This window comes from Podarcis muralis, chromosome 2 (genome assembly GCF_964188315.1).
Source record: "Podarcis muralis chromosome 2, rPodMur119.hap1.1, whole genome shotgun sequence".
Lineage (NCBI taxonomy): Eukaryota > Metazoa > Chordata > Lepidosauria > Squamata > Lacertidae > Podarcis > Podarcis muralis.
The window spans coordinates 86,333,782-86,394,729 of record NC_135656.1 but is presented as its reverse complement, the minus strand read 5'-3'; the positions used below and the strand labels follow the sequence as shown (position 1 = coordinate 86,394,729).

The window sequence follows — 60,948 nt, the reverse complement described above, 5'->3', positions numbered from 1 at the left end:
TACATACACTCCACTAACCCAGAAATAGTACCTCGGGTTAGGAACTTTGCTTCAGGATGAGAACAGAAATCGCGTGGCGGCAGCACAGCAGCAGCAGGAGGCCCCATTAGCTAAAGTGGTGCTTCAGGTTAAGAACAGTTTCAGGTTAAGAACGGACCTCCGGAATGAATTAAGTACTTAAGCCGAGGTACCACTGTATTGAAATATTTACAGACTGCATTTTCACTTCAAGAACACCTGTGGTGTAGTGCTTAGAGTGTCAGACTAGGATCTGGGTGAACAGGGTAAAAAAAACCCACACGTGGCCTTGAAGCTTATTTTGGGGCCATTCACTGCCTCTCAGACTAACCTACCTCACAAGGTTGTTGTGGGGATTAAAGGAGGAGGAGGAGAGTCATGAACGCCACCTCGAACTCCTTGGAGGAAAAGGTGGGACGCAAATGAAATAAATAAATAAATTCATATAAATACTGCAAGGCAGTATGCAGCATACAAAATTACAGTAACATCAACACCAGTAAAAATTAGCTGGTGAAAAGAATGCGCCTAGCAAAGACCTGCCTGAATAGCACAGTTTTCAGGTGACGACAAAGGGGAGGCAGCTAATGCAAATGCTGCGAAATATAAGCAATGCCATAAAAACACAATAAAATAAAATTCTGAAACATAAAAGACAATGCTGGAGACCTCTAGGCTGATTCCTGGTGAAGCAGTGGCGTAGCGTGGGGGGTGCAGGGGGGCCGGCCGCACCGGGCGCAACATCTGGGGTTAGGGCAAATCCACAGGTTAGGGGGGGACAAATCCACGGGTTAGGGGGCGCAAATTACTTGCCTTGCCCCAGGTGCTGACAACCCACGCTACGCCACTGTGGTGAAGTCACTCGCCTACAAATTGGCCTGCCCCCTAGTGGATGGAGAGGAGAGCATCCCTTTCAGTCATTCTCTCCCCCCTCCCCCCAGTTATTATATGAAGGTGGGGATGAAGCCGCTGGTCTTATCCCCACCACTTTGCACTGGGGGCTGAACTTGTGCAGCAGAGAGCCTTCTCAGTTCACATAGTAAGCAGGCTCCCTGTGTGATTGAGAGCTGTGATCTTCCAGGGCTCATTGCATGAGCTTTGAATACTTGAAGGGGATAGCATGGCAACAAGGAGGAAGGAGGTTGTGCCCTACGTAGCCCCATGATGTAGGCTGGGGGTCAGCAAACTTTTTCAGCAGGGGGCCGGTCCACTGTCCCTCAGACCTTGTTGGGGGGCCAGACTATATATTTGGGGAGGGGGAATGAATTAATTCCTATGCCCCACAAATAACCCAGAGATGCATTTTAAATAAAAGGACTCATTCTACTCATGTAAAAACATGCTGATTCCCGGACCGTCCGCAGAACGGTTTTAGAAGGCAAATGGGCCAGATCCGAGCACACATTCACTGCTGCAATGTGCCAGCAAAAACAGCAACCTCGGGTGCTTCCCTGGGAAGTGGTTTCTTTAAAACTGCCAAGCCAATAACAGCATTAATTATTATTATTATTATTATTATTATTATTATTATTATTATTATTGATTTTTAAAAAAGATTATATTCCTTTATATGATATGAAATATCAGAGTAGTTTTCAATAATGTGTGGTCAGAGAAAAGGTGGCCACCCCTAAGCCCAGACCTCAGACTATTGTCCCATAGGATCTTTCCCCATTTTGCAATGTGCATCCCTGCCCCTAGATCAGTGGGAACCACAGACCCTTTGCTTGCAATGGCCCAAGGATGGGGGAAGGACTAATCAAACCTAAACCAACACAATCAGCATTTGCCTTGATGCCTCAGGCTTGACCAGCAGAGGGACCCTGGTCACACAGTTGCAGCCCGGGTGAATTCCAGTCATTTCAATGGGGGGGGGGGGGAGTCAGAGAAGCACTGGCAGCTCATATTAAAAATGTCTTGGCTGAAAGAAGAGCCAATGTTCCCTAAGTTTGGGAAGCCAACAGATTTGCCTTCAAATAGAGGTCCCCCTTCAGGTTTTTTTTAATGCTTCAGTTTTTCCCTCCAATTTTGCTCCTCAAATGCTACATGAACTTGCTCCAAATCCGGTGCTGGTTTCTACTTCACCATCCCCTTCAGCCTTCAGGCAGACTTTTGTGTGCCTTTCTTTTCATGTTTGTTTGATTTAAACCTTTCAATTGAAAAGCTGTTCTAAGGAGGGAGGAGGTGGCTTCATGACTGACACAAGAGTCAACCAATCAGTGCTGTTTTCATCCTCCTTGGCTCCAAATGGATAGAAAGCGTTTCGCCCTGGCTTTGATCTAGGCGAAGATTTTACACCTGCTCCAAATGCAGAGAGCGTTCTTTGATAGCAAGTTGACTGCATATCTGCTGTGAGAGACAAGGAAAGGGAATGTGCCACTTACCTTATTTTACTGTCCTAGGTGTCTTAGTGACTTTGTTGTCCCCCTTCAGTATTGTAAGCAAAAGTGAAATCCAACGCCTTCAAAACTGGCACAGACAGATGCTGTCATTGAGCTATCGACCACATCCTCAGGATCCCTTTCCTAGGGTGAAGAACCTGCAGCTGTCTAAGTGTGCTTAGAATTTCAACTCCTATCAGCCCAAACAGTATAGCTGATGGTCAGGGATGACTGGAGTTGTAGTCTAGCAACACCTGGAGGGGCCCATATTGCCCATTGTTGCTATGTGGTCTGCGTACAACCTCTTCCCCACCCCCCTTCCCACCACAATCCAAGATGCACATGCAGAGGGGAATCCAGTGTTGCGAGCTGGTATTGTTAGACTGGCCGATTGCCAAATTGCATAAGCGGTGTCAAAGTGAAAACATAACAGCCAGGGTACCTGAATGCCCTCGAGAAACCTTATAAACAATGGACCCTTGGGCAGCTGCCGATTTTTCTACCTTGCGCTGCAGCACGGCAGCAGAGGATAAACACGTTCTTTGTGTCAATAGTTCAGTAGCATTAAGAGGACTTGGAGTTCTTATCTGTTCAAGGACTGCAAATGAATGCGGTCAAAACAGCCCATCTGCCTACGTACAAATGGGATGTAAGCCCTTTCATTATTAGCTGAAGAAGCTCCTGGCTTTGAAATATGTGTGTCACTGTGCTGAATAAGAATGGGCTAAAAGATCTCACCGGAGGAAGGCTATTCCTTCTGGAGATATGAATTTGAGCCAATAGGAAAGGTGTTTTGTGCTGCTTCTTCTTCTTCTTCTTCTTCTTCTTCTTCTTCTTCTTCTTCTTCTTCTTCTTCTTCTTCTTCTTCTTCTTCTTCTTCCTCTCCCCCCCCTCTCTTTCTCTCTCTCTCTCTCAAGGCCAGGAGGTGTTTCTTGAATTACAGGCTTAACTGGAAGAAGACATTGAATGCTTTCACTTCGCCAGCTGTCCACCCACCTGTCTCTCACACATCTTGGCCTGACCGCCAAGGGACCCTGGAAGAGGGTCATTTTTGCCTCCTGTGAGTTCCTGCCACCAGGGGCTGAAAGAAATATCTTAATTTTATGTGGCTGTTTTTTTGCTCCTTGCATTTAGCACAGATAGTGGTTTCTTTTAAAAAAAATATTGCAAGTATGAACCACCGTGATATCTACAGATGAAGGGTGGTATTCAAATTTAATAAGAATAACAAACAAACAAACAAACAAACAAGCAAGCAAGCAGCACAATTAAATAGTTAGCGGGATCAAAGTAGTTGTAAAAGGGATCATTTAACCCTTTCTATCCCTGTTGTAGTACCAAGGGAAAATCCCTTCTTTGGAACTACAACGGCCCATTTGTATCTTCACCCAGAGTGTCCTAACAAAAGCCAATTGGAAGCCTAAAGCAATACATGAGCGCAATATTCCTCACATGGAATCCAGTGGCATAAATAATGTCCCTGATACTGGAAGTAACATAGAACCATTGTGACTAGAAGCCATTCATTTCCTCATTCTCCATTAATTCGTCCAATCCCATTTTAAAGCCACTGAAGCTTCAGAAAAAGGATTTTTCTTAGGGCTTCGGGAGAAGAGGCAGGGGTTAAACTGCCTGCTCTGAGTCTATAAAAGATCCGTTCTCTCCAGGTGCAAATGCTATTTGCAGTTTTGCATGCTAATTTGAAAAGACGCATTTGGTCAGATCTAGTTTGGCCTGTGGTTACAGTCTTACACACTTGGAGCCACTACCATAGTGGCTGTTTTAAATCATGCTGTTTATTTATTTAATAAATGTATTTATTAGGGGTGTGTAGCAGCTATGAGATTTGCCTTGTATCTGCAGCATTGGGAAACAGCCCAGTCTGCTTTGGATCTGCTCCGTGTTGCTCAGTTTGTGCATTTTTCTTGTCTGAATCCGATTGCCCCTTTCTGTACTTGTTCCGTGCATGTTCATTCAAAATGGCAACTTCAATTACTGTACTTTCATGAATCACAAATGTCGTTTGGAAATGAGTTTGAATGGAGATTTCCCCTGTGAATGAGTTCTGGTGCTGATAATGTGTTGCGAACCAGCTGCATCCATATCTCCTAACTTGGGCAGCTCATGTAAGACGATTTCCCAAGGAGCATGTGAGTTGCCAGTTTGAAAGAGAAACTGTTATCTTCATTGGCTATCCTTGAAATACCACCCAGACTTGAAATACTGTATAAGCTGTTTCAAAGTATTAATTTATAGCTTGCAACAGTATATCTCCCTTCGATGATGGAGAGAACAGCAGCTGGGAAGTTCACACAGCATGTGTTGAGCTGCCCTCCTCAACTGACACCACCAATATCTATCAGTTGCTTAAATTGCCACCCCTGTGCTTTTGATATTGAACAAGTTCATCAGCCGGATCCTTGGTCCGTTCCTCAGAATTGCCACTGACTTTGAAGGCACATTTGCTTGAATAAGGGTGGTGTCATCAGGAGGGGTGGGGCAAGGGGAAGGGAAACCACTGAATGCTTGTCTTGTCAGCCTACACCACCCCAAGTTAGGCTTCAGATGCATAAACCATCCTGGACTCTGCATTCATCCTCTGAGGTGTGCCTCCTCCACCTGAGATCCGGAGGGTGGCAACATGAGAAAGGGCCTTCTCTCTAGTGACTCCCCATTTGTGGTATGCTTTCCCCAGGGAGGTTTGCTTGGCACCTTACTTATATAATTTTGGGCGCCTGGTGAACATGTCCCTCTTCAACCAGGCCTTTGGCTGATTAATACAGTAGTACCTTGGTTGATGAACGCCTTGTGACTCGAACATTTTGGCTCCCGAACGCCCCAACCCCGGAAGTGAGTGTTCTGGTTTGCAACCGTTCTTTGGAACCTGAATGTCTGGGGCGCCTTCTGCGGCTTCTGATTGGCTGCAGGAGCTTCCTGTGGCCAATCGGAAGCCGCACCTTGGTTTCCGAACGTTTTGGAAGTCGAATGGACTTTTGGAACAGATTCCGTTTGACTTCCAAGGTACGACTGTATTCTACAGCCCTTTAAATGTGTCTGTGGGAAGCAGGGGTTATTGGTTTGCTTCTTTGGTTTTACATTACTTGTTTTTATCCAGGGCTTTTTTTTCAGCCGGAACGTACTGGAACTCAGTTCCGGCACCTTTCAGTTGGGCGCCATTGCCATTATAAGAGAACAAGGGAGGCATTCGTGGTGAGTTCCTTTTTCTACAAAAAAAGCACTGTTTTTATCCTGGATTTTGTTCTGTGAACCACCCTGAGATCTTATGAGGAAGGGCAGTATATAAATCTAATAAATAAAATAAATGCAGGTGAAACTACATTGAGCCTCGGTAGGTCCAAGGCAGGACAATATTTTATTTTATTCATCTATTCATAATTAGATAGCCTGCTTTGCAGAGGGAAACCTGAGGCCCTTCAGATACCTCTGGCCCACAGTTGTCATAATCCCTTACTGCTGGCCATGCTGCCTGGGGCTGACAAATGTTGAGACTCCAACAAGATCTGGAAGTCCCACAGCCCTTCTCTGAAGGTGGTATACAGCAGAAAAGCACCAATAACTATAAAACAGCAGCTTTTAAAGTAAATTAAAACCTGAATAATATAGCAAAATAATGCATCGGATATGACATTTGGGTGGTGGAAATACCACCAGCCAAACCAAAAGCTCCCTGCAATAACCCCATTTTCTGATGGCACCTAAAAGCTACCCTGGAGGCATCTGAGTGGATCTCTTGGGACAGAGAGCTCCATATCCTGGGTAGCACTTCCAGAGAATGCTCTCCATTGCATCTCTCCCAATGTCTGGGAAGGTGAAGAAATGAATGGAAGACCCTTCCCTGTTGTCCTGAAGGTGTGGCCAGTTTCATCTGTCAGGAGAAGGTCCTTCAAATCACAGTACTGTGGCAGTTTTTAAGGCTTTCTTTTTAAGTTTGTGTCTGACAGGGTGGCAGACTGCACTGCAAGTTAGGATTGCAAGTAACAGGGGGAGAAGGAAACGGGAAATTCCGTAGTCCAGACTGTAATCCGAAGGAGAAGAGATTGGCTAAAAAAGAAGAAGAAAAAGAGTTAGGAAACACATGACTTAAGGTTCCTGTCCTTTTTTCTTTTTTCTTTTTGACACAGGTGATTCACAAGAAGTGAATCATCAAGTGCAATTTCCTTTGCTGGGTTTGCAGTGTTTTCTCTCTATTGGCAGGTCCAGTGCAGGCAGACTTGAGAAAGACTTGAGAAAGCATGGGACAAGCTGTACATTTTCAATGAGGGACAAACTGATGTAAGATGATGCTGAGCTAGTGCTGTTCCTTACACGGTGCAGTTCCTGATGCCTCAGGCATATCCATCTGCTGACTGCATGCATTGCTGTACACCAGTGCATATCAAGGGCAGGAAACTCACTGATTTGAATCAATCCATTGGACCAGCTAGCTCAGCCTTGTTTGCAAGTTTCCGAGACCATTCCAGAAATGTCAGGAATTGAACTTAGGTATTTTTGCATGCATATGCAGTAAATATATATATGTTGTTATGAGTTTGTGGGTGCCAGTCTCTCCTAAATTCCTGGGTGTGTTAGAATTCCTATGTGTTAGAATTTACTCAGTGCTCCGAGTGTTAACCTGGGTGCCAGACAATGAACTTCTGGATTCAGCAAGGGTTAAAATATAAGCCAGGCCAGTTTCCTAATGAGGTAATCACCTGGGAGATGAGCCATTAAAAAGACAAAGGAAAGGGGAAGAGCCATTAGAAAGCCAAGGAGAAGGGGCTCTGTGCCAGAAGGCAAATGGATGAGGCCCCTCCTCAAGCTCTGAGATAGTGTGAAGACAAAGGTAGAGTTTTGAAGTAGAATTTTGTATGGTCTTGGCTTTTCTGTTCAGAATTGACACCTGACCGAAAAAACGAGCTACAGAGAACAATGTTTCAAAGAAGAACAAGTTATTTGTCTCCCACTATGGATCCAGTTATTCTGCATAGGACAGACATTTGAAGTGTTACTTTTGTAATGATTTATTACAATTTAGGAAGGTTCCGCCCCCCAAAATTATTATTATTATATGCAAACTTAATGGAAAATCCAGGGCAACAGAGTTACTTGCCAAGTTAGATGTTCCCTTTCCTCTTACCTCAACATGCCTAGTGAATAGCACGATCTGCCTCAGTAACATGAAAGTCTACCCCATTCACCAGATATGATGCACATTCCTGGTCATATGGGCCAGTGGAAGTAAGAATATGGAAGGATGGGCCAGTGTGTCTGGCTGTTAACAGAAGCTTGGTGGTTTGAACCCACCCAGGGTTTTCTGTGGCAGGATTCCAGCATTGCAGGAGGTTGAACTAGATGACCCCTGGTGTCCCTTTCCAGTTCTATGGTTCTATGATTCTATGAGTCTAAGGAAGCACCACTGAAATCAACATGAACTTCTGCTTTCTTTCAGATTAATGTGTAAGAAAAACATTTTGGGAACTTACAATGCGCTCACTCTAAGACCATCTCAAAATTATAGAAGCTAAATAAGGGCCAAACTCTGTGCTATTTTAAAACTCCTAGTTTGCAATTGCACCCCCCCCCTAAAATACTAGCCTTATGGAGTGATCAGGGCCCTGGTGTACAGGGAGGTGGGTGTTATCCCCTCCCAACACGCCATCACTGCGCTCTCAATGGGAATCACATAACCCAGAGGCTGCCATTTGCAGGGTGGGCGGCGCTTCAAGGAGGCAATTTTAATTTGGATTGCAGCATGGAGGAAGGAGTCAACCCAATCCTCTGTGCTGTGGTCCAGATCCACCTCTCAAAAATGCACCCCCATTCAGTGGCAGACTGCGCGTTTAGAATGTATGATTTGCCCCTAAGGGTGTTGTCCTGCACCAACTTACTAGTGAGTAAGCGCTATGGAACGGAATGAGATCTACAGCTGAGAAAGCAAGCTCAGGCCTCCACTGCAGAAGGAATTTGCTTCTGATGAAAGATGCGCAGGGTAGACACACCTAACTTTTGCTGATTTAGGGGACTAAATCTTTAAAACAACAGTGAATGACACCGTGAGATTAAGTGTGGACCGTGTGAGCATTGCACCATTTCTTAACCTCTCCCTCACCACACACCCATTTCCCAGATCACTGTGTATTATGACAGTCTTAAAGTCATCTCTGTGTTCTACATTTTGGCATGTGTGCTTCCCTTGATCACACTGAAATGCTTGCATTCAGGCTGTGGCCCATTTTGTTTGAAATCACCCAGCATGATTTAATCTTGCACTCCCCTTGCATCATGTCCAAACAGCAGCATTTGAGAGCACTTCGCCCAGACAAGGGATCAGGCTACCTTAAAATGGGCACAGCAGGGCAATTACTCCACCAGTGGACACAAGGTCAATTCTCTTGAGTAAGCAGCAAAAAAACAAAACCCAAGTCTATTATTTTTGAAGTGTGTGTGTGTGTGTGTGTGTGTGTGTGTATACAGTGGTACCTCAGGTTAAGAACTTGATTCGTTCCGGAGGTCTGTTCTTAACCTGAAACTGTTCTTAACCTGAAGCACCACTTTAGCTAATGGGACCTCCTGCTGCCGCCGTGCCGCCAGAGTACGATTTCTGTTCTCATCCTGATGCAAAGTTCTTAACCTGAGGTACCACTGTGTGTGTATATATATATTATATGCAATCGAGGTACCACTCTCTCTCTCTCTCTCTCTCTCTCTCTCTCTCTCTCTCTCTGTATATATATATAAAATATGCAAGCTTTAGGATTTCAAACGAGCATGCTTTTTCCAACATTATGTCTCATCCAGGGGTGATATGGGGTTTTCTAAACCAAAGAAAATGACGGTGAAGAAGCCAAGGTGAATCAAAAGCCAAAAAGAGAAAGCACTGGATTTTAACAAAGGAAAAGCTACCTATACAGGTCTTCATAACAGTGAAGTATGGTCACCCATCCTGGAAGCAGCCTCCTGCTGAGTTAGACCACTGGTCCTTCTACCTCAGTAGTGTTATGAGTTTGGGGGGGGGGTTAGGCTGTAAGTGGAGACCCTTATAATACAGTGGTACCTCGGGTTAAGTACTTAATTTGTTCCGAAGGTCTGTTCTTAACCTGAAACTGTTCTTAACCTGAAGCACCACTTTAGCTAATGGGGCCTCCTGCTGCCGCCACGCCACTGGAGCACGATTTCTGTTCTCATCCTGAAGCAAAGTTCTTAACCTGAAGCACATACAAAATATACGTGCAAATAAACCACATATCATAAAGACACCACAATCTCTGCTGCCCTTCATTCCAAGGAGACCAAACCCTGGTAAATGCCTGGAACCCCTGGAATCTTGCACCCCTGGGAGATTGGGGTGGCGTGCAGGTGCGGGGATCACTCCCAGCTTTGCTTGGAGCCATCAGGGATCGAACCTGGGAAGAGGCAGATGCTACAGCCCTTCCCTAAAACAAGACCAATTCAAATGCCAAACTATTGCCAGAAGGACATTTGTCCCCCGGGCGGGGTGCTTCTTCCAAGCCTTCTAAATATACGCCTGAGGGATTTCTACCTCGCCTTCACATGATCTTCTTTGTCATGGCTCAGAGAGAGTAAGCAGAGGGGAGCAGAAGCCAAACATTCCTGCCTGGGCTTTGATACAAAAATGGACCGTGCGGTGGGGGGGGGGGGGAGGGAGAGGAGAGGAGAGGAGCGGAGGGGGGGGGGGACCAGGGAGAGGGAAGGCGAACGGAGCGAGCATACCAGATACTTCCATTGACGACAAAACCTCAGGCCCGCCCCTTGCCTTTCCCTCAGCCAATGAGGGCGCCACTTCGGGTCGAGCCTCCTTCAAGCCTTCCCCTGCCTTTTACTGTGATAACCTCCCTGGCAGTCATGTGATGGGGATATAGTACTACGCGAGGAGAGCGAAAGGACACATCGCCGGCCGGGTTGCTGGCCGCCCATCGGGACCCTGTTTGCCTGCGGGCGATTCTCAAGGACGCCGCTTGCCACCCAGCCCATCATCTCCTTGGAGGGGTTTAATCCATCCTTGTTTTATTTTTTGCTTCTCTCTCTCCTCCCCCACCCATCTCCCCCCTTTTTTTTTAAAAAAAAAGAATTAAATGTCAAGAGGAGCTTCTGCCTACTGGGATCTTTTTGCAGTTTAAATTGTGGGGGGTGTGCTGTCCCCCTCCTCACGCTCACCCTCGGGGGTTGACTGAATAAGTTCAGGTAAGAAGCAAATGACACGATTGTGACCCATAATAAGGGGTTGGGGGGGTGCACGATGCGGGACGGGAGTGGGGGGGGGGGAAGGAGGAGGACAGGGCGGGGGGTGGGTAAACCTCAGTGGAAGAAAACGAAGAAGCAGCCAGTTTCTAGTCCAGGGACCCGGCAGCATGCTTTATTCTGCGCGTGCAGGAAACGCTAAGCGAGAAGGCGATCGGTCGGCGGCGGCTCTAGCCTGGCGGATCAATACAGAGGGCCGCCGGATCGAAGGATCGATTAGCTGGCTTGGCCGCCGGGGCGACTTGCGCGCAGAATTCGAGGAATGTGGACGGAAGGGAAGCGAGGCGAGTCCTCTTTGCGGCAGCAGATGGAGGCAGGACGGGGTGCGTGTGGGTGCCCGGGCGCGTGTGCGCGCCTTCAGATGTTTACAGTGATCGGGGGCGGGAGGGAGAGAGGGCAGAGACTCCTATTCCGGATCCTGGCCGTGAAGGGCGAGAGATCCTCGCCTGTGCGGATCCCGATCTCCGCTCCTGGCGCTGGAAAGAGGCGGCGCTCTCCACCATATGCGAAGGCTGCCTGGCTGAGGAGTTTCAGCAGCAAGGCAACATGCGGCCAGCGCTTTCCCTTTAATAAGAAATAAACGTGCAGGTACTTCCCCGCTTCCTCTCTTAGCCCACGGCGTGCATTTCGCTTGCCACGCTGGAAAAGATCCGGTTACTGATCCTTCCTCCTGTACTGTTAGGGATGCCCTCCTTTTCGCCCCCCCCCCCCCAAACCCCGCTTTGCCTTTAACTTGCACGCTTGACTCCTTCCAGCAGGTGTTTTAAGTGACTCTGGTTTGTTTCAAAGCTTCACCGCTGGCTTTCTCTCTGGACCCCCCTCCCGCTCCCCCAGGGGGTGAAACGCAAATGCATGGGACAAATGGATGGGCGCTGCAGATGGCGGTGGCTTCGGAGTTTATACAAAAAAAATTCCTTCTAGTAGCACCTTAAAGACCAACTAAGTTAGTTCTTGGTATGAGCTTTCGTGTATTCGGAGTTTATGTTAACGTGGAGCGCCTAGACAGGACAAGACAGCTGTGGTTGCGGTGTTAAGTCGAGAACAGGGCAGAGATGACGAAACCAGCAGGAGGCTGTCTTTATACGTGGAGCTAATTTGTGTCGTGGTAGGGCAGTAGCTTCCGAGCTGCAAAGAACATTTCGTTGGATGAAGGATTCTGTGCGATTCCAAAGCTTGCACAGCCTGACATCAATATTGGTATAACCGAATCAAGAAAAGAGGCCACATTTTCTCACTGGGAAGCAAATCATGCAACCTGACAGCTAGAAGGGGCTCCATGTCCCAAATCCTGCCTTAGGAGTAGGCAAAGTTGGAGCAGCTGTATCCCAACACATACCTATTGAGTACCCCTCCCCTTCAGTGCGTCTTATAAAAAGGTACTGCACACCCTTCCTGCGAAGTCCAGGACTGTTTCCCATATGGAACTTCTCCATGGGGAGTGCAGGGCATGGGCATGTGAGACCACTGTGTGCCATCATGTGAGAAAATCATGGGTTCATTTGGGCCTCATGTCCATGGCGTGGCTTTCAAGCAGATGGCGAAAAAGACACGTTGACTTTTAGCACATGATGGCGAATCGAAAAACATCCCTTGTTTTGCCTCTGAGGCACATGTGGGTAACCCAGGGGCCACATGATGTGGCCCTGGAAGGCCTTCAGCACTACCTGATGTGCATGCCCCAGCTGCTCCCACTGCCAACCCCCTCCCAAAAAAATGCCACAAATTGCTTGAGAGCGTGAGTGTGATGTGCAGGGAGGCACATGGGGAGCATTGTAAAATCATAGAATTGTTGAGTAGGAAGGGACCGTGAGGGTCATCTAGTCCAACCCCTACAGTGCAGGAATCTTTTGCCCGATGTGGGGCTCAAACCCACCACCCTGAGATTCCGAGTCTCTTACCAGTGGAGCTGTCCAGTTTGAAACATGCATCCTCCTCATGTATAGCCCATGCTCCTCCCAGCCTGCCAAACAGCTGTTTGGGTGACTGGAGGAGAGCATGACTCTAATGGGGACGAAGGGTGCAGTTCTGTTGCCGAACGGCTGTCAGAGTTAGGAAATGTTTCCCCTTCACTTGCAACGTTCTGCCTCTTCTGCCAACCTCTTTCGAACAGCGAAGGGGTGCGACTCAGTGGCATTTCCAGGTGGGAATGGGAACACCCCCTCTCTGAAAACCCTGGAGAGCTGCTGCCAGTCTGTGTGGCCAATGCTGAGCTAGATGGACTTGGAATACAAGGCAGCTTCCTATGTTCTCAACTTGAGGGTGTGAGATATTTGACATACTGGAGAGAGAGAGAGAGAGAGATGCAGAAGTTCTGCAGCACACAGCACGGTTCTGTTTACTGGTTTCCCTGAGCAACTTTTGAGTGGCTTGTGAGGATGTAATGTTGGGGAAGCAACCTCCTGCAGCAGCAACAGGAGGAGGCAGCTGTGCGCTTTGCTCTGCTATGGCTGTTATGGTAATGTTGAAAGAAAGGAGAGAGAGAGAGAGATGGTTGCAGGGTTACTGTCGGTCATTGCAAACTTCAGAGGCCAAAGGGAGGGAGAACTCCACCAGTCACAGTGTGTTCAGTCAGCCTCTTTAATACCCAGCCTTGTGAAGCTGAGGTTGGGTTAAAACACACTCGGCTATTTAGAGGAAGCAAAAACAACTCCCCCCCCCCCCGACTCCTCGCACTAAAACCACAGCCTGGTTCTTGAAGGGATATGAAATGTATCCCTTCTCCCTTTCTGTGCCGCCCCCCTCCCATGCTTAGTGCAATGAATCCCGGAGCTTTTATCCATTCACCTCTTGACAGATTAGCACAGACAGGCTTGGGACTCCATGTGTGTGTGACCAGCATGAATGTCAAAGCGGAATGTACACAATCTAGAGCCCGGATTAAAGTCTTTGGCCATTATTGCTGTAAACAAAGTCTTTCCTCCTCTGGAAAACAAAGGAGAATGGGTGCGTTTTAAAGCCAGTTGGCTTTTGGAGAGAAAGGGGATTTCTTGCCCCCCCCCCTCCCACCGATCCTCCTCTGCTCCTGCAGAAAATTTGACAAGGCTGTGAAAAGGAGGTGTGTGTGTGTGTGTGTGTGTGTGTGTAAACATGGCTAACCGGAGCATGTTTTGATCTCATATACTGGAGCACCTTCCTCTCCTTAATTATCAGGGCTCTTGGCGTACTGCAAGGCTACCAGCCCATAGATAAATTATGTATTCTTATTGTATAATTGTGAATAGAGGGAATCAGGAGAAGGGAAGAGGTCCGAGAGAGAGAGAGAGAGAGAGAGAGAGCACGCACTCAGCTGGTAGAGCATGAAACTCTTAATCTCAGGGTCATGGGTTTGAGTCCTGCGTTGGGCAAAAGATTCCTGCATTGCAGGGGATTGGACTAGATGACCCTTGTGGTCCCTTCCAACGCTACAATTCTATGATTCTTTGGTGGACAGTAAGGTGAGATAAAGGTGCTGGGAGGGTTTTCCATGGAGAGGAAGGAAATACTTTGAGCCTTTTTGTGTTTGCACGGAACTATTTCTTATATCCAGTTATCTCACAGTAGATCCATTGGAATTAATGGACCTATGTTAGCCATATCCATCAATTCCAATGGGTCTACTCTAAGTAGGAGCAACACTGCATACAACTCAATTTGCAGATGTGCTCCTGGTTTTGTTTGTTTTGGGTTGTTGTTGTTTTTTTTAAAAAATCTTTCCAGCCATGAGATCTAGAAACTTGCCCTGTGTTGTAAAATGATATTTGGTGCTGGGCAGAATCGAGAAGCTGCCCTTGGCACTCTGTGCGGCTGCAACCGCGTGCAGTGAGAGCAGACCCTGAAGTTGTTGCTGTGCGCTGCCCAATGCGCCTTTTCTCTTAAGCATTTAACTGGCACCACCAAGCAGTCATGTGCTATGCAGGCTGGAGGCTCCTTAATCAGGAAACCTTTCTTGCCGCATTTAACAGCAAGCGTATTTTTAAACCAGCCTGACGGCAGATGACAGTAAAGGATGACGACAATGCTGATGGTGATTAGATGCTACATGCATCTCCTTCATCCCTTTATGCTGACCCAGTGCACACAGCAGAGCGTATGATGGGGCTGTAAACATACCTCTTTTGATGCCAGATTGTCAGCTAGGTTTAAAAACAACCCAATCTGTAGTCTGGGAAGTTCGATTTGGAACAACAACAACAACAACAAAAAGACTTTGGCTCAAAGCTCTGCTCAGCTGTGAAGTTCTCTGGGTGGTTTGAGGCATGTCCAGTCTCTTTTTTTAAAGAAACAAAAGGTGCCGGTACTCACCATGAAGTTGCTATAGTAACTGCCATGCTTTTAACATGGGGGGGGGGGCGGTACTGCTCGTCCTTGAGCACCCCCAGAACATGTCAGTATTTTTCAGACAAACCTACCTTTCAGGGGCACTGTGAGGATGGAATGGGACAACCTCATGTTTGCTGCCTTGAGCTGATGGGAATAAGACCAGGATACAAATTGAGGAATTAAAACTGGCTCATCATTCGCAGTTGCTGCAACTCTTCTATCCTGTTGCATTTATTCACTGCTGGTAGTCCAGTACTCCTCCATTCTGCACTTTGATCTGTAGAGCTTTTCTCAACAGAGCATTACAATAGCTGCTAATGAAATATGTTATCAAAGGCAAGATTATTTCTAGAGCGTCTGTGTTTGGAAAGATTCCTAAGAGGCCCACTCTGTCCTTGTGTCATAGATGAACACATGTGCCTATGCACACACGCTTGCCCCTGTGTGCCTGCTCCCCGAGGAATCTGTAGGATCTCAGCCATCCAGGTTCAGCAGCAGAAGAGAGCTTTGGCTCTTACTGCCATGCAAGCGCAGCAGTTCAGGTGTCTGTCTCTGTAGAAGGAAACTGGTAGCTACTGAAGAATAGCACTCCAGGGTACATTGGTGTTTGGTGTGCACAGGACTATAACTGTTTCCTGCTGCTGGTGATGCCATCTTTGGAAATTGAGCCTACTTTTGTTTGCCTGGTCATTTCTCCTCATTTGCATATTTCCACCCAAATGTTTGCATCTTGGTCATGCTGCAGATATATATATATATATATATATATATATATATATATATATATATACACCTCCCTCCAAATAACCCTATTTTTCCAGGGATGTCCCTCATTTAGAGAAGCCGTCCCAGTTCTGATCTGATCCCAGAATGTCCCACTTTTCCTTAGGATGTCCTGAGGGACCTACATTGGCTCCCAGTATGTTTCCAAGCACAATTCAAAGTGTTGGTGCTGACCTTTAAAGCCCTAAATGGCCTCAGCCCAGTATACCTGAAGGAGCGTCTCCACCCCCATCGTCCAGTCCGGACATCAAGGTCCAGCTGCAAGGGCCTTCTGGCGGTTCCCTCATTGCGAGAAGTGAGGTTACAGGGAACCAGGCAGAGGGCCTTCTCAGTAGTAGCACCTGCCCTGTGGAACGTCCTCCCATCAGATGTCAAGGAAATAAGTAACTATCTTACTTTTAAAAGACATCTGAAGGCAGTCCTGTTTAGGGAAGTTTTTAATGTTTAATGCTTTACTGTGTTTTTAATATTTGGTTGGGAGCTGCTCAGAGTGGCTGGGGAATAAATAATAAATATGGTAATTATTATATTATTTTCATTGAAGAAACATTGGAGGGTATGGAGTTTTCTGACCCCTGAGCTGTCTGAAGGCAATCCTGTATAGGGAAGTTTTTTTAATGCTTAATGTTTTATTATATTTTTATATATGTTGGAAGCTGCCCAGAGTGGCTGGGGCAACCCAGTAAGATGTGTGGGGTATAAATAGTAAAATTATCATTATGGAATGGGGCGTCCCTATTTTCACCGGAGAAATGTTGGAGGGTATGTATATACAGAGCATGTATGAGAAGGCAGAGAAAGAATTGAGACTGGGATGTGGTCTAAGGGCATAGATCACAGGTATCCTACAGGCCATGTAGAATGATAATAGGCCCTTTTGTGCATGCAGAGCTACACACATAGGTCTCCTCCATGTGAGGGAAAATCCTCACGTGAAAGAGCCCTGTGGATGTTCACCTGTGCACAGATATTAGGGCCCAGTTAGACAGTGGAGGGAAGCAGAGCTAGCAATGCAGCACCCTTAGATCACAAGGGATGGAGGGAGTTAGGTCTACCCCCCTACAGTCGAGCAGAGGCTGGGACTTGAGTTCCCTTGGTGGAAACAGATCCAGCACTGGTCCACACTGGCTTCTTGACTTGTCACTTTCCCTATACAGAAGCAATGACATTTGCATGCAAAGTAATTCTGCTGTTTATTGGGATCCCTGGGCTGTGGCATCCCAATGCCCTGATGCAAGGACTTTCTTGAAGGTGCATTGATGATGTCCCAATGGGGCTTGTGCATTCCATCAGCAGGTATCCCTCTTGGTGCAATCGGTTGCAGTAGGGAGAACATAGGTTTAGGGGATTACATTGCATCAAAGAGAGGAGATGTTGGCAACCCTAGAAAGTAGCTGTCAGCATATCCACAGCTGTTTAAAAGGCACCAAATCGGATTATACTGTTAGCAGCAACATCTCCCTGCTCCCCAGTCGTCCTCTAATGTTCCCTGGAGTGACAAGCAGCTCAAGTTTTGCATAGCTTTCTGCATTCTCCTCTGAATGCTTACTCTGAAATACAGCAGTGCACAGGGATGCAGTACATTTGCTGCCCTTTTAATATTTAGCTGGTGACCTAAACAGGCAACTGTTGTTCCCAAAACAAGGCAGCTCTGAAAGATCAGTAGCAAGAAAGCAATATTGTGAGGATATTGCGGAGGTTTGGAGTACTGTGGGAGAGTCGATGTGCCTCACCCCAGAGCTGACTGAATTTCAGTTGCAGAGGGGGAAAACCCCCTATAAAAATACATAATAAGAACAAGGACAAACCAAACCAAACCAAACCAAACCAAACCAAACCAAACCAAACCAAACCATAGTAATAACTCCCACAAAACTTATTCATGGATAAACTGTTGAAAGTGGGCAGGCCTCAGTAAATGAAAATACAGCTATGTATTTTCCCCATGACTCTAAAATTACTATTACATACTTCTTTAAGAATCTACAAAAGAGAAAGGGGGGGGGGAGGATTTGATCATTAGCAGGCAAGTGATGAATCCAGCATGTTCCTCCAATACCCAGAATTCCCTTTGGCTCCAGTGACAGCTCTGATAGGGCAAGGAAAGTGGTATAAGTTCTCACATCTGCCTCCTGACCTCTGTGCCTTTAGGGTTTCACCCTTCTGCCTCCTGTTGGCATTTCTTCTTTCACTGGAGGAGAGAGCACTGATTTGCGCCATATGGATATGGGAATGTAAGATGAATAGCAGCTGGCCCTGCGCTAGAAAGCATTCTCGTCATCTGCCGACTCTCATGTCATTTCTCCCCCACCCCAGAACCTGATTCAAGGACCCTGCATTCTGATGAAATCACGGAGATTATTATTGCCCTTATCACTGCTTGAAATGCTAGCTCCTGAGCTGACAAGGACAATTCGAAACAGTGTTGGCTGATGATTCTCCAGATGTGGTTGGCTTCCAAGTACCCTCAGTTCCTGCCAGCATGGCCAATGGTCAGGGATGCTGTGGGAGCTGTAGTCTAGCAACATATGGAGGGCCACAAATCAGCCTGTTTTTCTACCTATTTCCCTGTCCATTCCATTCAGCTTCGTTCCACTTCCTGTATGTTTGGCATGCACACTTTCCTTCTAAAATGCTCCTTTTTCCTGGCCCTCTGCATAGCAACCTGGATAGAGTGCTGTTTTCTGCACTTTGGTCATAGTCCAGCACAGAGTTAGGTAAGATTTCAGTCCATTTGCATGAATGGGCATAAGCATGGAAGTCTAAAAGAGAGACGTGCAAACCAAATATCCTGGGACACATCGTAGGCCCTTGCCAGGAAATATTAGGGAGGCCACGTGTCCTATGGAGGACAGCCCTCTGTTGAAGGCGTCCAAGTCAAGTTTAAAGATAAAGAACCCATCAGAAGGAAGAGCAGGAAGAGCCTTGAAGTTGCCTGACAACAGGGAACGCCTGGGCAGCAGGCTGAGCAGGCAAACAGGCCACCTTCCCCACTGTAGTAAAAGGTACTGTATTTCTACTTAAATTATAGTACAATGGTTTATTACTTTGTATCTATGCATATACATTTAATTCATGCAGATTTTATGCAAATCAAATGCGTGCCCTCCTTTGGTGAGGCATAGACTGCCATTTGAGAGTTAAGGTGCCCCAGCATGCATTCCCTGCATTTTTGGAGACATATGTTTCCCATTTCCCCCCTCCCTCCTGCATGCCATCTGCAGCACACCCCAGTGGAACTTGTGAACTGTGCACTTCTGCTCAGAAGCAAGTGCCCTTAGCTTCAGTGGGGGGCTCTCTCACTGGTAAGGTTGCAGCTTTGGACTGTCACCAAACTGGGGCAGGATTCATTAATGCATCTCTGCTTTGAAATGCTTCATCCCACCACATGGCACTCGAATGCCTTCAGAGGAGCTAATGAAGATCATATTAAAATGCCTAGCGCTGCATTTTGATGTGTTTCCCTCCCAACAAGCTTTGATTCAAAACGAGAAAAAGAACAAGCTGGCAGCTTGCTGGGCATCTCTGGGGAGGAGATTCTGTAAGGAGGATGCTATTGCTCAGAAGACCTTCCTGACGCCAGAAAGCATGGCACTCAGAGCAGGGTGTCTTCCAAAGATCTGAACATTCTGAACTGGTGTGTACACTCACTTGTGTATGCTGGCAAAGGTTCCTTAGGACATCATAGATTAAGACAATCCCTTGTGTGAATTGTGCCCAGAAATCCCTGGTTGGTTAATCGCCTGCTTGCTGACTGATTTGATCAATTCATTGACGGCGTATTACCAAAACTGTCAGGAAATAAGGAGGATGATATTACCTGGAAGACCTTCCTTATGCCCATTATCAGGGTGATTCCCCGTCCCCCACAATATTAAAGCGAGTGTGAGATTATAATTTTATAAGGAAATGCCATCTTTTGTATTCCACCCCTCCCCCAATTCCTATTACACCAATATACCACAGCCTGAATAAACACATGTACGCTCACCTTTCCCTACCGGTTAATCAGCCAAAGCTTTAGTTGATTAATCTATCAAACTGATTAAACCTGCAGTCCTGTACCTGGGTACAAATCCCATTTGAATCAATGGAACTCACTTATCAGTAGACATGAACAGGGTTAAACTATAAACCTGGAGCAGTACAAAGGAGAAAACTCTGGATGTTCAGATCTGATCTGCAGCATCCTTAGGTAATTAACCTGTGTAGGTGAAGAATCCCCTTTACTATTCATAGTGATTATTATGCAAAAAGAGGTGAAAATGCATTGTGGAATGGATAAATTACCATACACTGAGAGGCTCAAAGCTATCTCTTGTGAACTGAACCAACACAATGGATTAAAAAATAAATAAATCACCCTGCATGCATTATTTAATGACTTATATGTGTGAATGATAAGGGACGCGGGTGGCGCTGTGGGTAAAACCTCAGCGCCTAGGACTTGCCGATCGCATGGTCGGCGGTTCGAATCCCCGCGGCGGGGTGAGCTCCCGTCTTTCGGTCCCAGCTCCTGTCCACCTAGCAGTTCAAAAGCACCCTTAAGTGCAAGTAGATAAATAGGTACCGCTTTATAGCGGGAAGGTAAACAGTGTTTCCGTGTGCTGCTCTGGTGCTGGTTCGCCAGAGCAGCTTTGTCACGCTGGCCACGTGACCCGGAAGTGTCTGCGGACAGCGCTGGCTCCCGGCCTCTAGAGTGAGATGAGCGCACAACCCTAGAGTCTGGCAAGACTGGCCCGTGTGAATGATCACTGTTAATAAAATATAATTATTACCTCCTGTCCTTTTTGGAGGCATTACCTTTTCTTCTGATCTCACAGTATACCATTCTGGTGCAACCACATATGTATCTAGAACTCGCCATAGCATTTAATGATAGTCGCCCATGATAGCTTATGTCATAATAACTTTGTTCGCCTTCCTCTTTTTTTGCACCGTGAAGCCTAACCTTTGATTGAACTTCCTCCCGTTCAGCACATGTGAACATTTCACAAGTGTAGTCATTTGACAAGAAGAGATGGCTGGCGTTTGTGTGCAAACTAGGAAAGTGTGCAGCTTGGGAAGCCAACCCATGCTTTTTTTGCTTCAGGACTCGCCATCCACGTCCCCAGCCTTGCATCAGTCAGGAAGCTGCTTTTCAAAGAAATGTACTTTCGCTTGTTCAGGCTTCCTGTGGAATGTCAGTGGGCTGGTGCTGATGGAAGATGTGTGCAAAATCCATCTTTTGCCATCTCAGCTGTGTGGTGCGTGCTTTGGATTTTATTTCTTTGAGCGGAACGAGACAAAGATGGGGCGAGTTAAAAGATGCAGTGAAAGCACAGATTATACAGGGAATAGTAAGCATCTTTTGCCCTGGACAATATCAACAACAGTTTGTGGCAAAGCAGCTGTGGTAGCAATAGCAGACGAGCATGCTAGAAATGACTTTGCAAAAGGTGTGTTTGAGATCTCCTTTGTTTTCCATTGCCCCTTCTCACGCTCTCACTCTTTCTTCCAAACCCAGATTTTATAAGTTTATTGCATTTATATTGCACCTTTTCCTCCAAGAGGTTCTCCTTCTTCTCATTTCATGCCCACAACAACCCTGTGAGGTAGGATAGGTTTGAGAGGCCGTGACGGACCCAAGACTACCCAGTGAGCTTCATGGCCAGGTGGGATTTGAACCCTGATCTCTCAGGTCATAGTCCGACACTCTAACCACTACACCAGCACTGGCCCTTAAAGAATCTGCCACCACAATTCATATACCCTTCCCCAAGGCAAGGTAGGTTTGCCTTGACTGGAAGAGCAAATAATTGTCTGCCCGAGACTGTATCTCTTCCCTTTCACAACCGAGAGCACAAGCTTTGGATGTTTTGCTGTGAGAATTTTGCTTGGGGCAGCTAGAGCGGGAAAGGCCTGTGCATGATTTCTACCCCCCCCCCCCTCACCCAGATGCGCTTCCGTAGGAAATTCACTCCCAGGCCTTCCTGAGGCTAAGTGAGTTGATGGTGCTTGTCAGGAACATGGCACAATGAGGCTGGTCACAATGCTTTGCAATCCAAAGCCAGAATTGAGATGCTAATTCTGACCGGAGTCTTCCAAATTTAGAAGCTGTCACATGCTTCAGTTCATCCCAAGGCAGTGCTTCCAATGAAAGGCAGGAGAATATGCTGGAGAGAAGTTTTTACACTGGACTTGTGGGCATGCAGACCAGAGCTGAAATTTGCTAGTAATCTTTCTTTGAGGGGTGGGGAACGGCCCCCTCTTTGCCAAGGTATCGCGATTAAATAATGGTTTCAAGCCTGTATCAAGAGCAGCGCAACAGATAATGGCAGTAGAAAATTTGAATCATTAACCCAGAGAGGAAAATCCTCACTGTCAAAGTCTAGCCAATATTTTTAGCTCCTGCTGCCCCAAGCTTTGCATTACGCTGATTAGCCTATATTTGTATATGTGAGAAAGTTAAAAATAAAGCCAGTGGAAAGCGGCAACCTAGTAATAAACACTCTGCTTGATATGGAGGTTTGGGAATGGTAAAAGTTTCAACAGTTCTCCTCCCTCGGCCTCGTTCCCGGATCTCTCTACCCTTTAGCATTGGCTGCAAGATCCACGGCTAAGGAAAAGGACATTGAAGGACATATTTCTCCTCACCAGCAATCCTTTGGAAATAAGTAGGCTGTTGTAAATCTCCAGAACACACAGTTGTGAAATGGCGTTTCAGAGAGAATTCTTTTGCAAGCATGTGGTGCAATCTTGGAAAAAGAGCACTCAAGAAATCCTCTTGGGTGATAACAGGCAATATCAAAACATGTAGCAACATGAGCACGCAGCAAGGATTGTGGGCCAGGCTGGAGAAAGCTTTGTAGTTTTAGTGCATTGAGATGAATGATTAAACCTGACTTCTGACTCTTGCTGTTTGTGTTTCCCATATCCAGGCTTTCGCTCTGTTGGTACATGCTGGTGGGAGACCTATAAAGAGATTATCCCGGGATGGTGGATCACTTGCTTCCTGCGGATGAGTCCTTCTCATCTGCAAGGCCTCTTCTCGGATACTTTGGGGACATGACAGCAATCGGCAGGTCGTACCACATGCTGCCGTCCCCCTTGTCGGAAGATGACAGCGACTCTTCGAGTTTTTGCTCCTGTTCCAGTCCCGATTCCCAGGTCCTGAGCTCAAGCTGCGGGAGCTCGTCAAGTGCCGAGAGTCAGGACAGCATCTTGGACTACTTGTTGTCTCAGGCATCCTTGGGGAATGGCCATGCCTCTTGGTGGGACAAAAGGAGACTTCAGCCTCTTGTGAAGGAGGAGCATTATAGGATGCCCGAATTCACAGTGGAGATGGAGGATTCGGGACCATTTCAGCCCACCCTGGAGGAAATCGAGGAGTTTCTGGAAGAGAACATGGAGACAGAGCTCAAGGAAGGACCCAAAAGCGAGACCAAAGACATGAGAGCTTGTGGCCAGATAACTGTGGCTTCCATGCAGCCCAAAGATCACATGGTACCCAGTATTAGTTTAAAAGATAGCAAAAGCGAACAGTCAAGCGGTGCGATGGATGCATCAAATGGAGCCATGTCCCTCGATGGGGGGATCCCAGTCATGCTCCAAATCCAACCAGTGCAAGTTAAGCAAGCATCAAACGCGAGCCCTAGTTCACAGGGACCTGCGCAAGAGAACATTAAAATTGCACAGCTCCTGGTCAACATCCAAGGGCAAACGTTTGCACTTGTGCCACAGCTTGTTCCGTCATCCAGCTTGAACTCTTCCTCCAAATTTGTCCGCATAGCCCCAGTTCCGATCGCTGCAAAACCAATTGGGCCTGGAGGTACGATCCAGGGGCAAACGGGGGTCATCATGGGTCAAAAGTTTCAAAAGAACCCTGCGGCAGAACTCATTAAAATGCACAAATGTACTTTCCCCGGATGTACCAAGATGTACACCAAAAGCAGCCACTTGAAAGCCCACCTGAGGAGGCACACGGGGGAGAAACCCTTTGCGTGTACGTGGCCCGGTTGCGGATGGAGGTCAGTATTGGGGTGTGGTGGCAGGCTGGGTCGCATAATACTGCCATTCGTTCCATGTTATTTGCCAGCTGGTGATTTTGAACCAAATTAATTGAAGGATGTGGCTTCTTCTCTAGTACCTGGCGATCATGAGAATTTAAGCACGTTCTCTCGAAATGAGATGACGCTAGGAACATCTACGAATCAAATGGCATAACCTCTTGGGCTTTAGTGGCAGAAAAGGTTTTGTTTTTCAACACAAACAGTTGTCAACTCAGCTCATAAAAGAGAGATAGAACTTGTCAGAACAGGCATTGCGAGCTGTATACTATGGGCTTGGTTGCGATGCATTTCCCGCAATCAGCACCAAAGGAAAGGATAGGTGCCAAGGAGAGTTCAGTGGTGAAGCACAGGATTTGAATACAAAAAAGTCCCAGACTCAGCCCTCTCCAGTTAAATGGCTGGGTGGCAGGTGAGATGACAGTACTAGGCTAGATGGGCAAAGTATTTTGACAGCTTCATATGTTCCTATAATTGCAGTTAGTGAAAAAAGAGGGAGGGGAGAATTATCAATTGTATATCCATCTTCACTATCTTTAAGTGAATGCATACAATCAGACCCATGGAAATCTCTACTTTCTGAATGGCTTGACACTCCTTCTGACTGAATCAACACAAATTCCACCAGACTTTGCAAATCTGGTCTGCTAAATGTCTGTTGACCTGCATCTCATCTGTGTGCTCAGCATCTTTGTTGTGGCTGCCACCCCTGCACTTGTGAGGCGACGTCAAATGCCATCTTGCAGTGGGTGGTGCTTGCTACATGTTGCAGTTGGGCATGGATACTTGAGGATGAAATAGGCATGCTTCTTTTCAGGATGGGGAAGGCTTAGTCAAAATGCCTCCAAACACTCTGTTTTCCGCAGGCTGTAAGTAAGAGAGACTAGACAGAGGAATCGCTGTGTAATCGCTGTGGTTTTCCTATGGCGTAGGATCCAATGTTGGTCATGCCTGGAGGCATGAGATTCTCGGTTGGACATTTGGCTTGACTCAGTATTTATGTTCTTCAATTTCCATATTTGTGACACTTCCCTAGGTTGATTGCCCTATGCCTGCAAGGAGCGACTCATAACATTTCTCACCCGTGGTTTTTAGGGAAATAGTTGATTATTAACTACGCAGTTGGCCTCCCGTCCTGATGGCTTCCTGTCATGGCATTTAGAATATTTGCTCTCCCTAACAGTGAACCCTAATGCAAATATTTTTGTGGAAAATTTTGTTTCTGTGAGCGGGGGATGTGAGGAAATTATGACAAATGTTCAGATTTTTTTAAAATGCTGCTGAAGGAAAATGATTTTGGTATTCTGTAGCCAATGGACTTGAAATCCCAGCAAGCCTGTCTGAGGACTCTCAGTGACTCTCCAGTCCTCTTTGCTTTCCCATCCTTTCTTCTGAGGATGTATTTTATGAAAGCCACAAATGTACGTCATTTTCCTAACTTCAAGGGAAGTGAGCATGGATAGCATGAGCAGAAGATGTCAAGAGGGCAGTGGGTGAAACTGTCACAAGTTGTAGAGAAGAGCCTGAAATCACCAATTTTTAAAATTTGTTTTTTAGTATGCTTTAGGACAGGATTTCTCAAACTTGGGTCTCCAGCTGTTTTCAGACTACAACTCCCATCATCCCTAGTTAGCAGGCTAAGTAGTCAGGTATGATGGGAATTGTAGTCCAAAAACCGCTGGAGACCCAAGTTTGGGAAACTCTGCTTTAGGGCTCCAAATGTTGTTGTACTGCAGCTCCCGTAAGCCTTGAGCTGGGGCTGATGGGAGTTGTAGCTCAGCAACACCCAGAGAGCCCAAAGTTCCACACCCCTGCTTTACAGCAAGAGTGGGGAACCCTTTTCAGCTTGAGGGCCACATTCCCTTCTTGGCCACTGTTCAGAGGCCACATGCAAGTGTGAGTCTGGAAGCAAATTGGGTGGAGCAACAAATGCAAATGTTACCTTTGTGCAGTAGGTGAGTTTCTACACCCGCTTACACAGTACAATCTGTCCTCCATTCAGACAAGCAAGGGGCATTGACAGAATTCTAGGATACTTTCCAGCCATGCAAAAGCACTCATGAGAAGATGAGCCAGCGATGGCTTGTGGCTAGGGCAGGACGTGTGGCCTGAGGGCTAGATAGAGAGGCCCGGAGTGCCCAACCCTTAAAAAGAGTAAGAACTAATATCTAAGATACCTTCTTTATGAGGTTCGGCTTTGTGGAATGTCACAAAGTTCAGAAAATGGCAGCTGTACAGTTATCACAGGAGAGAGGGCAGTGGATATGGCCCAGGCGATATGTTGCATTACTGGGATGGGGAATGTGCTTGCATTGATGACTGCCTGCGTCCTCGTGAATAACAGCTGACTAATATGAGTGATGTACACCAGCCATGGATGATTGTCCACCAAAGGTTTGATAGACCTCTCATGTTTTTGCTGCCTCTGCAAAAATCAGGGGAAGGGACAGTGCACAGCTGTGATCTGCTTTGGTGCATTGTGAGTTGTGTAGGCCTGATACTGTGGCATCCAGGCTCTAAGTGCTGTGGAGAACAATAACATACATCGCCAGAGGTCTTCCTCTTTCTTTACGCAAGAAACTACACATCCTGCAGATCCTTACGCCCTTTAATCTTTTTGGGTGGGAGCTATTATTTTGAGGCAGTGCCTATGTTAACTACATTAGCCGATATGTACATTTGACAGCTCTAGCTCATGGTCAGTATGAGGAGGAGACTTATGGAAGACAGCAGCTCAACAGATCAGTGGCAGATTGCAGGCAGGCAAGATTATTCAAGGAGATGGCAAAGTACGGCCACTGCGGGGGGGGGGGGGGATTGCGTGCGAAGGGCAGGGCTTGGGTGGAACATAGCTATCAGAGAGTCTTGAGGGCCAGAGAGGGCCCAGGGTTTCCCACCCCACATTTGCAATGGGTATTTGTTATTGAAAGGAAGGAAGAGGCGGCCGCCCATTTTCCAAGGAGTTTGTTTCTTCCAGTATACCTCTCTAGGATTAGTCCAGAATTTCAATGCACACTTACATGGTGTTTTTGGCCATCCAAGTGAGATTGGCAAGTAGTTGGGGCTAACTGAGCCCAAAATTGCACAGCTTTCCTTTTATCAGCAGAGAATGTTTACTTTCCAGAAGTTCAGAGAGAGCTGGGACCTCACATGACTTGTGTGTGCCGAGTACACCTGGAGCTTCTGTTCTTTTCCATTTTTCTTTATCGCCCTGTATTGAACACACAGGCCCAAGAGATACACTTCTGGTATTTTTCCTTTCGTTGTTTTCTTTTCCTCTTTGTGTAGGATTCCTTTTTCCAAACAGATGCATTTCAGGTGTTTGTTTGCGTCAAGAGCAATTAAAGAAAATTGCCCTGGTCTGTGTAAATGGAAACACAAAACTTAGAATCAAAGAACTGTAGAGTTGGAAGGGACCTGAAGGGCCTAAGGCATCCATGACAGATGGCCATCTAGCCTCTGCTTAAAAACCTCCAAGAAAGGAGAGACCACAACCTCCTGAGGGAGTCTGTTCCGCTGTCAAACAGCTCCTACTGTCAGAAGGTTTTTTCTGAAGTTTGGTCGGAATCTCCTTTCTTATAACTTCGCTATGGACAGCACTAAAGCTGCTCCTTCTTTTAGATGAGACAGTGAGGTTAAAAACAAAATGTCATTGCTGCTGAATAGCTTCCCTCAAAAGAGAACCTGGGTATTCAAAATGCACCAGGAAATCTGATGTGCCTATATTCTAATACATCTACTACAGATTGGCTTATCCATTTCTCCATTCTTCTGTTGCAGGAGTAGTCAGTGTTGTGCCTTGCAAATGTTCTTGGACACTATTTCCCATCAGCCCCAGTCAGTCTGACCAGTGCTCAGGGAAGTTGGGAGCTGGAGTCTTACAATGCCTGGGAGCCACCATGTTGGCTACCCCCTGCTGCTGTGTGGTACGACCCTCCTTCTGTCTGTAGTATGATGGCTGCAGCAACAGCAATGACTTTGCTACACAGGCTGTTATCTAACCACAGTTGCTCATCTTACAGTAGTGCATTACTACCGTAGTAGAACATCAAAACACATTTAAAGTAGGCAAGGCAGAATCAAATGGATCTTTCTCTGCTCCTGCTCCATGGGGAAGGACCAAGCCTCAGTAGATGCTGAAGGAGCCAAGTTTAGTGCCTGGCATCTCCAGTAAAGACCCATCAGGTGATGGGAAAGGTCTGTGTCTTGGAAACCCAGAGAGAGAGAGAGAGAGAGAGAGAGAGAGAGAGAGAGTCACTGCTAGCCAGACAATGCCAAACTGGTAGGATAAATATATGGTCTGACCTGATGCAAGGCAACTGAAAGGTCTTGCCTGAAACCCTGGATATCTTCTGCCAGTCAAGAGTAGGTAATACTGAGCTAACCAAAACATTGGTCTGACTCAAAATAAGGCAGCTTCCTTATATTTAGAGCCAGACCAGTTTCGCTTCACCAGGGTGGTAGCCTCCCTTGCCTTCAGACCATACCCTGGGACCATTTATCGTCTTTGTTACTGTTGTACCATTATGAGAGCCTACAAAATAAATAACCTGTTGTGTAAAGCAATCAAACAAGCCCTGCAGGCAAATGACAAATATCTCCCATTGGAACGGACGCTTTCCCACGATTGCACTGCATCTCCTCTATGAATGCAGTTCAAGGTGTCTGTTTGCTTATTTATTTTATTTCACAAAATTTATATACCACATGATTGTAAGAAAACCTCTTATGCAGTTTACAAAAAATATAAAATAAAACATTCAAATTATCATTAAAAACAATTTAAAACCAGCATTTAAAAATATTATATTAATGCAACATGTGGTTAGCAAGAGCTGAGTGTTACCAGAACTTGGGATGAAGCAATCGGCAAACACAAAATGTAAGTGAGCTGTGGACTTATAATTTGGAAAGCCATCAATACACTTATAATGGCTGGACCACCATAATTAACTCAGAAATGCATTTTTCATTCAAAAATCCAATTTGGAATCTGCTATGGTTCACATAGTTGAACTCAGATTTCATGCTGAATGCAGATATCCAATTCCTGGGTTGGTATTTGACCTATGAAATCGATATTTAACCCCCCATCTTTGATATTTTAGGATGTGTGATACCTGAAATTCTATATATCAGTCCTTGGAACTTGAAACATACCAGCTTTTCCTTCAGAATACCATTCCTTTGTGTGTATATAAATTTGATAAGTAAATAAAAATAAAATAATGTTTGTCAATCAAGGCGGTATAATTCAAGGGTGGAGAACGATAATAGTTTTAACTGAGAAGCATTTGAACCTGGGTCCTCAGATGCTGTCGAACTACAATTCCCATCACCCTTGACCATTCGCTAACCTGACTAGGGATGCTGGGAGGTGTAGTCTAACAAATACCTGGGGATTCAAGGTTGAAGAATACTGATGTAGGGCATATGGAGACACAGCGATGCCTATTGGCTACTTCTTGTACCTTTTCTTTTATGCAAGGCATTCAGCACAGCTGCACTAGAAAGCAGACACAGTCCATTAGCTGCAGTCTGCACACTTCTAAGGCACCCGCCACCACATAAGAAAATGTGGGGGGTTTTTTTGAAAAAGAAGGAAGCTGGACTGGCGGTGCATAATATGAAGGTGCTAAAGAATACTGCAATTAACCAACACAAAGCAAATTGTGTCTCTTGATGTAAAGGTAAAGGTAAAGGGACCTCTGACCATTAAGTCCAGTCACGAAAGACTCTGGGGTTGCGGCGCTCATGTCACTTTATTGGCTGAGGGAGCCGGCGTACAGCTTCCGGGTCATGTGGCCAGCATGACTAAGCTGCTTCTGGTGAACCAGAGCAGCACACGGAAATGCTGTTTACCTTCCCGCCGGAGCGGTACCTATCTATCTACTTGCACTTTGACATGCTTTTGAACTGCTAGGTTGGCAGGAGCAGGGACCGAGCAATGGGAGCTCACCCTGTTGCGGGGATTCAAGTCGCCGACCTTCTGATCGGCAAGTCCTAGGCTCTGTGGTTTACACCACAGCGCCACCCGCGTCCCTGTCTCTTGATGTGCCTTACCGTAAGAAAAAAAAATTAAAAGGTGTGGGGGTATCTGTCAAGTAAAGAAGATATATGTGGTATGAAGCACATTTCCACATGTGAATAATGTGGAGCACTCCCTCCTTCTACAGTTCCAGAGGGTTTCCCCCCTCTGAGTCAAGGTGCATAGTATCCGAGGCACTTGAGACAGAAAATCCACAAGTACCTCTCCTTGGGAGTAAAGGCACAACATCCAATTAAATAACTAACAAATTGCCCCCAAACCAACCTGAGGCAGCCGCTTCACTCTGCCAGCAACCCTCCCTTGAAGCATGCTTAAATCCCACTGAAGCACTTTTTACCCAGATTTTCTGAGCAAGTAACATATGGGAAAAGATGTCCCCCTTTCTCACTTTCCGGGCTCAGCTAATTGCTGTGAAACCCAGGCAGCTTTCTACCATGATTCCAGGATCTGTCACATGTCCTGCTTGTTTGACCCGAGAACCACCTGTGATTGAGTCGAACTCTTTAAGGATATGTTACATCATTCCATGTGCACCATGACACGAAGGCCAGCCAAAATGAGCAAACAAAAGTTGGTAAGGCTAGTGTGTGGCGATCGGAAGGGATTCTACGTGCTTCACATGTTCACCTACCGAGTCTTTTCTTTTGTATAAACACGCAGGGAGCAGGGAGTGTATTTCTGCTGTTATAGTAAGCCGATCTTTCCAAGCAAGCTGGGCAACAGCATAGCAACATTGTTACCTGATCGACTGCAGGGTTTAGTCATGAGGTAAAGAATATTCTTATCATATGAACTCACGCTGCTTTCCATGGCTCAGATAGCACATATCTTTGAGGTGCTCATGCATCTGCTCCGGGTTTTGCTAATAATAAAAACTCATCCCAATGGACTCAGCATTTATGTGTGTGTGTGTGTGTGTGTGTGTGTGTGTGTGTGTATGCAGAAATAAATCCAAGCATCACACAATGAGGGCACAGGAATTTGGCACTCCTGCATTTCTCTTGAGAATTATTATTTTTTGCTTAAAAAACAAAACAAAATGCATTCACCTAAACATAGCAATCTACTATCTTTTCAGGCAAACACATTTTACAGATTTCCTTTCTCTTCCAATTTGCATTTAGTAAATGACTGCGGCTTCATTCATTTAATACAAGCAAACAGCTGACAGCACTTCTTAGGAATTATTTTCAGTGCCAACCTTTGCTACTGTTCCAGCTGACACCCACTTCATAGCACCATCTTTCGAAAGGGGCAGTAGTCTCAGTTGTGCATCCTGAACACTTGGGGTTTTCAGAGGAGTTTCAGCATTACTCAGAGCTAGAAATCAGCATTGTCCTGCCTTGCAACTCTATGAATTCATCTCAGTATTGACAGTACAGTGGTACCTTGGGTTACAGGCGCTTCAGGTTACAGACGCTTCAGGTTACAGATTCTGCTAACCCAGAAATAGTACCTCAGGTTAAGAACTTTGCTTCAGGATGAAAACAGAAATCGCGCAAGGGCAGTGCGATGGCAGCGGGAGGCCCCATTAGCTAAAGTGGTACCTTAGGTTAAGAACAGTTTCAGGTTAAGAATGGACCTCCGGAATGAATTAAGTTCTTAACCTGAGGTACCACTGTATTTCTTTTCTTTTCCCCTTTCTGATGTTAGGCAGGAGCTGCCTAAGGTATAAGCTCAGAGAGTTATATTGCTAGCTGAGGGTGTCTCTGTTCTCCACTCTCCACAATCTGACTGAGCCTTGTTGTGTTCAAAATGGCGTCATTCTGTGCCTTCCGATATGAGAGAAACATTTGTATGAGACAGTGTCACTCTCTTCCTCCTTTGAAATCAGTGCCAGTGGATATGAAATGACTACTTTTAACTATGCTTGGTGGCCGACATCTGCCTCTGTGCTGCTAGTGGTTCATAGATAATGACTTTGTCCCAATGTATTGGAGAATTTCCCACATGTTGCCACCATTTTGGGGACAGGTCTGCTAGAGCATGTGGGAAATAGCTTGATGTTGAATGTGAGTCACTGCATTTATTGATTGATTCATTCATTCCTCTCCGTTGAATTTGCTTGACAAAGGTGTTTGGCATCCGAGACCTTTCTTCTTCAGCAGGCAATTGAAGGGGAACTTTTCCGTTTTTACGAGTAATTTTAATCAATCCTATCCATTGCATGCCTTTTAATTTTTATGTACACCAATTAGAAACATTGGTAATTAACTGGTCTACACATAGCTTAAACAAATGACTCAGTAAGAGGTGCTTGACAGTGGAACAGACTACCTCAGAAGGCTGTGGACTCTCCTTCAATGGAAGTTTTTAAACAGGGGACGGATAGCCACCTGTCAGGGATTCTTTACCTGTGATCCCTGTCAATCAGCTGATTGTCAGGGCTTGCAAAGCACCATGCACTGTGGTGTGCATACCCTGATGATCACTGGGGTTTCTGTATACAGTGCAATGGAAAAACAGATCACAGAGTGTAATTGTGATGCCAGGTGACTGACAAGTGGGCAGCCTCAGCCCATAGGGGAGTGGTTTATGGGCAAATGATACTGTTACCTTGATAAAGGTAGGGTGGATTGAGTCTGCTCAGAGCCTCGAGGGGAGACTGCCCAGGAAATCCATGTCTGTCATGTTGAGTTCCATGTTGGGAGAAAGGCAGGATATCTACTAAAATAAATAAAATTATAGGGATTACAGGATAGAAAGTACCTTGGTTAAGCTTTTGTGGAAGAACTATACCATATGAACAAAGATTTCAAAAGGGGATTTACAGCTGCCATCTGTGAGAAATTCTCCATTTTGTTCTGTTGAAAATGGATGAAATCCAGGAGATCTTGTCATAATAAGAGAATAACCTGAGGTATTTGGAGAAATGGTTGGAATCGTTGCACAACAGCAGCCAGCTCTGCTATTCATGTACAGTATATGTTTGTTTTACACACAATTTTGTTCTGTCTGCTTATAAATCACTTTTTGTCCTCTTTTCATTGTGTGACTTCGTCCTTTGGTTTTTCATACATTGATGACAACCAAAGACAACAACCTACTGATAACCCTTCCTCTCCCCTCTTACTGACTTTCAGGTTTTCACGATCAGATGAACTATCCCGGCACAGGCGCTCGCATTCTGGAGTGAAGCCATACCAGTGCCCTGTGTGTGAGAAGAAGTTTGCTCGGAGCGACCATTTGTCCAAGCACGTCAAAGTCCACCGGTTTCCTAGAAGCAGCCGCTCGATGCGCTCAGTGAACTGAGGGGGGGGGGGTCCTCACTTGTTCCTTTCCACCCCTTCACCCATGAACAGGAACTGACAGAACTTTGTTCGGTATCCTCCTCACGATAATTTATTTGTCTCCCTGTAACAGCTGATGCCATGACTTCACACACATCTATTTTTTAAAAAAGAAAAAGAAAAAACAAACCACCCACCACCTTTACCTTATTTCTTTTCCTTTCCTTTGCTGCTGCTTCTTCCTTTTGAAATTACAGTGTTTTATTTTTAGCTGTTTTCTCCTGCACCATGATAATTTATGGGCTACTTGCTGCTAGTTAATTATAGTTCTGGCATTCCTGAAGGCTTTGCTCATGTACAGGGCTATTCGTTGTGAGGGGTAATTTTTTTTTTTAAAGCATTATTATTAAGTTGGCCTATTTGTCCAGTTTGGAAACAGCAAATTCCTTTCGAAATTAAAACAATGCCTTTTTGGCAAGGTTGGGTGGGGTGGTAGGCTTATATATTTTGTTGAGGTGATGGTGTTCCTTAGCTAGGAATTTGTAGAGGCCTGGTAGTCCTGTCAGGGCAGAGGCCTTTGATGGCTAAGGCCCACTCAGCAGTAGAAGCATGGAGAATAAGGTCATCAATGACTATTAGCCATGGTGGCCATGTTCCATCTCCACTGTTGGAGCTAACACATGCCTCCAAATACCAGGTTTTGGGACTCGCAGGCTGGGAGAGTGCTTTTGCACTCTAGTCCTCCTTGAGGGTTTTCCACAGGCATCTGGTTGGCCACTGTGAGAACAGGATGCTGGACTAGATGGGCCGCGGGCCTGATCCCACAGGGCTCTTCTTATGAGCAGGAAGGCCTCCAAATGCAGCACACATTTTGAAGTCATACACACTGCCACCTAAAGAGGGATGCCTCATGCGACTGTTAGGTCCAGAGTCTAAAGTGATCTAGCTGCCCCACTGTAGAGGTTATCAAATGAGGAAGGGCAAAAGGAGCATATGGGGTGTATGATGTGTGTATTTGTGTTTCTGTGTGGGAAATTGCAAACCAGCTGGTATTTTGCTGCTCTTGAGCAGAGCTGCACAATATCCTGTCAGCTGCCAGAAATGTGGCCTGAAAAGCTCAAAAGGTCCAGATCCTTCCTAGTTCTGTACACAGTCTGCTGGAGTCTTGTCAGGGCCTGTTCTCATAAGCCACCAAATTAATTCTCCCTGATTCCTTTCCAGGCTGACAAGAGTCTTCCATGTTATCTGCTATTCCACCAGTGTGTATTGGTTCCACCCCTTGCCCCTCCTGAGGTCAGTATTTTTGAAATCAAAAAGCTGGCAACCAAAGGAGGAAGAAACAAAAGGATAAAATGTGGAATGTATGTCCTTTGCCCAATTATCCAGATTACTAAAACACACCAGTCTCATTCAGTTCATGGATGATAAATATGCATAGGGTGAGGTGCATCTCAGCGACAGACTCTGCCCCCCCCTCCAGTCTTTGGGAGCAGTTCTTGACTGCTGCTTCATAGGTTTCAAAGTCACAGTCCAGCCAGAATCCAAAGCAGGCTGGCAGTACAATAGCTGATCAGTGTGTTTGTGTGTGAGTGTGGCTGGTGTTAAGGCAGAGCGTTGAATGTTGGCTTCCTTTGGAGCCCAAAATATAGCCAAGCCAATGTGCTCTATAAAAGATTTTTCATTGGAGAGGAGTGATGCTCACAGGCCTGTAGAAATGATGTTTGCTCTTTGGCAAAGATTCATAGTCCGGTGATCATGATGTGGGAGGACTGGATGTAAGAGTGATACCTTGTTTTGGGGCCACTGCGTTTTCACAATGCATACAGCCTGCATCACGTACCATTCCTGCAGGAGCCTAAGGTACCTTCTGCCAAAAGTTACAACCTCCTCCTCACATGGCTTTTGATGGGCACAGAAGTAACTGGGATGGCTCTTTGCATCTTCCCAGATGGATGCGTGAAGAAATGCTGGACTCATTTCCCCCACGTTTACAGCATGGAATGAAATCCTTATCCCCCCAGTCGCTGGGGAGGGAGGACTTAAAAGACTTCTTGAATGTTTTGCGAAAGCACTTTTTTTGAGCCGTAGGAGGCAAGCACCCCCCAGCACCCCCCAAATGTGGAGTATCTTCATGGGCTGCTATTCAGAGAACAATGCAACTGGGGCATCGTGCGTTTTAGCCAGCTGGTGCAGTAGCTGTCTCAAGGGCTAAACAACAACAACAACAACAAAAAAGGGAATACGTACATACATATATATATCAATATATATATATACTTATAATGCAATGCTGGCAGCAAAATTATTGTGTTAGGAAACATTTCCCCCCCCCTGCACCCCCTCTTTTTCCTTTATTTATGTACTCAGCTGATCGTAGGAAGCTTTCTAGCAAAATAGAATCTGGTAGTTAGAGAATATTTGTTTAAAGCAAAATACAGTTGAGCGTGTTGCATCTCTTCTCTGATCATAGACGGTGCCTGTGTCCGTGACTCAACCTCTCTGAAAGCAATGGGATGGGATGAGTAGCTCCTACCTGAAGATCCATTGGTTTCAATGGGACTTGGTTGCAATTAACTTCTGTAGGATTAAGCCTTGTCTGTCTTGTCAACTTTTTTGTTACCCAAATGGGAAATAAAACACTGCAATTCTAGCGTTCGTACCAGGTCAAAATGCAGACCACGTCGCCACGTTTGAGCAAGAGCTCCACTCACTACCTTCATCTAGGAATGCATTCCTTTTGTCGTCTAAGAAACAAGTATAAACAAATCTTTCTTCTATTGACTGGTTTTTATCTCACATCCTATGAATGTATGTAAATAAAACTGTACATATTGCATATCTATATAAAATATCTTTTAATAACGTATGAGGAAATTGTGTAAATTTGAAACAAAAGAATATCTTTAAAGCCAGTGTACATAAGTTACAATCCTGTATATTTTTTCCCTTTGTTCTTCATAAAATATATTTACTTTGACAATAAAAAGAAAATTGAAATTTTACAAGTGATGTGATGCGCTTTTCTTGGTTTTCACAACCATGTTCTTCAGGAATCCATGGAGCCCCTTGGCAGTGTGGATGGGAAAGAATAGTAATGTCTAGCATTTCGAAACATAGGAAGCTGCCTTATACTGAGCCGAGCTGCTAGGAAACTAACTTAAATGATGCAAAATCCAGAGAGAAAAGAAATCCTGATTACACTTTACTGAGAAAATTGAACAACAGAGAGGTTTTGTCTTTCTTACTTCAGGCCTTGTGCATAGCAGGGAGACATGCAACCAAACATACAGAGGAAAAAATCCCTCAGGAGCAAACAGCCAATCAGAGCACGTGCAACCTTGGTAAACATGTCGCTCTGCATGGTTGCTAAGTAACACCTCCACCCACTCCCCTCTTGGCTAGTTGACTTTAACATTAAACAAAATCAACCATTAATTTGCACACAAAATGATCTTTGATGTTTTACTTCCTGCAGAGGCCATTGGCCCATCTTATTTAATGTTTCTACTGACTGGCTGCAGCTCTTCTGGGTTTCAGACAGGGAACTTTCCCAGCCATACTTGGAGATGCCAGTGATTGACCTTCTGCATGCTAAGCAAATGCTACAGCCCATTCCCCTTTGAGTGTGCTGGTATGACCACTGGCTAACACTGGCATTTGCACAGAAAGCAAAACTATGACAATACAAGGTAGACAAGCGTAAGATGATGCATGTCGGAGCTAAGCTTCCCAGGTCCAGGAAATCGCCTGGGAGACAAGCCATTAAGACTACAAAGGGTCAAAGAAATCTGGTGTGAGATGGCATATGGTTGGGGTCCCTCCCTCAACTTAGAAGATAAAATCAGAGCTTAGTTTAGAGAGGTGATGCAACTGAGTGATGCGACTGAGAAGCAAAGCAGCAGGCAGCACCATATTGGATCTCTGCTGGAATCCTAGGCTGCGCCTATGGAGGAAGCAAGACGCTCTTGGGGTATTGACACTGTGAACCCCTCCATCGTAGGCTCAGGTTGTAAATATGTGCAAATAAACCACATATAATAAAGACACTGCAATCTCCGTTGTGCCTCATTTCCAGAAGGAAACACAAAGCCTGGGTAAGCGTCCGGAACCCCTGGAATCTTGTACCACCCAGAGATTGGGGTGGCGTGCAACAATAATATCCCGAGCTTATCAACATAGCGATGTCTCGAGAAGAAGGAATCACATCTGAACTGTGAGTTTTCTCCAGGGCATTCTTGTTCAGAATACAAAGTGGGTTTCCTCCTCACCCACGCACCTTGCCCAGGAGGACACATTAAAAACTTACATCTTCCCACTTGTAGGGGCACAGACCAGAACTTAAAAAATTACTACTGCTACTCTTTGTACAAATTGGCTCCAACTGCAGCCTATTTCATCAAACATTGTTTTTCTAAATAATAATAATAATATATATTTTTCTACCCCTCCCCATCTGGCTGGGTTTCCCCAGCCACTCTGGGCGTCTTTCACTAAAAACAGAATAAACAGAACATTAAAAACAGAATAAAACTTCAAAAATTAAAAACTTCCCTAAACTTCTAAAAGTCAGGTAGTTGTTTGACATCTGTTGGGAGGGTGTTCCATAGGGTGGGTGCCACTAGCGAGAAGGCCCTCTGCCTGGTTCCCTGTAGCTTCACTTCTCGCAGTGAGGGAACTGCCAGAAGGCCCTCGGCGCTGGACCTCAGTGCCCGGGCTGGACGATGGGGGTAGAGATGCTCCTTCAGGTATACTGGGCTCAGTCTGTTTAGGGCTTTAAAGGTCAGCACCAGCACTTTGAATTGTGCTCGGAAACGTACTGGGAGCCAATGTAGGTCTTTCAGGACTAGTGTTATGTGGTCTTGGTGCCCACTCCCAGTCACCAGTCTAGCTGCAGCATTCTGGATTAGTTGCAATTTCCTATCCTTACTCTATGACCCATGCCTTGACTACTAACACACACACACACACACACACACAAACACACACACACACAAATAGGATGCCAATCAAATGCCTGCAACATTCCTGTTCTTGCTTAAATGTTGCTAATGAGCATTTTCAATCTTTCCAGTGATGCAGCTTTTCTTTATTAAGGTCATTTCCTGGGGAACGTATCCGGGCATATTGAAACCATTGGAAGGGAAGAAAGTGGATCTTGGTCCTTTCTTTCTTTTTTTAAAAGCCACCTTTCCTGGGAATGCCTGTCCTTCCTCCCTCAAATTCCATGCCTGGTCAATAGTAGGAAGAACACTGTGGAACTGCTTCTCCTTCTCTTAACATATTGCTATATGTTTAATCCAGGCAAACAGGTTACTTGAGAACAAAGTGAACTAGAAAAGGGGCAAGGTTAATGATTACTCTGACCCTTTGCTGTGTTATGTAAGCTGAAGCCTTCGTGTTTTATAAGACCTTAGCAAGCTGACAGAGGTACACTTGTTGTATGTTAAGTGCGGAAATGGTTCATGATATAGAAGTCGCAATCAAGACTAAAACTGCAGCCCCTAGTGCATGGGTAGGCAAACTAAGGCCTGGGGACCGGATCCGGCCCAATCACCTCCTAAATCTGGCCCATGGAGGGTCCGGGAATCAGCATGTTTTTACATGAGTAGAATGTGTGCTTTTATTTAAAATGCATCTCTGGGTTATTTGTGGGGCCTGGCTGGTGTTTTTACATGAGTAGAATGTGTGCCTTTATTTAAAATGCATCTCTGGGTTATTTGTGGGGCATAGGAATTCATTCATTCCCCCCCTTCAAAATATAGTCCGCCCCCCACAAGGACTGAGGGTCAGTGGACCAGCCCCCCTGCTGGAAAAGTTTGCTGACCCCTGCCCTAGGGCATTTGCTAGGAAGTAAGTTGAATGTTGTGGGCCTGAGAATTAACATAAATAAGGGTTGTGGAGTGTAGTGGCTTTGGGGCATTAGATTAGGAGCAAAGGGGTGACAGTCTTGCTGGGTTTTCCAATGGCAGTTCCAAAGAAGGAAGGACCGTTTGGTGTTAGGTGGCATACACCCTCCCAACACAAGTGGGAGACCACATCATCTCCCCCCAGACACAGTCCTGCCCCTCTCTTTCAAGTTCTCAAAAAGTTCTCAAAAACCCCTGTCCCTCATCTCTCAAATGTTAAGGCTGTGCCACTCCATACACCAACCTGGGAATAAGTCCACTGAACTCAGTGGAATTTACCTGAACAGAACTTACCTTGCACTGAAAAGATACTTGAAAGAGGTTTATGCTGTGCTGGCTTGAATGCTTTTGGGAGCACTTTTTGCCACAAGCAGATTTGTCTCTTTTAAAACAAAAAACAAGACCACAATTTGAAATTTTGGGCCACATAATTTTTTGAAAAAATTGGTACCTGTTTGGGAATCATTTTCTGTGTTTGCCTTTGTGAAGGTGCCATGGAGAAAAGTAATCATTCTAAAATAACCTTCTTTTAGTGTTTTTTTCCGATTCATGTCCCATTCCATCACTACCACCTTGCCCTTGAGACCAGGGCTGATCCATGACATTTTGCTGCCTGAGGCAAAGGTCAAGATTAAATAGTTCGACAGTGGAATTTGCTGCCAAGGAGTGTGGTGGAGTCTCCTTCTTTGGAGGTCTTTAAGCAGAGGCTTGACAGCCATATGTCAGGAGTGCTCTGATGGTGTTTCCTGCTTGGCAGGGGGTTGGACTCGATGGCCCTTGTGGTCTCTTCCAACTCTATGATTCTATGATTCTATGATTCTATGATTCTAAGATGGTGTCCCCTCTCATTCCATGGTCATAAGCTGACTAGGCTGGCAACTGAATCTCCCTTTAACAGTGATAATGGGACAGTGCTTTCAATTGCACTTGAGGTCAAAAGACTGGCTCAGGGCAGACACAGCTCTGTCCTTCCAACCTTTCGTTGCTGTTCTCCTTCGCCTGGAAATCGCCACCTGAGGATACTGCCTCATTCTGCCTGATAATAGGGCTGGTCTTTTTCTAACAATGGCTTCTCAGTTTAAAGTACTGGAAAACATTATACCCACTGCAGCTTGTTATCCATCATGCTTTAAAAATGACATATATTAACAGCTCAATCCTATGCTTGTTTACTCAGATGTGAGTCCCATTGTGCTCAATGAGGCTTACTTTTCAATAATGGTGCCTAGGATTGCAGCCTAATCACACTGCAACAAACGAGAGCAAACTAGGCAACATCCTTTTGACACACATGGATTTCACTCTGCACACTCTTCCTACAGAACATAACGAACACCTCACAGAACATTCTGAGCTTCCGAGACATCCATGCACAGTGTCTCTCTTTTCTCATTGGTTTTCACACAGTGAAAGAACAACAACCCCCAAACCTCAAGCACCTTGTTTGTCAGCATCCATGGCCCCCATTGTCTTCGGCCACAGCTTGGCTGAGGCCCTGGAGCATAATTACAATATCAGGGGATTGTGCCAAATGGACGCCAGGCATTTAATCAACCATCCCGTAGCAAATGTAAGAGGGACATAAACACCAGGGCTTGGCTGCTTTCAAATTGGCACTTATTCAGGATTCTATAAATGGCAGCCAGGTAGTCGCCTGGTTTTCTCTCCTGCTCTCTCTCTCTCTCTCTCTTTCTCTGATGAGTGTGATTTTTCCATGGACAGCATGTCCCAGGCCTTACTGAGCGGAAAACAGAGAGATGGTCCCTGGTGGCCGCCTGGGTTGAAGGGGGGGGAGGGGAGCAAAGTGTTTTGCAAATATTATTATGCCAAGGGATGACAAACACAGGTCCACCAGTTCAGACTGAAGAGTGGGTCTGTGCTGGTTGGAAAGAGAAAAGACCCAGCAGCTGGGAGAGGTGCCAACCCCCTGTCGTTTACAAGCTGAGAGCACACAGTTGGATCTGTATGTGCTCTGGACCAAAATAACCCTCTCCGCCCAGTATAAATCTGGGCTCCCTATAAATCATGCAAATTAATTGCCTTTGCATCCCGGGGCTTCCTTCTTTGCATAATTTGCTCTTATGCTATAGGGGATCCATTGATAAGAACGGGAGGTTTGGGGGTAAAGTAAGTGGGGACGGGAGTCAAGAAGAAATGGAAGCCAGGCACCCATGGGGCAGGAGGGAGCTGTGCATGGAAGAAACATGCAGAGGGTTTTTAAGGCCATGAGTGCTTGTTCTCTGGCTGCCGGGTGTTTGGCCCATGATGGTGTGAGGAACCCCCTAGCACAGCATGGATGGGGTGCCCCCTCTCCTGCTTCCAGCCAATTCCTCCATGAAAGCCACATTTTCCTCAAGGTCACTAGCAGCACCCCTTCATTCTCATTTCAAACTGTGAGCAAGCTTTGTTGTTGCTGTTAAGTTGTTTAGTCGTGTCCGACTCTTCGTGACCCCATGGACCAGAGCATGCCAGGCACTCCTGTCTTCCACTGCCTCCCGCAGTTTGGTCAAACTCATGCTGGTAGCTTCGAGAACACTGTCCAACCATCTCGTCCTCTGTCGCCCCCTTCTCCTTGTGCCCTCCATCTTTCCCAACATCAGGGTCTTTTCCAGGGAGTCTTCTCTTCTCATGAGGTGGCCAAAGTATTGGAGCCTCGGCTTCATGATCTGTCCTTCCTGTGAGCACTCAGGGCTGATTTCCTTCAGAATGGAGAGGTTTGATCTTCTTGCAGTCCATGGGACTCTCAAGAGTCTCCTCCAGCACCATAATTCAAAAGCATCAATTCTTCGGTGATCAGTCTTCTTTATGGTCCAGCTCTCACTTCCATACATCACTACTGGGAAAACCATAGTTTTAACTATATGGACCTTTGTTGGCAAGGTTCTTGCTCACACTCTTCACTCCCTTTGGGCACTTGCAGACAATCTATTTATTGTGAGAACAGGATGATGGACTAAATAGGCCATTGGCCTGATCAATTAAGCTGTTATGTTCTTATGCTATAAGAGGCAGAGAAAGAAGGTGCTTCTAGATGGGGAACTAATTACCAGCCCGCTGCTGCTGCTGCTTCTTCTTCTTCTTCTTCTTCTTCTTCTTCTTCTTCTTCTTCTTCTTCCTTGGCGATCACTCGTAGCCGAGTAAGATTGTCTTCCATAAACAAGGTTTTAACAGTGAGTTCATAAGTGACTGTGGAGGCCAATTCTGGATCCACACATCCTTCCACAGTAGGGACATAGGTTTCTGGGCAGGAGTTGATTATGGTGAGGGTTTGCCAAACATGCCTTCCTCTTAGCGTGTTTCTCCCTTTCGTCCTGAGTTTGAGCATCGTCAAAACCCAGAGACCAACTGTCTCTAAGGTGCTACTGGAAGGAAATTTTTATGGTTTGGGTCAGCAACAAAACTAGCCAGGTTGTGCCCAGGTGAGGAGCAAATGTATGGGTGTGATATGAGATGCCACCCACCAAAATGCCACCCACGCCTGTTAAAATCTATCCACCCGAAGACAATGTGTTTTCACACAGGCAGTAACTGCCCATGTTAGTTATCAGATTTCCCGCAATAAAGAGAAATTCAGATTAAATGTTACAAAAAGAAGTATTGTGGGTAATTTGATGACAATGTTGCCATGGGGATGCCACACTTATGTGCCTGGGCAGTACCTATTCTATAACCAACTCCCCATCTCAATGCAACCATATAGACTGAGGCAATCCAACAAACGTACCTTTTTCCAGACTTTGTGGGTACTACTTACCCAGGGAGTTATCTGAAGCCATAACTAGAACTTTAAAATCACATGTTTCACCATGTCAAATCCCGTGCAAGGTACCAGACCTCAAGCTTGCATATTGAAATTGGAGACATGTGCCAATACAGGGACTGTGTACCAGACAGGAACTTCCTGTGGTGGGCCCTCAATTGGGTGAGGAACTTGGTTGCTTGTAGGAATCGCCCATGTGGTGAGGAGGATTTGACCATGTCTCTATTGACTCAGGTTTTTGTTTGTTTGCAGGTGTGTGGTGGAGTTTTATAGACAATGTGACCACATTCCAGTGTTGTTTTATGCCTGCCCCATTCTGTGTGGTCACCTGTGTTCATGAACCCTACCTCCCTCAAACACTGTATAAAACAAGACCGGGTTATTGATTTCCTTTAAATCCTTTTGTTTTATCTAGTTCTTTATATGGTTTCTCTATCTAGCTTTGGAGTGCAAATCTTGTGCATTTTTTAAAAAAGAAGAAATGATGGACACGGTAATAGGTCTGTATTCTGTGCTCAGGAGATGCAGCCCAAACCATTTTTGGTAGACTGGATGTGTGTAGAACCATCACCCGAAGGCTAAAATGTCAGGTGGCACAGGAGATGGATAAGGCAAGTTTTGATCACCTGGACAAGCTCTTATAGTTCACTCATCCTTCCTTTTAGTCTGCCAATCATTTCCAGCCTACTGTCTTTGCATAACTGGAAACTCTCAAAAACACATCTTTAGAACAGAAGCAGTGGTCATTCATTCACTACATCTAGTGACTGAAACTGTCACCCATTAATATAGGCTTCCTATTTCTGGAAGCTAGTTGTAAAGTGGTCCTCATTTGGTCTGTTCCTGTTCATTTAGTCATTCATTAATTTCCCCCCAGACCTCTGGAATTAAACAGAGTATGTTAAAATGTTCAGCATTCTGTCCTTTTAGTTTGAAGGGTTCTGTTTTTCAGCAGGTTTAGTGGATCACTGAATCGTTGAGGGGCAAAATTTAACTTAGAGCCAATAAACCTATTTAGGCAGAATATTGCCCTGTTTGGGAACTGGGATGGATTTCTGGTTTTCTGTTCCATCTGTTTCACAGTTCTCAGGTTAAAAGTCCTTTCCATTTCTGTAGCATAGAGTGTTGCAAACTCTTTGGGAATAGGTACACTAAATTATGTATAAAAGGTATATAGGTATGTATATAGGATCTGCTTAGCTTCAGCAGAGTAGTGTTCTCATGTGCTGTCAGGCCATGGGTGGCATTGTGGTATAAACCTCTTGGGCTTGCCAAACAGAATGTCAACAGTTCGAATTCCAGCTCTGTATCAGCTCCTGCCAACCTAGCAGTTCGAAAGCACACCAGTGCAAGTAGATAAATAGATACCACTGTGGTGGGAAGGTAAATGGTGTTTCCATGTGTACTGGCGCTCATCAAGGTCCTCCATGTGCCAGTAGTGGTTTAGTCATGCTAGCCACATGTCCCAGAAAGCTGTCTGTGGACAATCACCGACTCTCTTGGCTTGAAAAGCGAGATGAGCACCGCACCCCATAGTCGCCTTTGACTGGACTTAACCATTTAGAGGTCAACAGCTAGAGGGCAGCACATAAGCTACCCCATCTGTTCCAGTCTTCTGCAAATGTCCTGGTGATGAGCTGTGTAGCAGAAAACTCCACTGGGATTTATCCAGATGCTTTGCACCTCTGTTTCCTTGGAATAGTCACTGCTAAATTTGGATGCTTTATTCCCTCTTCTTTAATAGTCCCCCCCCCATTCCTTGTGAGACTAATGTCTGCTATTATAATACAATGTAGCTCTGGTTTGTTAACAGGAATAATGTTCAGTCCATTAGAACCAATTGTTTTGTCCGTAAATTACAGGTTTTTCACAGGAAAGTACGCTTTTATCATTTTCAAGAAAAGATTCTGGGGCATTGCTTTATGTGACAGGATCGTTTAGAAATGCACAATTTAAATCGATTTACTAGTGTGGCATTTTTGCAGCTTGATTATGGCTGAGCTCCAAAAATATCACCTGTGCATGCATGCGTGGAGTGAATGTTCCTTTTGGAGCTTTTTTACACCACAGAAAATAACCCCGATGTGGTAAGCTGCTGTTCAGTTTTGAAAGAAACTTGTCTCAATATCTGTAGGGTTCCAGGTTATTATTTAATGGTTCACAACGGGTCTTGCAGACTTGTCCTCTTGTTTGATGCGCTTCTCAGTTCCCGCTTTTCTGATGAATTCCCATTTCTCTATCCAGGCCTGTGAATATTTCAGCTGGGTGGCATCTACGGCAATGCCTAGTAACGTAGCTATTTCACATAGTGTTTGTGCATAGAACAATGTTCCCATTTGTGTGCCTACTACAATCCTCTGTGGAGACTCTGTGAAGGCTATAAGCTCCCTTTTGCAATGGTTCATGCTGCAATTGCACAAACTCAATTTCACCATTCTAGGATGCTACACCAATGCAATATCTGTGGCATTTTTTGATATGTGTAATATTACACAGCTCTTATTTTTCCATAGCAGACCACAGGATTTGACTGTAAGGCTTAAAGACTGCAGTTGGTCAACAGAGATTTGTGAAAAGCAAATTATGTGCAATTAACCTACTTTCTTTCTTCAGTGGGATAAATGGATTAATGGTTGAAGAGAATGTTGGGGATATAACACAGACCAAAACAATACCCTATGCAAACTAGATAGAACAACCTGAATAATAATAATACAATTTTGATTAATATTTTTTTAAGGAAAGAAGAGAGGTACTGAGTAGGAGTCAAAAGGGGTCTTTTGAGGGATCAGTGCTGCTGAAACTGTTATGCCTGAAACACAGCGGTTTGGCACCCACGCTGCATTTAATCAACCTAATACTAGAGTATTTAACTTTTTCACGCAGTGTGTAACTAAAAAATGGAATTTTATTCCACTAGATGTGGGGGTGGCTGCTAAATAACCAACCTCCCTCTTTTCAATACAGCCTTGCTGTGGATTGCGGAGGCCCTTTTTTCCTTTGCAGAGAGTGAGAGGGAAAACTGAGATTTTGTGTGGGTTTATGGTTTTGACATTGCACTGCTCAGACAAGTAGAGCACTCGTGCAAGTGTGACTTCTTCTCAGTGAAAAATTCAGCTGGCAGGCATTTCACTGGAAGCAACTTTGGGAAGCAGAACCTAGATCTGAATTGGGATTTGGTGCGTTTGCTGCATTTGAAGTCCAGTTTGAACAACTTTTCTGCTCCAAAGGGGCCTGCAGAATGCAGCAGCCTGCCAGTTGACCGTGAGTTTCTTAGTATAAACAATAAAGCATGTGTTTATTTATTAGTTTATTTATTGATCTGGCAAACTGCCCAGTAAACAAGGCAGATGATGGCTCTGTGTGATTTAAGAATTAAAGCAATAACCCAAAGGCTACATGAGAACTGAAAATTCAGGTAGAATTTCAATTCCGCTTTCATTATGCTCAGAGAAAGGCCTTGTGGAACATCTTACTTATTGCATTCGTTGTATTTTTATCCCACCTTGTTCTCCAAGGAGATCAAGGTGGTGAACATGGTTCTCCCCCTCCTTGTTTATAATCCCCACAACACCCCTGTGAAGTTGGTTAGGCTGAGAGGCAGTGACTGGCTCAAGATCATGCAGTGAGCTTTATGGCTGAGTGGGAATTTGAACTCTGGCTTCCTAGACCCTACTCCAGCAGTCTAACAACTACACAAGCTCTCTTTCATATGTTCCAAAGGAGCCACCGGACTGGCAAAGCATTCAATGCTTATGTGTAGTGCTGAATTTTGTATGGGAGGGGAACCATCAAAGGCTTTCAGTGAGTGAGAACATCATCTACTTTCAGTGGTGGCCATCCAAGATTGTGAGAAAGCTCCCCTCCCATAAAGGCACCACAGTAATGACTATACCCTTTGGCTTCTGGTACTCAGAGGTACACAGCTTCTAAAGAGGGGCATTCCATTTTTATGGCTAATGCTCACTGCTAGGCCTATCTTGTGTAAATGTGCCTAATCTTCTTTTAAAAGTCTTCACTTTCTCTAGGCTAGGGAAATGACTGTGCTAGTTCTCTAGCAAAAGATGCTGTTTTGGCTGTCAAGGTATAAATAATAAAATTCTTCTTCTTCTTCACTGGAAGCAGGGACTTGGACCTCATGCTTTATAAATATGGAAACAAGGTGCAGAGACTTCAGCTTGTTTGGAGCCACTCTGTGAACAAGTGACTGGTCTGAGTTATCAACCTATGTCTCTCACATCACATTTCATCTCTGCTCTATCAATAGTTCCTAGCCTTGGTGGTTACGGAACTTCAAAGGCAATTTACTACTACTGAATACCACTCTCTGGGTCAACAGTGGTGGAGGACTATTGCCTTCATCTGCTCAAAGACTTCTCAAATAATAATATCAATAGAAATAGAAATAATTTATTATTTATACCCCACACATCTGGCTGGGTTTCCCCAGCCACTCTGAAAGGCAACTGTTGGTCCACTGTGGGGAACAGGAAGCATGATAGGCCTTTAGCATAATCCAGCGGGCCTCTTCTTATAAGAACATAAAGAACATGTGCTTTTAACATACTATTCATTACTCTGTTCTGGTACCAAGGGAACCCAAAATATTATGTGCCCATTTGAAAAGTGGGGAGGGCTGACTTAAGTTTTTCTTATGAAAAGCCATCATCTATTTTCTCCTCATGAAGAGCGATGGCTGGTGCCCTTGGCACCATGAAGCACAGGGCACCAGACAACCCTCCATCTCTTTCCAAACATGTGTGGTGTCGTGAGGCAACCCAGCCTGCAGTTCAGCATAACAGGCGTGAGTCCGCCCAACTGGAAAGAGATCCACTGTGTAGCAACCTCCAGATTTTTCCACCTTGGGGCTCGAGCCCAGACATCACCCTGACAACTTCCAATAACATAAATAAAAGCAACTTCCAGGCGAGAGATGTATGTAATGCTTTGTTTTGTTGGCTGTTGGGCTTATTTGGCTGAAATCCCCTATGCAGATTGGCTTGCTCCAATAGCATAATAGTAATAATGACAGCAAGCAATGCGGACCATTTAAATCCTCTTTCACCTCAAAAGAGACAGGAACTCTGGTGCCAAAAAGGCTAATGATCACACCTCTCTGGAGAGCAATTTGGGGAAGGGGGAACCGCAGCTCTGAGCCGTCCTGCATAGCACTTACACTAACTACTGTATCTAGAGGAATTGGCCATATTTTTCTATGAGTTACACAGAATCACTTGCATGTCCAATTGTTCATCTACCAATCTTTACAACTAACAATCGTAGAGGGAATGTGCCCAGTGTAATTAGGGGTGTGTGTCCACTTTATCTCCTTGACACTGGCTCTCCGTGTAATGTCAGGCTGGCTTCAAGGACATGCTTGTAGTAGTAGTAGTAGTAGAAGAAGAAGAAGAAGAAGAGGAGGAGGAGGAGGAGGAGTTTGGACTTGATATCCGCCTTTCACTCCCCTTAAGGAGTCTCAAAGTGACTAACAATCTCCTTTCCCTTCCTCCCCAACAACAAACACTCGGTGAGGTGAGTGAGGTTGAGAGAAGTGTGACAAGTCCAAGGTCACACCCAGCAGCTGGGGAAGCAAACCCAGTTCACCAGATTACGAGTCCACCGCTCTTAACCACTACACCACACTGGTTCCCATTGTACCATTCAGGATCCTGAAGGCTAATGTGGTCACTGTCACATGTGGCTCAGTAACATCTAGGCTGGATTACTGCAATGTGCTGCCTTGTCAAGATGTGGTGATAGGTTGCTCTGTGGCTTGTAAGAGTAGGTACAAGCAGATCAGTTAGGTCTATGGCAGTTAGGCTCTGTAAAATAATATGAATAATATCATATGAAATGTCTCTGAGGGAGGTGCAGAGGGTGGCAACACGAGACTGGGCCTTTTCAGTAGTAGCTTCCCATTTATGGGATGTTTTCCCTGGGGAGGCATGCCTGGAGCCATGCAAAATGTTTCTTTTCAGCCAAGCTTTTGGCCTTTAACTTGGAGAGTCTTAGACGTGGGTAGGCAAACTAAGGTCCAGGGGCCGGATCTGGCCCAATCACCTTCTAAATCCAGCCCACGGACGGTCCGGGAATCAGCATGTTTTTACATGAGTAGAATGTGTGCTTTTATTTAAAATTCATCTCTGGGTTATTTGTGGAGCATAGGAATTTGTTCAAAATATAGTCCGCCCTCCCAAGGTCTGAGGGACAGTGGATGGGCCTCCTGATGAAAAAGTTTGCTGACCCCTGGTCTTGGATATTGTGTTCTCTTGTGGGTAGGATGTGTTAGGCCACCTTCTGTGTAGGCAACTGACCAATTTCTGGGGCACCAGACTACTTACCCACAGTGCCTCCATCTTGCCAAGGTTCAACCTCAGCTTGTTTTTCCTCATCCATTTCACCGCTGCATCCAGGAAGCGACCCAGGGATTGTACAGTACAGTCTCCTGATTCAGATGTTATGGAGAAATAGAGCCGAGGGTCATCCGAATACCCGTGGTACTTTACGAATGACCACTCCTAATGGCTTGATGTAGATGTTAAATAGCACCAGATATATCATGTAGATATTAAATAGCAGAGCCGCCAGGGGGCCCGACCCACACAGAAGCAGGGAGGGGCTGACTTTGAACCATCCTGGCCCTTGCCTGGTCTGTTCTCCTAGCCAGCAAGTGTGTGCACTTTACACTGCAGCAGTTGTGGAATATCTGGCTGCAGGTCAGAGTGTTTGTTCTCCTTGTTGCGTGGGTTAGGCTTTGATTGCTGGCTGAGTGAATGCAACCGGGGTAGGAGTTTGGTCCAGGGCCTGCCTTACCATAACAGCAGGATTTTGCTTTATATTAGTTTTTTGGGTTTTTTGCATGAGAGTGTAAGTCTCTTTGAGTTTACTTTTGCAAAGCAACTAATAATATGAATGCAATTCACATGTGCTGCTCCATCCACTCTTGACTCTTGTCCTGCCCTCCACTGGCAGGTGCCCTCAGAATGTTACCCAAAAGTGGATGTAGCTCTTAGACTGAAATGATTCCCCATCACCAACGTACAGAATTCACACATAGCTTCATTTGGCTACATAGGAGCCAACTCCTAGGGGCCAAGGTCCCTTTAGCTCCCCAGACATTGTCTGAACATTGTCATTCAACTGGTGTGCATGGACTGCGTCTTGTGATCATTTATTTAGGATGGGGCTGACTTGGGCCCCCCATATTTTATTCAAGTTGGCACCCTCGTTTGGCTACTAGCTTAGACTGTTTTTAAAGAATTACACAAGTTCCTGGAGGGAGTATCTGTCAATGGCTACTATTAGCTATAGTATGTAAATGGAATGCCCACTTACTTCTGCGGTATTCTGCTGCTGATAACCAGATCAAAGGAGACAGAATAGCTTTCTTCTTGGCTGTGAGTGTCTTGGGTTTAAGCATCCATTCTTGAAAATCTCCAAGTTTAAATCCAGGGTAGGGGAGGAACCACCACTGTATTTTAAGAACATTTTTGTGGTTCCTTTTTTTGTACCTTATAATTATAGCAATTTCAACAGCATGGGTCAAATAGTTGCCCTATGCTTGTTTGTTTTCAAGAAAAGGGGTTTGTTTTTTTTGTCTTTGGAATGTATACCTCTTACACTCACGCACTTAATTGTTCATAACCATTTCCCTGGGGAAACTGTTCCCCTCTCTGTGTGCTTTGAAGCACACTTTGAAAACTTATTTAATAGTTGGAAAAGCCTTTTATGATTTGATTTTTTTTAAAAAAAACAACCAAAACCAAAACAACTATGTATATACTGATCGGCTTTTAAAAATCCTTTTAGCTGCACTATTTTAATTATATATTTTAATTATATATTTTAATTATATATGTGTTTCATTGTTGCTTTTATTCTCATTGGCATTCTATGAAATACTTCTATAAAAATGTATATTTATTTTAAAAACCTGATAAGACTTTTAAAAAGGCAGGGTATATATAAATCCACGAAACAATCAAGATAAAGAAAAAATAACAGTCATTAGTGGTGAATCCAGCACTACTCTCTGAACTAATGTTGCTTCCAGATGATCTGCTTATTGAGAATCCATTTGCTGAGATGACATTGCATTTCCCTGTCCCTTTCCTTCTAGCAAAAAGTCTGATCTTCTGGGGAAGTAGGTTTGTTGCGCAAGAGCTCCAAATCACCTTTAATTGCACAACCTGTATTTCCCTGTATTACAGTTTACTCCCGCCCAAAAATTGTGATAGTCCAAAGGTGCTTTAGGTACCACTGTGTCCAGTGTAGCTTATTCTCTAGTAAAATCATATTCAGGCATCAAGTTGGAGGGTGACAGGGTCAGTGACAGCTAAATCAGGACGAATGCTCAGTAAACAGTTTGCCTGGAAGTGCTCAGGGTCCAGGACAGAGCGCACGGACATTTGATCTAGCCCATAAAAGCAGCTCACACATTCCTAGAGGTATTGCAGGGATTCTGCTCTAACCAGGCAGTCTTGCAACAGGCATTCTGAAACTAGGACTATATGAAGGTCCGGCTGGATCAGGTCAATGGGCCATCTAGTCCAGCCATCTAGTCTAGGCCATCTAGTCACAGTGGACAACCAGATGCCTGTGAGAGGCCCGTGAGCAGGACATGAGTGCAACAGCACTCTCCCCAGCAGCTGGCATTCAGAGACACCCACACTTCCTCTTGTCCTGCTGCTCTTCCTTGGGGGAAAACTGCTCTTTAGCGTTCAATCAGAGCAAACACCAGATTGACGTATCCTCCAGTTTAGCACTAAACAGTGGGTTTTCCATGGGAAAGGAGCGGGGAAGGGGGGGAAACCACTTGGACCCATGCCTCAGCACCGTGGGTCAAGCGGAAAACCTCTCAGACCCATGCTTAATAATAATAATACTAATAATAATAATTTTTTATTTGTACCCCACCCATTTGGCTGGGCTTCGCCAGCCACTCTGGGCAGCTTCCAACAAAGATTAAAAATACATTAAAAATGCATCAAATTGTCACATATTATAACTTCCCTGAACACGCCTTCAGGTGTTTTCTAGATGTCTTCTAAATGTCAGGTAGTTGTTTATCTCTTTGACATCTGACATGGGACAAGCAGAAGTGTGGACGAGCTCATTCTGTGCCCTTCCTACTGCTTCTGATCTTCTTCTGCAGGTAAATGGTGCAAATTCTGCAGCTGGGAAATCAACTCAGTGGGGTTGTTATTATTTGAGCATTTATGATCTGCTCTTCGTTGCAAATTTTCATTGAATATTCTGTTGCGTATTGAAACAAAAAGAGGGCCCTGGGGTTGGGAGCTAGTGGTGGCCAGCCCAGAGGTGCTCAGAATTCAGAGCTCTCTCTGCCTGCAGCAGATAGGGAAGCCCTTAGCACCTCTGAGGCCATGTCATATGAACGACACTCTGGCTTGCCTCCTGATCCTGCTAGCTCACATGTCGTCTTTCCAACCCATCTAAAAATAAGTGAATAAATCAGCCTAATGAGACAGCGGGTTTAAGTATCCCTCCATCTGCCTTAAATAAATGCCCTATACCGCTACGATCTCAGAAGAGCAAGGATCTGTTCCTTGTGGAGGTATAAAAAGAACAAACACATGGCAGGGCACTGAGTGCAGTGGTTGAAGTGCAAAGTTTCTGCAGTAAACATATTTTGTGTTTGCTGAGTGAGGGTTGCTTTCAAAATGCAGAGGGAGGTGGAAGCAGGCGCTAAGACTCCGCTGCTGCTTCTGGTGTTAAGTTGGAGATAGGGATGGAGGAGACATCTGATTCAACACACATTTAAAGTTGAATCTATCAAATTTGCACCTCTCAGCTACCCTTCGAAAGTTGCACATCGCCGAATTTTGCGATGCAGTTGTCTGAGTAACCAGTGTTTACATTAGGGGGAAGTGTGATTAAAAATGAAGATTTTAGTGAAACCGTCATACAAAAATGAATTATATTGGGGAAAATGTGAACACTAGTTAAAACTGAGGATTTTAAAAAATGTGTTTATTGGGGCCAGTTCACACTAAAATGTGGATGGAGGAGTTGTGAGAAATTTCTGCATCCACTGGAGCTAACAAAAACTGTCGAAATGTCTGCTAGAGAAGATGGCTGCACTTGGCTACACATCTTCTGTTACTCTAAAAAATAAAACAAGACTGTACAGCTGAGGTCATGTTCTTGTTTTTGCTTCTAGACTGCATGTCTGAGGCTTTGCTGAATAGGAGACCAAGGTATAAAGAGCAAAGAGCAAGTCATTTCCAGCGAACAATTCCACATCTGTGTTTCACCTGTAAAACATTTAGGATTCACAGAACTTTTAAATGCAGTCATTCACATCAGAACATGGGTGATAAATAATGGCTTTTTACCAGTTATAGCTAGTTTTATTTGTGAACATAGTTTTTAAAAAAAACCTCTATATTTAGTGCTTTTTTGGAATGGAGAGGCACTGAACTCCTGGCACTTCTCTCCTTTTTCTTTCTTTTAAAAAATGGGTTCCAGGAATGGATATCTTTGTAAACAGTGGGCTGCTTCTTGGTTCTTCTTCCAAAAAGCACCACTGATTATTTTATACTTCCTATATGAAATAGTCTTAACTAGATGGAGATATGAAATTTGGAAGTCCTGGGTTCTAGCTATGTCCTTTAAAAAACAACAACACCCATGTAAACAGAGTTTTAGTGCTGGGAAGGAGGGTGGTCTCATAACTATCAGCTAAACATTTCTCCCTAGTTTTATGAGAAAAGGAAGAGCCAACAGCTGATAAGGGCACATCTGTTTGTCGGGCTGCTAAGCTGAACGTGTTGGATGTGCAGTGCTAAAATGAGAACCATGGACAGGGCATGAGGAGAGTATCACAGCAGCAGAAGGAAGACCTCTCTTTTCTTTCTTGATTTGAAACTGATGGGCGTTGGCAGCAGACTGCCTAAAAATGCTTGACTGAGCTGTTATGTTGGAACAGGCATACTTTCCAACCCTCCTTCTCTAAGTGGGGACACCTGACCTAAAAGGCACGTCTCCCTCATTCCCACTGAGAAAGCTGGCTTTTGCCTTTGCTCTGGTCTGTTTACTCAGCAGTGTAAGCTAAATTGCACCAAGCTGAGTCTCACAGCCTTGCTTCTCCTCAAATTATTTTGCATTGTGGATTGTTTGCAGACTAATTCAAATAGTTCTGCTTTATCAGAGTTGATGGAAAGCTGGTTTTTATGACCTTACTGTCAGGAACCATCTGTGAACATCCACAGTACTGACCCTTAGGTAGCACTGCCACCAGCTTGTTTATAATCCAATCCAATTCAGTTCTTTATTATGGCCATAGACTAGCATGGCCTGTTTATAAGTCTCTAAGTGAGTTGCTTGTCTCCAAGGGTAGCCCTATGCAGTACACATTGCAGTAGTCTAAATGTGAAGTTACTTGAGATCATGAACCAGTGTCACAAGACCATTTCAGCCTCTGGTGAACCAGCTGTACGTGGAAACAGGCATTGCCACTGAGGCCTCCTCGGTTCCCAGTGACTAGTGATGTTAAATTCTTGAGAATAATCTTTTGGAGAATATTCTCAGTTAATGAGGTGTGTACATTTAAAGCAGCTGTGTAGACGACACAGAATTTACAGTTTGTGGAGAATGTTCTCTGGAGAATGTTCTAGCAGGGAATGTTCTCGAGAATATTCTCCGGTTAATATTCTCACTACCAGTGACAATGCTAGAGCAAGGAGCACCCATAAACTACTAACCTCCTCCTTCAGAGGAGGCAACTACAAAACCTAACATGAGAATAACCCACTCTCTTGTTTTGTGAGGACCCAGCTTCACCCGCAAATAGACCTAATGGTCAAGGTGTGATATGGGGCCTAGCCCTCAGCTTGACAATACTGTGGACTGACATCTCCACGGATGTTGTACTGACTAAGAGATGGTCTTCGACAAGAAAGCAGGCAACCACTCAGCATATGTGTGGAGGCTTACAAAACACACCCTTCAAAATGGTGCCAACCACCTTCATGTATCTATTATTAAGGGTTGGATTCCTACATGACACTGCAGTGCGCAAGCATCGATTGGGCCTGTGCTGCTGACCCTGATTTTGTATGGGAGGAAGTTTGGATTTCTACATGGCATTGCAATGAGGCTGCAACTGCCTCCAAATGATAACCCTGAGAATCAGGAGATGAAAGGCCTTTCGATTATTGAGTAAGCAAACAAGCCCAGGATGAACCCATACACTTTCCTGTCAGCTACCTTGCCATGTATGGCATATTGAGGGAGCTGTATGCATGATAAAGTTTGTGACAGCGCTATGGGAGTGCTAGCAGTGGTTATAGTGCTGCTGGTAGTGTCCCTAACTGTTTACCGTGCATATAGCTCCAGCAATGCATACCATATGCTGCTGGAAGCATCAGCAATGCCCTTTCGCTGAGCAGGATCTGCAGGTAATCAACGGATCCTGAGAAGATGTGAGGCCTCCATAGAAGATAAGGAAGGGATTATGTTTCTTCATATAGCTGTCATTCTCAAATCCCTCACAGAAATGTTCCTAAGATAGAACATTATGAAATCCCTGGCTTGTGCTATAGGGCATAGCTGTCATAATTCTCACGTTTCATTTTTATTGCATAACAGTCCATTATGACTATTTTTTGCACCTTGCCATGCAGTATCTGGTTACTGTCACAGAGAAGATACCTGAGTAGTATAGTCAGCGGTTAGTCGTTCATATAAAAATTCCTATGGTCATGTTTTCCACAGCTCTTTCCAAAGTGGTTCCATCGAGCAATTGATAACTAAATGAATCTGGACTCTCTCTCCCTCTCCCTCTTTTTTTTTTTTTTTAAAAAAAGCAAACAGAAGATTGAAGTTAACGTTTAACTTTTGGCCATTTCAACTCTGATAGCTTTGGCATTGATGTTGATCATTTAATGCGTGCGCCCTTGTGTCGCTACAGCAACCGCAGCCCTGGAAGACCTTGACGTTCAGTCAGCGAAAAATAATAAAGTTAATTTGTTTAGGCCTCTGCCGATAAGTGTCTGCGCTCAGAGTCAATTGTTCTGGCAAACAAGAGCCAGAGCTATCAGAAATGTACTGGATGTTTTAAGGCAACTGTTGCACAATATCACCTCCTAGGCTCACCAGGGGCCCAAGCCGGCATGCAAACAAACAAAACTATATGCTAACTTGCATGTTTGATGTAAAAAAAGAGAGAAAAAGTAAGAATGCTTGCCAAGTGACTTAGCATTTGTGATATCGTTATGCAACAGAGCGCAATTGTTGGTTCACCAGCAGCATCTGAAGCAGGCACGGGGGCATTCTGTGTTGAAGTTGATGGACTCCAACACCCACCACCCCTAACCATCAGCCATTTTGGCTGAGGCTGATGGGAACTGAAGTCCAACCATACCTGGAGGGCCACCCTTGCTCTAAAGCACCAGGGTATATCCAGTCTTATGTATACTGTCAATGATACTAATGAATATGCCTACTGTGTGGAACAGGCTACATTTTGGATAAAAGATTTATTCAAAATACGGCCTCTAACTCAGCACACTGAGGAAATCCACAGCCACATTAGCAATGCACTTCAAAGCATAGCATAGAGGATCACGAATTGTCTATCAAAGAACAATGAACAGGAGTTTGTTTTTAAAAGATATAGATATAATTGATTAAAAACAACCCTGAAGAGGAGAGGTCAGTTTCTGATAAATGAAATATGAAAACACAGTAGAACCGCTCTCTTCTTCCACCCAGACTTGTGTTTGTCATTTAAATCAGGGAGTCTTTGGAACTCCCTGCCCTGGTAATTTCATTTGGACCCTTTTTTGGTGATATCCTGCTGCCACATGAATATGTTGTTGCTGCTGCTGTTATTGCTGCCATTTGACCTGAATGCTGTTTGATATTATCTGGCTACCACCCACCGACACCCGTTCCATTTTGATTATATGCTTTTATCTGTCACTCTGCCAGTTATAGATAAAAGGATGACTAATTATGTGCAAAACTGTATGCAAAAAAAGCCACATAAAAGAGTCAAGCCCCATGCTGTGCCATATTTCTGCTGCGTAATATTAGAAGAATGTGAATAGAAGTGGGTGGTATTCAGTAGAGGTTTACTCAGAGGGGACCCACTGAAATTAATGGTCATTAATTTCGATGGGTCTACTCTGAGTAAAACTTAATTGGCTACCACCCTGTGTATTCATTTTGCATGTATCTGATTATGTGCTGTTTGCTCTAGGAAACCTGGAGAATATTATGTGTCTGTGCGCATATAATATTAAATATACAATAATGCATGTCATAATGCATGTAATATGCAATAGCTGTTCATATGTTTAGCGGAACAGGGAGAGAACTCACTTCTGTTTGAGATAAAGGAGAGGGATTGGAATTGGGGGGGGGGGATCTAGGTGGATAAGCCTAACTTTGAGATTTAAGACGAGCTCCTTGGGAGCATTAGGAGACCCTAGGTTCCGTGAAGATTTGACAGTTCAGCCTTGGCCTTGAGGCATATCTATTAAATAGTGTTAAACAGCCGGTGTAACAGCATGTCAACTTCTGCAGTGATTAGACTTCTCCTTCAGACAGGTGTTTGCACATATTTACACATATTACTCCATCAAAACCCAAGACGTTTAGCCAGGCACTAATCACATGAGTGATTGTGTTATGATTACGAGTGATAAGACTGGGAGGAATGCAGCAGTAACAGTTACAAACCTATTGCAAAAAATAAGAAATAGCTGCTGCCTGTAAACATTTGCCGAATAGCAAATTAAGCCACCACTCTCCTCTCCCTCCCCGCCAGTCAGCCGCATTTTGTGAACATCTTGTTGGGGGTACTAGGCTGACTGTTACTCAATGTTTCGAGTGACCCAATTCTCTTGGGAAGAAGGAAAAGGAAGGCTGCCAACTTCCTGAATCGAGCGGAACAATGATCCTCGACTCTAAGAACAGCATCCAAGCCTTCTGATGGCGAATTATTTATCGGGTGACACAGAACAAAACACACTTTGTTGTCACTGTGCAAAATTCTCCATGTGTGTTGAATTAGAAGGCAACGAAAAGCTAGTTATGTGATTGTAGAAAACAGGAACAATGCCTTCTCTAAAAGAATTCCATAAAAGCTTCATGATTCCATAATAGCTCTCTTCAGACCCTAACTAGGAAGACGATCCAAATCAGAAGGGACCTGAAGGCTGCATTTTGGTTACCTCAGGACCTAGAGAGGCGGGAGCTGAAATATGGAGCTGAAGCAGCTAAGGAAAAAGGAGGCCGCAGGGCAGTATCAAGACATTTTGAGGGGAGAAAATTGGTTCAGTTTGCACTTAAAGGCAGAGCTCTCTAATTCACCCTTGCTGAGCCAATACGTTAATTGAAACACAGCCATCCTAAATTTGCATTTCTCTGACTTTTGAAATGCAGCGCTTCAACCCAGAAATGTGAACAAAAATCTGTGTAGTTGGGAAAGCTTCCCTTCAAATGCTCGCATTAGTGACAGTACCATATAGAAATACATTCTATGAGGGGAAATTGCTTGTATCCTAGGCAAAATTGTATACAAAAAAATTGTGTATTAGGACAGATTTGGGTAAAATGCTAGTGAATTTTCATGAGGACTTTTTTTTTTTGAAAAATTGCAAATGAATGTGGAGAACTGAATGCCTTTATCTCTCTTCCCTCTCGCCTCATTCTGTGGAGATGGTAAGAAACCTGGAAAATATATCCCATTAATATCAGAAAGCCATAGAACATTTTATCCCCTTTTAACCCCAGCTGACAGAAACAGGCTCCAAAAAAATTATGCAGTCGTCCTTGGCATTCAAGAGAAACAGGAGTGCCCATCAGCAAACTGTTTATTGACTTCCACAAGGTCAACACCCGAGACAAATGCCCAATTGCCAATTTGGTCCCGGCTGCTCTCGTTTTTGAAACCTGCAGCATTTGGGACTGGATGTTCACCACCATGAGAAGCTGTTGGCAGCATAAAGTTGAAGGAGCTTCCACGAACATCAGAAGAGTTAGATATAAACACTTTGGGATTTAACAGTGCCCTACAGAGTTGCTTCAATTACAAGAAGCTGACCAGCACTGGGAATCATTATATCATTCCCTACAAGCAGGGCAGACCTGCGGTTTTGTGCTCCTTAAATAGAAATGCTTCCATATAGAGAAAATCTGCAGTTGTCCATAAAAATAAACAGTGTCGCAAAAGTAATTGTCTAGCGATTGCAACTTGAATGGACATCCTGGCACTTTACCCTCTTTATTAGAGTATTTCACCAAGAAGTGGCTTGATTGCATGTTGTTCTGCCCCTGAAACACACACCACATATAACCTCCTAGAACAGCTCCCTTTCCCGCTCCCTTTCTCCTTTTGCTTTCTGCATCGTCTTAAAGAGAAGTTGCCACACGCGTTCTTTGCCCTCACTTTCCTTGCCCTTGCACAACCCTCCTGCTAAACCAATCACATTCTCTGAACTCCCTCGCTGTTGCTGATGAAGCACAGCCTTGATGACAAGCTGTGTGTCAGTATATCCCCTTGCTGCATTGTCACGGCAGATAAGTCTGTTTGCAGGCTTGGATGTATGGCGACAGAGCAAGACCTCTCTGAAATAATAGGAAGACAATGGCCACAGAGCTTCCTTCAGACAGATGTTGTGCCACAGAGTGTACATGTGGTGAAGAATAAGGCTTCAGTCCTATGCACAGGATTACTCAGTAGCAGGAAGTCGTGGTGAGCTCAGTGAAGCTTACTTCTGAGTAACATTCCCGAGGGGTCAGATTCTTCGGCGTTTCAGTTTTTTGTGGATTTGGTGCTGCTCATGCATAAAAGGTTTCCCACAGCATCTAGGGGAAAAACCTGGATGTACTCTTCCAAAATATAGGATAAAAAACAAATAAAATAAAACCTACATACAGTTAAGGTAAAGGTAAAGGTACCCCTGCCCATACGGGCCAGTCTTGACAGACTCTAGGGTTGTGCGCCCATCTCACTCAAGAGGCCGGGGGCCAGCACTGTCCGGAGACACTTCCAGGTCACGTGGCCAGCGTGACGAAGCTGCCTCTGGCGAGCCAGAGCCACACACGGAAACACCGTTTACCTTCCCACTAGTAAGCGGTCCCTATTTATCTACTTGCACCCGGGGGTGCTTCGAACTGCTAGGTTGGTAGGCGCTGGGACCGAGAAACTGGAGCGCACCCCGCAGCGGGGATTCGAACCGCCGACCTTTCAATCAGCAAGTCCTAGGCACTGAGGCTTTTACCCACAGTGCCACCCGCGTCCCCCTACATACAGTTAGTTATTAATAATTATTTCACTATTAATATACTTCTTCTTAATTGTATCTCACTATTAACATGCTCTGGTCCATGGGGTCAAGAAGAGTCAGACACGACTAAACGACTAAACAACAACATTAACATACTTCTTAATTGTAGTTCAGTTCAACAATTACTTTGATAAAATACATATTTTGTTATGTGCAAATGGCTTTAGATACCTGTTTGGTCCATAAACTACCATATAGCATATATTCAACACAGAAAACAGTGGCAATTTGTTGTTGACAAAGGAAAGCTGGACATATAAGGGCCCCATTACCTTCAGTAGTTTAGGGCCTCATCAAACCTAAATCTGGCCCTGGGAATAAATATTTTTGTGTCTCCGTGTATGCTTTTCTTGTTTTGCTTCTTAAAACAGAGCAAATAGTACAGAACTGCTCCTTCAAGCAAAGGAAACCAAACCCAAGTACCATTGCACCCAGAGCTTCTCATCAAATGTGTTAATTCTCAAGACCACCATTATATGTTATGTGGGGGGGGGGCAGTGAGGAAGAACATTATTTCCAAACTTCGAATATAGTGACCAAGTGACTTGAACACAAGGGCAATGGTCATGGTGACAAGGCCTCTCAACTCTTATGTCAACTAAGCTGCAGAGTACCCCCCCCCCCCAGCCAAAATGAAGCACTAGCTTGGGCCAAATTATGTGGGAGCTTCCTCTTGTGAATTCACTGGTCTCTGGATTGGCTCCATCATCAGCACACGCTTAGCACTTCTGACATCCCCTTTGAATCTGTGTCCAGCTATGAGAGCTTCGATTGCAGGGGATGTTCTCCTCCTGCCTCCGCCTTGCCATTGCTGCAATGAGCGCAGCACCATACAGAAAAAGGGCTGAAGGCACATCTGTATTAGGAGTCAGGAAGGTAATGTTGCAGCTCCAACTC

At 44.9% G+C, this 60,948-nt stretch overlaps 1 protein-coding gene across 3 annotated transcripts; it reads left to right on the top strand.

The window, feature by feature from the left end:
• The first annotated feature begins 10,274 nt into the window (after nucleotides 1-10,274).
• Nucleotides 10,275-36,072, top strand: KLF15 (KLF transcription factor 15). 3 transcript variants are annotated; one of them, XM_028719227.2, is made up of 3 exons: nucleotides 10,275-10,601; nucleotides 22,661-23,749; nucleotides 32,921-36,072. In XM_028719227.2, exons 2-3 carry the CDS (start codon nucleotides 22,716-22,718, stop codon nucleotides 33,087-33,089), a joined length of 1,203 nt encoding a protein of 400 aa, XP_028575060.2. In that variant the 5' UTR covers nucleotides 10,275-10,601; nucleotides 22,661-22,715; the 3' UTR covers nucleotides 33,090-36,072. The 3 variants fall into 3 exon arrangements, with proteins under 3 accessions (XP_028575060.2, XP_028575061.2, XP_028575062.2); XM_028719228.2 differs by lacking the exon at nucleotides 10,275-10,601 and adding an exon at nucleotides 17,892-18,745; XM_028719229.2 differs by lacking the exon at nucleotides 10,275-10,601 and adding an exon at nucleotides 20,833-20,986.
• Nucleotides 36,073-60,948: the final 24,876 nt, after the last annotated feature.

Coding starts and splice junctions, on each gene's coding strand:
- KLF15 (XM_028719227.2), top strand. CDS start 22,716: ATGGTGGATCACTTGCTTCCTGCGGATGAGTCCTTCTCATCTGCAAGG. Junction 23,750..32,920: donor TGGCCCGGTTGCGGATGGAG/GTCAGTATTGGG, acceptor ACTGACTTTCAG/GTTTTCACGATCAGATGAAC.